At 39.6% G+C, this 72089-nt stretch overlaps 1 protein-coding gene across 1 annotated transcript; it reads left to right on the top strand.

Moving 5' to 3' along the window:
* Window positions 1-12058: 12058 nt before the first annotated feature.
* Window positions 12059-61413, top strand: ABCG1 (ATP binding cassette subfamily G member 1). The gene is made up of 14 exons (XM_065741665.1): window positions 12059-12296; window positions 44167-44284; window positions 44975-45107; window positions 46501-46551; window positions 52084-52229; window positions 52926-53049; window positions 54130-54244; window positions 54952-55100; window positions 55283-55384; window positions 56621-56789; window positions 57519-57619; window positions 58071-58229; window positions 59234-59352; window positions 60902-61413. The coding sequence occupies exons 1-14, from the start codon at window positions 12077-12079 to the stop codon at window positions 61128-61130; spliced, it is 1935 nt and encodes a 644-aa protein (XP_065597737.1). The 5' UTR covers window positions 12059-12076; the 3' UTR covers window positions 61131-61413.
* The last annotated feature ends 10676 nt before the right edge of the window (window positions 61414-72089 follow it).

Genomic DNA, 72089 nt, shown 5'->3' with positions numbered 1-72089 from the left:
CGCACGGGGCTCTGAGAGCAGTGAAGAATCACAGATGTGTTAATGCTTTGCAACCCTGACAGGTGATGCCTGCTATGATTCTCGCTGCCAGCAACGTGCCTGCTACAGACAAGCAAGCTGGCAGATGTCTCATCTGATAGCATAATGGGAAGTGGATGAACCCCTCTGCCCCTTCCTTTGTATTTTTTATGTGCATGGAGCCTTGAGGCTGGGCTGATATTAACAACGAGTGGGGTCATATTGTTCTGTGAACAATTTCCTTAGTTCTAGCAAAAAGTGCTGAAATTCTTATTTAGTTCAGAGGGAGAATTTCCAGTCTATTTCATACTTGAATACTCTATTCACCTTGAGTTGTTCAATCTCATAAGTGCTACTTGTTTTGCTATCATAACATGGTATTTACTGTGTTGTCTTTTTGCAACATGATGGTGCAAAAGTGTGTACACTTAACTTGCAGGGAGATACAGACAAGTTGTCACTGCAAAAAAAATAAAATTAAATTAAAAAAATCCTGCAAAGGAAGTCCTGGGTCACTGTAAATGGTAATCCTGTTTTATTTCACTTGTGCTATGACAGAAGTGTTTGGTATCCTAAATATAAGGAAATATTGCTTCATCCTACAGCTTGTATTGCAATTGGCTTGTTCCCTTTCATTAAATGATGTATCCATGGGTAGCTGGGAACAGCTTCCCTTTTCATTTGTACAATGCAGTATGTAATTATTTCATGATGACTTTAATTAGTCATTCTTTCACTAAGGTTACAAGCACAATATTTAGTGATTTACTTTTTATTTGACTCAATTTCTTGACAAGAGAGCTGGAGGAGTGGAAAGGCTTAAAAGAGAATGGAATGGCTATTCAATCTGGAATTACCTCTGACACAGACTCAACGTACAAAATTGCTTGTCATTTTTTCAGACCAAAAAGCTTTACACTGGAAAACTGCCACAGTCAAATAGCTCTGCAGGAACCTGCTTGTTATCCTGTCAGCCTGCTCAGGCTCTGGGTAGGGAGGCTGCTGGTGGTGGCTTTCAGTCCACTGCAACAATTGGGCTGGTGGGATCCGGGGAGATAATTCTTCTGAGACCTGTCTGAGGGCTTCTCCTCTTCTCACCTTCCTTTCACAAGCAAAAGCTGGTAGGCTGCTACAAACTTGAGAATTTCTCAATAAGATGATGCTGAGACATTTCCATACAAAGCGGGATCAGTTTATCATGTCCCTCCTGCATATCCATTTTTTCTCAGAAAAATTATCTAAGCTAAGTTCAGTGCATTACTGGCACTAGTTTGAGATGTCCATGTGAGTGGTCTGTCTTCTCTCAGTGACACACCCTGCTGACACTGAGCGTAGGTGAACCAGAGCAATATGCACATATGGTTGCAAGGAACTTCTCACCAAGAGTGCTCTACAACTGGAAATTCCAGACGTTCACAGTGCATGCACAGATAGCACAAAAAGTAGACCTGAATGGCTTAAAATAGAAAGAAAATAAATGACTACTGGATACAACCAGTAGTTCATGCACTACGCAGAGTGCACTTTGGTGGAAATAAAAGCAGATTTTTACATGGGTGTGTCAGTAGTGAGCCACTGCCAGAGTTTTCACCAAGTAGCAGATTGGTAACACTTAAAAACACCATACCTGACACAAGGTAGCTGTGTGCTTACTGTCTCTACTGGACTGGAAACCATCAGTTGTTGAGAGACCACTGGTGCCAGCCTGTCTGTATACAAGCAAGATGACATAAGAAGAGTCTGAGACAGCCCTGCTATGAACCTGACATGCCTGATAACTGCAGAAAATAGTAATTTAATAAATATTTCTGTTTAGTATTTAGAAAGGAGCTGCATGGCATAAGCTGACGAATTCAAAGTATGTAATACTAAGAAGTAAGAAGGTTCTCAGGGTGGAGGTGGATGCTACATAGCACTCAATGATACCAAACTTTTAAATCACTGGCCTGGATAGTTTCAGTTCTTTTACATGACTATAAAAGATATCAGAGAAATGTAATCAAGTTGAATAAAAGTTGGGATCCCAGGAAAATTTAATTATCCTTTATAGTGTTGCACCTCAATTCAGAAAAGACTGAGCTGGATTGGGTTTGGGAGTGTGACACCAGCCTGAGACAAAGTAATAATGATCTGCGCTTTCAAACATGATACCTAATGCTATTTTTCAAAAAGACTGCCCTTTTCTGAGCCTGCCCAGGCCAGATCATGGCACTCTTTTTCAGGTACAGCCTTGATTTATAAAAATACATGCACACTCACAGGTGATGTAGCTATTTTCTTGTGAGGTATGAATCGGTATCCTGTGAGAAACCGTTCAGTACTATACAGTAATGTAAAATAAGCTAAGTAGTTTAGCAAAGTGGTAAACTAACACATCTCAAGGCAGTCATTATTGGAGAAACTTCTAATGGGCATGTTTTGATTAAGATTCCACTGGTGATAATGTTAGGCCTGAAGTGATTAAATATTTGCATCAATGATTCAGAAGTAAATATATCTCCTCTGCTGATTAAGGTGTGTGACTTATGCAGAACGGTAAACAAAGAGACTAGAAATGTTGCATGCAACAATCTTGACTTCTTGATAAGCTTGACCTATTTAAGTGAAATGTATTTAAGTATCTAACTGCACAGGCGCACTTTTAGAAATAAGGAAAGAAGGTCATGCCTACAGAATAGGATGCTGCATCCCAGCAGGAATGGTCTCAGAAAAGGATTTGGCAATCAAAGGATAAGCAAACCAGCATGAGCTCCCACAGTTATGCTGTTGTCAAAAAAGGTTAATGGTATCTTGGACTAACAGTGCATAAACAGGGCATAAATAAGGTAATGTTATCTCTGGATACATGGTGGGATTGACACTGCAGTGCTGCATCACATTTTGACATCAGCTGTTGCTAAAGTGAGGCTGAGAAGGCATGAGAAAGTTCCACAAATGATAAAATAGCTGGTGAAATTGCCTTGTAGAAAGATCTAAAGAATTCAGTTTGTTTAGCTTATCAAATAGAAAATCGGATACAGCTTATTATGACTAAGAATCTATGTTCTTGGGACCATGGGAGAGAAAAATACCAAATTGTAAAGGGCATTTTAACCTGGCAAGTTATATGTGTAAATAAACAGTCAGGAGCTGTGATAGACATGTCTACCAGTTAATTGGGAAAGGCTCATTGTGAAGGCTTTCACACCAAGCCTGTGGGCTGACCAAGGAAGATAAGACCTAATGAACGTTGTGGCCACGAGGTATGTGATGGTGACAAATAATTTTTGGGTCTCCAAGTTTACTATCCTCAAGTCTTAGTTAGCTGTGTCAGGGGCTCTAAGGAGCTTACTGTTCCAAAGTGGCACATTCTCACTGTGATAACCATGACATATCAGCCTGTGCAATTTGGCTGCCTTATACGTAATGGCAGCTCTGCTTCCTTGGGAGGCTTCCCAGAGATTAAGTATCCCCTGCAGCATGCATCACACATATTTCTAGTTCTGAAATGTAATCTTGGACAAAAGCATTACTGAGTGCATGTAACAAGCAATAATCTTGTAATAAGCTTCCCAGTCTCTCCTATGCTCCTTTTTTCTACCATCTGGGTAGATAGATGATATGTTTTCTGGATCTCTGTTGCCCTGTCAGGCTCATGTGGGCTGCTGGGAGTGAATGGGATGACATCATTGGCTTGGAGTGCTTTAGCAGATTTTTAACCCCTGAGTTCAAAAAGAACATGCAACTTCTCTATAAGTCCAAGAGTACAACAATCTGGTCTTGTTGCCTGGAAATCGTGCTTATTATATTCAAAAGATTTCAGAGCTGCAGGAAATAAACGTATACATTTTCATTGACAAGAGAGGGAGCATATATCACTTATGAAATGAGCTTTGAGATGTGGCAGACTCCATAGCCTTGCAGAATTACTGAATTTCTCTGCTGAGTCTCACATCTCTCAGAAAAAAATTACAATCCCAGATCTCTAGTGCTTCTGCTACTAAGCATGTTCCAATCCACCTAAGGCTGACAGGGCTGGGAAAAGGACTGTTTTTACCCGGGACATGGTTGATTAGAGTGTTTTTCTAGTTGGCACCATGACTATTTTACTCAAGATAGAGCAGGGTGCTTGAACCTGAGCTTCATGTCCTTTGTAGTAGAACTGCATACTGTGGGGTGAAAGTCCTGACTTCCTTGAGTTGTTTTGCTTCACACAGAAAACAAATGGGAGAATAGCATTCAGGTCCCTTTCCCAGTTAGTATTCAGGTATATTTTCAAATAACTGTAATGGGAGAGACACCAAATGCTCTCCCTAGAAATTACTTATTTTATGTTTCCCTGACTTATTTTAAGGACCTTGTCTTGTCCCAACAGGCCTGTCCATGACTTTTCCTGAAACTGAGCAGAGGCAGAATTTAAAATCTGCTTTTCAGCACCAGGATGAATGCTCAGTTGCAGGATAATTAGGTGTAGTGGGATTGGTGCTGTTTGCAGCCTTCTGTCAGCAAAACACGAAGCAGCGTCATGACTGAGAACTCCCATTTGAAACAGATTTCAAAGACTGAGTCCAAGTCCTTCAGGCATGAGTCTTTCCTTGGCGTTTTCTTTGGCCTAACTTCCTGCTGGCTTCTTTTTATTCCTTTCCCAGGTGCACAATGCTCTCTATAAGCATTGAACAGGGAGCTTAAGGTGGTGAAAAGAGTTTCAGAAGCCTGGTGCCACATCTAATTGTCAAATTGTCCTGTGAATTGAGATTGAAGCCTTTTCTTCAGGCCATGAGAATATGTTCTTCACCTGATCTGCTCACAACAGGGTTGCTGAAGCTCCTCCCATTGGCTATCACTATGTGAGTGCTATCATCTGCTCCCCAGCACTCAGACCCTGAGGCTACACTTTGTGCTGCTTGCTTGTTAAGGTTCAGTCTAGGAAGACATGATGCCCCAAACCCAGCTGCTCTTAGCTGTGAGTTCCAGTCAGATTCCTTACATATCTGGTTTGGTGTTGTAGTTTATGCCCACTCCCAGACCACACTGGGCAATACCCCATCTTATCTCATTTCTCTTTTGGGGGGCTGCCACTGTAGGGTTGCAGATATGTATGAAATTGCCTCTGTACTGGGGATCTTTTCCCTAAAGATATTCAGTCCTTATCTGTCTTAGGTACGATGTGAGGGAGACATTTTACTATTTCTTGTCTCACAATAACTAAAGGAAAATAAATTTGCTGAGAGTGTACTATGTTGGTATCAACTGAAATCAGTGAGTTCATATAAATTATGCTCAATTTCTGAGAAAATAACTCCATTTATTTGAGCAGGAAGAATGATGATGTGCTTTATTTTTCTGTTCTAGAGCGTCTTGGGATCAGCTGGCTATGGTAACTGGGGGTCATTTAAATACAAAGTAATGGACAACCAACTTCTGCAGAACTGAGTTAATCTGTTATACCTACTGCTATTTTTTTCCACTGTTCACCTCTGTTTGCTTGAGTTAAAAAGCTCAGGCAAATAACCTGCTTTCATCAAAATAAGTGTTGTAAGTCCTACTGATTCCCACCAGTATAATAGACAGTAGCCATAGAAATGAATTGCAGCTAAAACTGGTAAGAAATAAATTTTTTAGTTCTTGAATTATTTGCCCTTGAATCTCTGGATGGTGGAGTACTCTGCCATAAAACTAGACATAAAATCTCATATAAAATAAACATGTGACACTTCTTGTGTTATTCCTGAAAATGTTAGTTGAAGACAAAAGAAGTGGACTAAGAACACAGCTTAGACAGTATCCACCTGTATCTACCTCAGTATCTACCTCTCTATATATAGCAGTGGCCGTGGCTAATCCAAGCTAGGTGTCTGGAGTTTGTAGTTTATCAGAAAGCCAAGATGAGTCTAGAATCCTATTCATCTTAAGTCAAGGTAAATATTTAAGAAGACTGAATTTTCCTTTGGGGAGGCCCATTTCTCTACACTGACTGAAAGACTCCACATGACTAGCTTAGATAACAGTTTTCTAGGCAGCTAAAATTAGAGATGAATCCCACCCATTATACAGAGTATACCTAAAATGAAAGGAATGACTGATTATGTTCTTCAATATTAAATAGATCTGAAGGCAGATCTGTTTAAACCGACCAACTGTATTCTTCTCAAATAGCATTATGTGAATATTTCCAGTATAGAAAGGAAAGTATTAATGTCACGTACAAAAAGGCATGAGAAAAAATGAGAGGGTTTATAGTGTTGTTCCACTTGCCCACTTCCAAGAAGTGCTGGAACTTGTAAGAATTTCTTAGTTGCACAGGAAAATCTAAAATTTTGCTGGTGTTTTGTCGGATGTATCATATGAAAGTAACGTGTGTTGATGTCTTCCAACTCCTATTACTTGGGTACTTAAATAGAAAATTATCTCTTTATTTCAAACAACTTTCTTCCAGTAAGACTGACTCACTACTACTACTACTACTATTACTATTATTACTATTACTACTACTATTATTATTATTAGCTTTTCAGCTTCACAGCATCATGAAGACTCCCTGCTCCTGGCTGCCAGAAATCAAGGCTCTCAGCCTTACTCAGAATCAGACCACAAGTCTTTTCTCAATCTCACTTTTTGGCCATTCAAACCTACTGATATTCTTTTCATCCTCACTGTATTAGACATACAAGATAATTGGGGCAGAGCACATGAGGAGAAAGAATGTAATTCAGAAACCATCCAAAGCAATGGACATTTTGAAACAGCAATGTGACACACTGTCTGGGATAAACTGTTGCTACTGAGTTTTAATTTGGGCCAATAATAATCACGTGTGAGCATTTTACATTGGGATAAGTTTCTGCTCACAGATCCTTTGACTTTTTAGGTAGATACAGGAAGATTTCTGACAAGACAACTCCAAACATTTTTCTCTGGTAAATATTAAAAGCGCTGAAAAGTGTCTTGGAAACTCCCTAAACCTTTTTCTCAAAATTCCTTGAACTCTGCCTAAACCACTTAAAATCAACAAGCTGCAAATACTTACAACCAAGGTATTTTTATTTTTAATTTTTAATGAAATCTCCATCTAGAATATTTTGTATTTTATACTTTCTTTTCCTCATCCACCTATTCCACTCTTCTGAATTAAACTCTTCCTACTTGTTTTACTTTATCAGCTACATCCATTCTGGCTGCTGTTTTCCCCCAGGCTATACTGCTTCTCCACTTGAACTAGTTCTTGTACAGACACACTACAGCTATCAATAAGACACCAAAATTATTGCTGTGATTGAGCTGTAAATCTGCTCCCTCCTCCTGCTGACATGCTCCCACTTTGTCCTGCCCTTCCCAGCTCATTTCTTCTTGTGCTGTCCTTTTTCTTTCCCATGGGCTGCACCAATCCACTGCCTGCAATGCTTACCCTGCTGTAAAGCCTGGAAGCTACTACTGTTTCCTCATCTATTTTAGGAGTGAGAGTTTTGTTCTGCCTGCTTGTCCTCACCTTCATTTGTAGCTTCCTTTTTTTTTTTTTTTTTAACAAGGTTTTCTCTTTTCTTTCTTCTCAGAGTTGTGTTCTTGATATTTTTGTCTGCAGGGACCAGGGGATCACCCGTAAAGCTAATGGAAGAGTTAATGAGGGAATGTAGGAATGCAGGAGACTGCTATTTTTAGCAGGTTTCTTCTTATGTAATCATTTTTTTTTCCCTGTGTGATATCAAAATAGATACCAAATAGAATTCAGTTTCTGTGAAACCTGTTTCTACATCTCAGTGTTTTACAGGAAGTTCTGGTAGGTACTGATACTGCAGCCACTGTGAAAAATAAATCTTGGGATGTGGTCATGTACTCATGCTGAGGCAGCATTCCCATGGACAGTTATGTGAGTGATGAGTGATGGAACCCTCCGTTATATTCATATTGTGCCCCATGTGAGGGGAGTTTATGTCTTCATGTCACTTCATCCTGAATAACATGACCTCCCTCCATGCTGAGTTGGTCCTAGTGGGCACCATGGGTACTTCCAAAGCAGACGAACTGTGCATACCTTTCTCTGAAGGACTGCTTTGTGAAAGGCACTGTTCAGCCTTAATGCCAAAAGCTGCTTACAGCCTGAGCTAAAACTTTTGTTTGTGCAGCAGATTTTGGTACTGTGCATTTACGTTGTGCTACGGCAGTATATATATATACATATATATATATATATGTTTATCTTACTTCTCAAGAAGTTGAAAGGCAGGAGAACTAAGCATTATGCTGTGTCTGCATCACATGGACACAAAAATGAGGGTATCTCATGCACTTTCTCTGTATTTACTTCCACCAGCGGTTAAAATACATGACATTTTTAAGTAGTTTAACCCCACAAATGCCTTAAACCTACAGTCATATTTCACAGCCCTTTTCAGGTATTGTGGGAGATACGTATAAAATGTTTTGTAGCCATTTTGAGTCCAGTTCTCAGGACCCTGTTATGATTTATCTACCTGATGCTCTTCCTAATGGTACCTGAGAAAGGGACTTCAGAGGCACAAGGAAAGGCTCGTGGGTACTTCAGTACCTAGATTCTTGGTGAAGGGGCTGGTCTGTGGTCTCTGAAGGTTAACAACTCTGACTTGAAATCTAGTTGGGGATCTGTATTCATGTTGGGAGTACCAGCACAACTAACAGCATGCAAACACCATCCTTTGCACTTAATGGGCAAGAATGTGGTTTGGGCCCCTACTTAGACAGAATCATACAATTATTTTATGTTGGAATGGTCTCTTAAAGGCAATCCGGTTCAGCTCCCCTGCAATGGACACACCTACAGCTACATCAGCTCGCTCAGAGTTACATCCAACCTGACCTTGAACGTCTCCAGAGACGGGACATCCACCACCTCTCTGATCAACGTGTGCACGGTTGGCTTTCCGGGATACAGAGGCACATTGCTGGCTCACGTCCAGTTTGCCATCCATCAAGACCCCCATACCTTGCCCAGAGCCGGAACAAATCCGGTACCCCCAAGGAACGGCTCTGGGCCGCCGCGGAGAGCCCTCGTGGCCCCGTGGCGGGGCCGGGCGGGGCCAGCTGGGCGCGGCGGGGCGGCTCTGAGCGGCGGGAGGCCGCTCCCTTCTCCTCCCCTCCCTCCGCCGCCAATCCGGGCAGTACTCGAGGGCTCCGCGCGGCGCCGGCGGAGCGGGAGCTGCCGCCAGCAGCATCAGCGGCATCAGCGGCATCAGCGGCATCAGCGGCAGCAGGAGCAGCGAGAGCAGGCGGCCGGGCAGCGGGGCACATGGCATGCCTGATGGCGGCTTTCTCCCTGGGCAGCGCTCTGGTAAGGGTCACCCTGCCCGCGTGCCTCTTCCCCGGGGTCAGCGGGTGACAAGGGGGAGAGGGGCGGCGGGCGTGGGGTGACCGTCGCTGGGGGCGGCTGGGGGCTGGGGGTTAGCAGGACAGCTCCCCGTCAGTGGATGTGGCTGTGGCTGAGGACGGCGGAGTTTGACCGATAGTTACCTCTGTGCTTGAGCTGCTGAAGGGGATTAGGGGTTTCTGCGGGCGTTCTCCGATGGTTCTCAAAACAGATTTGCGGGAGGTCCGTAACCCTCACCGGGTCTTTGCATAATAGCATCTGCTTGGTGCGTAACGGCCTCGGTTTGATGGGAGCGGGAAGTTGTTTGCAGAGCGTCGGGGACCTTTTCGCTGCGGTGCCTGGTAAACACCAGAAAGCTGTTGAGCGCTGTACGGGAAGCTGAGAAATACAACGGCGTGAGCTCAGCCGCGATGTAACGCTGTCTTTCAGTACATACGCCGTTTCTGTCTGCTCGAGACGGACAGCGGTTTGATGTCTGCGCGCATCGCTATGTCAGTGGAGCGGCGTGATTGGAGACGTACCTAAGTGTGCCTAAAGAAGCACTGTCCGGTGCTGCGGCTCCAAGAGCCTGCAGTGTCCCCCTGGCAGCCAGTGGGGTTCGCGTGCCTCAGCCCTCTGGGACACTGTTCCCCTGAGGAGGCCGGCGTGTGACCTAAGGGCTGGCCAGGCTATGTCACTGTCTGCTGCGAGCCAGAGACCAAAACGGTTTGCTCGGTATCCCAGGAGCACAAGTCTCTGCTTCGTACTCCCAGCAGGTTGAAGTTGTCTGGCAAGGAGCTTGTCTGAAGGATGTTTCTCTTGGGCTCGAAGTGAGCTGGAGGAGCCCTCACTGTCCCTTGAGTGCTCAAGGTGACCTGCTCATTGAGAGCTAGTTTGTGGATATTCTCTGACACTTGAAGATGCTTAGTAGGTTCTGTGAACTGAACAGTCAAGTCAAGCCTCAAAAACATTCAGGAATGTAGCTCACCATCTCTCTCTCTTTTTTTTTTTTTTTTTTTAGGGTAAGGGAGGTCCCCTTACTTTAATTACTCAAGTCTAAGATGTTTCACATTACGCTTGCTTTGTTCAAATTGCATGCCTTTACAATCAACTCTTTAAGAAACTGAGAGTAAGTGTTACTGAATACCTGACCTTTAAGTAACTTGAGAGCATAATTAAAGTTGTTCACTTGAGAAAGTGGTGCGTGGAGTTGATTTTTATGTCCAGAACCAAGAAGAACTGGAAGACACCAGTTAACTACTGGTTTTGTAGGACCGTGCTTTAGGGTTTTTCATCAGAATTCATGATGAGTGACTGATCTAGAAAGCACTACTTTTACCATACAAACAGGGAGACCATTTACCGTGACAGAGAGGATGACAGTGGCAGTGTGACTTCTTAGTCGCTTTGGAGGGCTAGAAGGAGTTGACAGTGGCATGACCTACAGCCCCTTGTTGAGACACACTGATGCCCTGGAAAGACGTGCAGCACATCTGCTTTTCAACAGATACCTTTGGAGAGATGTAGGTTGTTGGTTAGGGGTGGCAGGATGGAAAGCCTGGCGCATAAGCTAGCTATGGAATTATTTTCTGATACTGATCTGCATTAAAAACATTAGGTATTATAATAAATGTGCAACACCTGTGCAGTTGTCTATGACATATGATGTTACATACTTATGACAAAGGACATCCTCTGAATGTTTAGCTGAAGGAGATTCCTAGTTGTTTTCCTTTAGGCTTTGGACATACCCTGTCGACACTGATGCAAGATGCTCATGTGGGTAAAAGGAATGGAAAAAGTTCAGATTTGGTGTATGCAAATAATAAAGAAGAGAAGGACAGGCTGCGGGCCACTGCTATGATCAGGAGAGGAGGGGAAAGAGCCTCAGTGCAAAGAATGCCAAGTGGAATTGCACTGAGTGCTATGCTGGGCAAAGCATGGCAAGAGACTGTGAGCTGAGAGCATTGACCTTGCAGTGTCAGCGGTGCTAGTACTGGAACAGGGTTTAGTATGTTTATGTAGCTGATAAGATTTCCATTAGGGATCGCTGTCAAGTAAGGAAGGATTTTGGATGAAATCCTTGTGCTTTCCTCTTGTACTACTGTAGGTTGCAGAGTCTCTAGAACTGTTGCTGCATGAGCAGATAAGTCAGAAAACAGCACATTTCAAAATGTTCAGAAATATAACTTGTGCAGTTTCACATTTACAGATGTATGCTCTGATCTAAAGGGATAAGAGCTCTTGGACTTTTTTGAGTGTCTATCTTTTGACATGTCTGCACAAAAAAATTGTTCAGCTAACTTCCTTCATCCTTCAGCTCCGTCCCAGTACAAGCCCTGGGATTAAAGCAACTAGAACCCAGTTCTTAGAAGGAATACAAATATGACTGTACTTAGAAATTGCATTCTTCTGCTGTATTATTCTGATGCAAGAGCTATTCACTTCTGAAGGTAGATACTGATGTGCTGTTTGTACCTTTTGAGAGGAAACTAGTGCTAAAGGAGCTGCCTTTTGTTTGTCATAAGTGCGCAAGCTCTTTTTTGCCTCTTCTGTGAAAACACTGGCAGAATGAATCAAAAGTGGTTTTGTATTTTTTATCCACCTTTCAGCATGCCATTTTGTTGGACTCTGAGCTTTTTTTACTTTTAAATAATAGTAATTCTTATGCAGAAGGTTTTGAAATGCGTTCCAAACAAAAGTCTGTGAACTTTGCTCTTTCTTCAACTTTCTCTCTAGAACGCCAGCAATTCTGCATGTACTATGGTCGAACCAAAGTCGGTGTGCGTTTCAGTGGATGAAGTGGTCTCAAATGGCACAGATAACCAAGACATTCGACTGATGAATGGACACTTGAAAAAAGTGGACAATACTCTGACAGAAGCTCACCGTTTCTCCTACCTGCCACGCAGACCAGCTGTAAATATTGAGTTTAAAGAACTGTCGTACTCTATCCAAGAAGGGCCATGGTGGAGGAAGAAAGGTGAGGAAAACATAGTATTTTAGCTAATTTACAAATGTTATTGCCTAGTGAAACGAGTCTGTTGTTGGTTAGTGAAGCAAAGCAAGTAAGGGAAGCACATTTTCACCATGCTTTTTACTTGGGTTCTTAATATGTCAAACCCCTAAGAGATGGAAATAAGTAGTTCCCTCTAAGTAAAAACAAAAAACAAAAATCACAAAAACATAAAGAACAAAGACTAGAATATGTATTGTGGCTGAAGAGACCATAAAGAAGCTGCTGCAGGACTGATGGGAAGCCCAGGTGCAGTATGTGTCCCAGCTCTGGAGGCAGACACCACTTTATTTTGAGGAATGTGGAGGCAACAGGGAACTTTCTTGCACTCTGAGAAACTGGAAATGCAGTAGCTCTTTTAACTGTTTGCTTCCCCGTTCTAAAGTATCTGAAGTATGTCCTGCATTTCTGTGCTGACAGTTATCTTTCCTGTGATTTTGCATGTTTATAGTTTACTGTCAGGGGTGACGAGGGCATACAGTAGCTTAAAGGCAGGGACTGGGGGAAAGGAGGGTTTCATTTATTTATTTATTTACTTTTACAGTAAGTTTTTGTCAAATAGTTATTTTTAAGTACTCTTAAGTACTCTTCTGGAACAGCAAGCGTCTCAGAATTTCAGAAGACATTTGAAATCAAGATGATTACTCTCTTAAAACATTGTGCTTGGAAATCAGTGCCATGGGCTGTAGGAGTGTCAGCTCTTCCAAGACTTGCTTTTCTCAGATAGGCATCTTTATGTTTACTATTTCTTTTAACTAATAAAATTGCTGTCTATTTGCTGGCTATCCTGAGCTTTAGTCAAGTACCTTGATGCTATTTTGCTAGTTAATTTGCTAATACACAGCAAAGAGTTCTCAGCCTGATACACAACACACATCAAAATGGTATGGACACAAGTTACATGTCAAGGAATTGAAGCATTACCACTTTCTTCTCACTATACAGTTTCCCTTGTAGCTCTGAGACATTGCTTCCAGTGCTGAAATATTGATGAAAATTGGGAGAGCATGTTCAACTCTGTTCTTTATATACTTTTGGTCTTCTACAGTTTTGAAATGTGGGTGTGAAGTGGTTCTGTTCTTTTTCATCTGCTTTGCATTCTTTCTTCTTATACTTTCATCTGGTTTGTTGTAGCTGTGTGTTTTCAGGGGAATTTGTGTGTATGTGTAAGTGTGTGACTAGTCATCCTTTTGAAAGGAAAACTAGGTTGTGAAGTAAACTCCTCCCAGTGAAAAGAAGAAAGCTCAAAAGTAATCTTAAGAAAAGTTTTGTGTGCTATGTGACACGATTGCTCTTTCTTAAGGAATTCTCTCTTAGCAATGTAAATTGTTATGGTTGTGTGCTTTATTTTTTTTTTTTACTATAAAACCCTGCCAGTATGGTGCTCGACTGAGCCATATTAGGTACCTGCACTTGCTTTGAATTTTTAAGTCCAGTAGCTTAGAAGTTCCACTTGAAATTGTTTCCCAAAGTACACTTCTGCAGAATGGAAGTTTTGACATTGTCACTACACCGAGGCTTTAATTGTTGAGAAATGTGTGATATAAAAAACACTATGCTGTTGCTACGGAAGTGGTTCTGTATCTGGATAGCCTAAGCATACATCTGTTGAAGGAGGTGCAAACTTGTGGCTTTAATGTTTTTTTTTTTCAACATCAAAACTGTATGTTTGCACTTGTTTTAAATATCTAGTAAGGTTGCAAGTAGAACTTAGCTTGACAGCAACTTTCATGCATTCAAAACTATTTTTCATCTTATTAGAAAGATTTTGAAGTCCTTCCTCCCCCCCCCCCCCCCCCCCCCTGAAATGAAACTATATCAAATTATATTGCATGGGATTTAAACACCTGAGGGTTTTTACTGGACCTCTTTCTCACTATCCAAAAATGGTCAAGAAGTTCCAAACTGAAAACCACTGTCTACATTTGTTAACATGTCTGAGGGTGACTTGGCTTGAACCAAATGGCACATTCTAATGAAAAAAGCTTGCTGCTAAGAAAGAGTAGTTGTGGTGTTTGGCTGTAGGGCATGAATGACTGTTTGTCATGGATTCTCCAGCTTCTGGATATCTGTGAGCAGGAGCTGTTATTCTCCACTCCTCACTTGGCCTTGCCCCTTGTATGTCTTTTCTTGGACCACTAAGGTCAGCTGCTGAGTGGCTGTGGCTGTAAGGAATGCTGTCTTGTTAGCAGGTCTTGGCACTCTTCTGCTGACCACAATAACCCCATGCAATGCTATAGGCTTGGGGCAGAATGGCTTGAAGAATGTAGAGAGGAAAAGGACCTGGGGGTGTTGGTTGATGCTCGGCTCAACATGAGCCGGCAGTGTGCCCAGGTGGCCAAGAAGGCCAACAGCATCCTGGCCTGTATTAGAAATAGTGTAGCCAGCAGGAGCAGGGAGGTGATCATCCCCCTGTACTCAGCTCTGGTACGGCCGCACCTCGAGTACTGTGTTCAGTTTTGGGCCCCTCACTACAAGAAGGACATTGAGGCCCTGGAGCGTGTTCAGAGAAGGGCAACAAAACTGGTGAGGGGCCTGGAGCACAAGTCTTATGAGGAGCGGCTGAGGGAACTGGGATTGTTCAGTCTGGAGAAGAGGAGGCTCAGAGGAGACCTTATTGCACTCTACCACTTCCTGAAGGGGGGTTGTGGTGAGGAGGGGGTAGGCCTCTTCTCCCTGATAAGTAATGACAGGACGAGAGGGAATGGCCACAAGTTGCGCCGGGGAAGATTTAGATTAGACCTGAGGAAGCATTTCTTTTCTGAAAGAGTGGTCAGGCACTGGAATGGCCTGCCTAGGGAGGTGGTTGAGGCACCATCCCTAGCGCTGTTCAAGAAGCGTTTAGATGAGGTGCTAAAGGACTTAATTTAGTAGTTGGGTAGAGATGGTGATGGGAGGATGGTTGGACTAGATGATCTTGTAGGTCCTTTCCAACCTAATGAACTTATGAACTTATGACCAGGGATCTAAAAGATCTGGGGGGAGTTTATTCAGCCAAGCTGAATATGAGCCAGTGTACTTTCACTGCAAGTAAGGCAGACAACATAATGAGCTACCTTTGGAGGATGTGGCCTGGAGATGGAGAGAAGTGACTATTTTCTAGTTAATACTGGTGAGAGAACAACAGGAACGTTGCATCTGTTTGCACCCGCTTATTCAACAGAAGTGGGAGGTTGGAAAGGGTCTATCAGATAAGTGAAAAATTGGTTGGGGACCTATAAAGAGCAACTGAGGAAGCTGGTCTTGTTTGGTCGAGTGACGGGAAAGCTGGGGATCATCTTGTAGTGGGTTACAACTACTCAAAGGGCAGCTCTGAAGGCACTGGAGCCAAATTCCTGTAGGTATTGCCAGCCGGTACATGTGGCCACTGGCCACATACTACATTTGGGATGGCTTACAGTGGATGTTAGGAAATATCTTTTTACCAATAGGGGAATGCAGTGCTGGGACAAGTCACTCAAATGGTGTAGTTTCTCTGTACTGGAGGGTTCAGAAGATTGAGCAGGGCAGGGCCGCATTTGTCATGACCTTGTGTTAGTGAGCATAATGCTTTAAGCAGAAGGCTGGGTTAGATCTCCAGAGGTCCTTTCCAAGCAACACTTCTATGATTCACTGAGTTACTAACCAGACAGCAGAAACCTAGAAAAAAACTTTCCTCCCAGCTATGTTCCTACTCCAGGAATTGACCCAATATATTGATTTTAGTAGAGATGGTTTTCCAGTAGTGAAATAGCAGACTGGAAAAGGAATTGCCTAAATAATCTCAAATGAAGGTAGGCATAAAAATATTAGGTTGAGGAAATGGGTAACGTTTTACCCTCAACCACTGGTAACTCTTTTAGCTCAACTGGGATTCATTTCTCGTTGCCATGAAGTGAAATGTTTAAATTGACTGTTGTGTTTTTTTTGTTTGTTTGTTTTGGTTTGGTTTTTAATGAGTAATTTTAATCAGAAAACACACTTAGAATTTTAAAATACTATCATAGAATCACCAAGGCTGGAAAAGACCTCCAAGATCATCTAGTCCAACTGTCCACCTACCAGTATTTCTCCATGAGGTAAAAAGAAGAAAGTCCAGTGCTGGAATTTCAACTTATTAGAAAAAAAAAAAAAAAAAAAAAAAAAGCAACAGTAAGCTTGTATGTACAAGCTTAAAAAAAAAAAAAGAAAAAAGAAAATGGAAGATGCCTCTCAGTTCATACTGTTTTTTGGTACTGTTCATGGCAGTATGGGACAAGGGATACCATTCTAAAAATGGCCTTTTAAACTAATGGCGTTTCTATTCTGAAATCAAGCTGGACAAAAAAATCTGCTATTTCTACACTTTTCTGCAATGCATTAATGAAAACCTTTCAGTAAGTGTTGGATCACAAAGGGAAAAGTATAGTTTGCTCTCAAAGACAATTTGTGTTAATGTGTTGGAGAAAAATTCAACTAAAAAGCAACAACAAAAAATGTACTTTCCTCAGAGAGGTTAGACTATAAGTTAACAAAAGGAGTACTCATGAGTAGTTCTGCCATTGTGTTCTGTACTTTGCTGTATCATTCAGACAGTGAAACTAATGATTCGTAGTATCTTTTACTTTTTATTAAAAGCACAAAGTAGGTGAATTTGAGTTGCTTGTCAACAGTAAAAAACAAAACTAAATATGACACAAATCTTCAAATTGGAATTCTTCATTCATTTGTGTCTCAGCATTAACATGCCATTTGGATGACTCTAAGGCTGATGGATTCATGGTGTAATTCTACTTGAACTCAGTGTTGTTAACAGGAATGTATCTAGCACAATGAAAGAAGCTGTATTTGCCACATTTAGTTCAGTAAGATTCCTTATCAGTGTGGAAATTTGGAAAATGCTACAAAGGTAAAATTTTCAGAAGACCTCACATAGTTTAGAGAATTACTCAACTGGTAGAATGAGCTTGTTCTGAAGTTCTGAATGAAAGAGAGTGATAAATGATACAGATCTTTTGAGGTTAAGGATCATAGTCTAACTACTCTCTTCCAGAACCAAAAATGTCTTACTCTTTGATTCCAATCTTAGTTCAGGTGTGTGCCAAAAGTCTCCTGCTGGTCAGCAAGATTCAAGGTTTCCTTATGATACCTCCAGGACTGCTGGAGCAGATATTTTGTGTTGTATGTTTAAGATGAACTGGCAAAGGAAGAAAAAGGAAAAATCAGCAGTCAAAGAAACAATAGAACTGTTTAGTCCTAGAATGCCTTCTCTTTTCTTTTAGGATGAGGCAGCCAGCTGATTCAGAGGGGAAGAGGAGAGCCCTCTATGAGATCATATGTGAGCTTCTTAAAAGAGGGAATGCAATGTCATAGAGCTTTAGAGTGAACCATGCTCAAAATTTCACTGTCTTATCAGGTTGAAAAAGAGAGCTCTGACAGTGCCTCTTATCTTGGCTTCTGAACTATTTGCTTAAACTGTTTTTCAGATTGAAAATGCAGCTTAAAATACAAACTACAGAAACATGGATTGAGGTGTAGGTTTGAAATGTAGGACTGCCTGAAAACTGTTTGCAAGAAGATTTTATTGAAAAGTCGGTGCTGTAGTTTTCTTCTGTTTTTGTTGTGAATGCAATGAAGTTACCTGAACAGAATGAGTGATTTTGGCATAAAATTATGGATAGTCCCAAATATGAGGAAGGAACAATAAGTAGCTTCTGTTTTCTGTCTTGCCATAACTCTTTCAGTGCTAGTTTGATTCTGCATGCGCATGCAGAAAAGATATTTATCCTTTTGCTTCTAGGTGTTTTTGCTGTAATGTAGGAAACTATCATTTCTACATAATTTGAGTGTGCCTGGGAAGAAAATAGTAATAAATTGGCTTTTAAAACTCCACAGGAACTTGGGAATTCATTTTTTTTTTTCTAGCACTTGTCAGTATTCGTGGTTAATTAGGCAATGCTGTCGTTGGAAATTTCTCCACTGTTATTTTGAGAACTGTAGTGAGTCATTTGTGCTGCCTCTGGTTGGAGGTGTTGGTAGGGTTTGATCTGTAGTAACCTTTCAGGGAAGGGGTTCCAGCCGGTCAGGCTGCAATCTGGTCTACTTACCGAGCGGATTAGCAGCAACAGAAATTCATGCTCAGCAGAAATAAACATTGTTCTGCTATTTTGGGGTTGTTGCAATAGCTCAGACCCTGGGAAAACGAGTAGCTTAAGAGGTCCTGTATTTTCTTACAAGGTTACAGCTTCATAACTTTTGAGATGGAGCACATGAAACATGCAGAGGAGGTTTGCTTGTGAAAGGAAGGAGATGAAGGTCTGTGTGTATTCTGACTGGCTCCATAGTGTCCAGTGGGGAAATATGGAATGTTTGGCATGTTGCTTGACGTTTCTAAAAGATGCTGAATGTGTCCATCATGGTCTGAGGTGGTGTCATCAGAACAGCTGATACTGATGTTTTAGCTGAGAGGTCTGTGTATTATCTTAATATTGATCTCTGAATAATAAAGTTGGAAACACGACCCACTGTCAAATCCTCAGTGCAGGCTGGCTTTTACTGATTCACTCTGGTGCTCTGCTATGAATTTGTTCTGGTATGCATGCTCATGTGTGCTTGGGTTGACCTGTTTCTTTTTATTAAGCTAGGGTTTTCTTTTTGCTGCATCTTTGCAGTGACTTCATTTAAAAGATTCCCTCCCCCTCCAGGAGATATCCAAGGACCCAAAAGATAAAGGGAAGAGGGGGGGGGGGTGGGATTTGCCCTAAATTATTTGCTAATCCTTGCCAGAGGAGTCGGAAAAAGCCTGTCCTCATCCCCAGCAGGTGCACTGCAGTAGAGGTGCCGCATGCCCGGGCTGCCAGGCTCGCGGTTACTGGCGGTCAGTGCACGGCAGTAACCCCGGCTGTGATGCTTCAGCGCCGCGAGCGGGTCCTGGTTGGCTGCTCCACGCGCTGTTGCTAAGAGGAGAGGAAGAGATGAACGGTAAAGAGCAAGAAAAAATAAAAAACCAACAAGAGGAGGATCTTTTTTTTTTTTGTTTCACGCCTTTTTCCAGCAGATGGGTTGCTTTGTTTTCTCTGGTTTTGCCTGTTTTGTCTGAGAGCGTGGTTTCATCTCGGAGACCAGAATGTGTGCAAATTAGCATCCATATGTTAGAACAAATAAACAAGTTAAACTGGTTGAAATGAGCTGTGATGCTAGTAGAAGCTCTTCAACAAAATGTTTTGTGGATTCTTTTTCAATTACTTAAAATATTAGTGAAATTACTGAAAACAAAACATGACTTGTAACAGGATTTCGAAATTCACATTTCAGCCTTGGTAAAATCCATGCAGTTTCTCTTTTATCACTTAAGCTGTCTCAATATGTTAAAAATACATTGAGAAGTTATTGTTACCAGATTAATTCACTGCAATTTATTAATAGATTTATAATAATTCCTAGCATCATCTTGAATGTTGTATGAAATAGGGGTTACTAGGGACAAATCTTGCTCAGCCTCTTTGATTGTTTTACTGCTTCCCAGCCAAGAATGACATTCCTTTAGCAGTAGTTCCACTGAAATACTAGGATTACACATTTTCCTTCATATGAAGCCCATGGTTATTGGTGTAGGATTCCCTCTTACACACGTCAGAGATTGACTCAGTGAGTCTTGCTCACTGAGTTATTGTGTGAGTATAACACATTTTTCTTCTTTCATACTAAAGAGTATGTTGTTTATTAAAACTGAACATTACTGTGTTTCATGCTTCCTGATGTTTTATTATGATACATTTTGAAAACCTGTGGCCAAGAAAGGAAGTTTTAGAGACCAGTTAAAACATTTCAGAGTTTATACGTAAGGGAAGTGATGGCAGAGGTAATGAGCTGCTGGGAACTTCAGTTGCAGTCTCCACTGTTTCCATCTCATCCTTTGGGGGCTGGCTGTAACACCTTGACAATTCTCCACTTCAACTTTCTTTACACTGAGTGGGGTCTGATGATGTGCTTTGCTGTCCTCTGCCCACATTCAGATCTCTTGCTTGAGGTGTTGAGGAGAAAGAGACTGCATGCATCATCTAAAAGATGGTGTGTAGGTGTGCCATGTTGATAATGGCATTGCAAAGCATAGACTGGTATATGGATATATGTTTTTTGCATGATGTTATTTCAAAGTAGAGTTTGGTCGTAGTCTGAAGGTGTGTCTGAAGGTGAGGGTTAGTTTGCAGTTGAAGACTTGAGAACCCCGATGGTTGATCAGGGTTCTCCATGGCCTCAGTTAAGAAAGAAGAAAAAAACAAAAAACAAACAACAAAAAAAAAACCTCATGAAGCCAAGCAAGAATAGAAGCTAGTGCAAGAGTAAAGACATTTTTAGAGTCTTTTTTAACTTGTGTATTCACATGTTGTTTTGGAAAGTGCCCTTCTGCAAGCCCACAACGTCTAAACTTACATTCGTACTAAGACAGATCTTTTATTCTCAAAGGATTTAAGATCTCAGAGTTCAGCTCTGTATTCTTTAAGAAATTAATTCCCTCACACTTCCCTGAAGCATTCTCCTACGTGAACTGACAGGCTTTGGGAAGATAGAGTTCAGGAAACATGATACTACTCAAAATGTGGCAGACCCTAAGTGGGAATACCTCACTGAGCTATGACTCAACTGTACTCATAGAACTGATGGCTACTTTTGTCCTCTAAGATTAAAAAAAAAAAAAGGTGATAGTATGAACATTAATGTCTTAAAATAAATAAATAAATAAAAACACAAAAAAATCCCCCAAAAACAAGGAGAATCCCAACAAAAGTTGCATGTTACTAGAGCACACAAGAATTGATTTGGATTTAAAATGAAAGCATTGCAAACAGAAGTGATCTTCAGTCCAAAATGAATGCCCTCCAGAAAGTACTCAAATGCATTAGTCTGAATGGTCTTATGCCTCAGAACTTGTGTGGTTTGCACTCTCTCACTATATGTAAGGATATAAGTGTAACATTTTGGCAAAAAAATAGCTTGGGAATTTAAGTAATTTTGCTGTTGTACAAAGTCAGAGAAGATCCATCTCATCCTGTCCACTGTCTGTCAGTCGGCAAAGATAAGCATTTTGGGAAGAGTGTGGGAACACATAGACCTGGAATATTTCCTGGGTTCTTGCGACTGACAACTCTGAGATTTCCAGAACTGAGTATAGTGTCTGTGTTTACTAGCTCATTGTGGATTTTTCTTTTATTCGCATGCACTCAGGACCTAAGCAGACTTCTGGAGTTCATGCTGTCATTGGGCTGCTTGCTTCCTTTTTCAAATCATTTAGGATTGAGGTGAACAGCCCATATGTTAATACTGGTCCCTGAAATTCAGAGGTAGACTTTCTCCATTGATCGACTACTGACTCCTTTTCTTTGTTTCCTGTTGCTTTATCTGATTTCTCATTTATTTGAGAACCATCCATTTACCTTTTTATCACGTTCATTATTTAAGAACTTTAATAAAAAAAACCTTGTTGAAACTTTCCTGTGATATCCATATGACGTGACAAAATGGCCTTTTTTCTTTTGTTTTTGTTTTCTGAGGTATTACTTCCAAAAGGCATTTCATGCAATCATGCAATTTATATAACCAAATCTTGTATCAGAGACTTCTGCTTGAGTTCTGTCTTTTTGTCTCTCAGAAGCATTGGGACTAGTAACAAGCTGAGATGTTGATGGTTCAGATTGCCTGCCTACTGCACCAGCTAGGCTTTGAACCTAGAAGCTATCGTTTTCTGCTTAACACCATCAGTATAGAGCACGGCAAAACTACCAGCCTTTGCTTAGAATGTACCATGTGGTAACATGGTCATCTTTTTGAATCTAAGTGTGCGTTTGCTTGGAAGCAGAAAGACAAGGGTCTTCAAATTCCGCTAAATATAATCACCTTTTCACCACCTTTCAAAGAAGTTAAAGTTTAATTAGATTTGTGTTGAAGAATTAGTGCTCCTTCTGAACCAATTCTTTAACATGTGAATCTCCAAAAGAGTGTTTTAAATCTGATGGGAAAGGGTCATGGAACTTAGATAGAAGGGCAAGAAGTTTCAGTTGTTTTCAGTAACTGTTTGAATATCAGTAGCTTCCTACAAGCAAGTGTTCATGTATATTTCATTTGTTCCTTAACTTGTAGTTAGGAGGCCTTTTGAAATATCTCAGCAGTGGTAATTAAAAAAAAAGCAAATTGACAATTACTCCCATGTGAACTATATGCTTTAGTGCATATATTTGAGGTTATTTGGCCTTTGCTTACTTCCTCTCTTTAGAAAGTACTATTTTAGAAGGAATATTTGATAAAAAAAAATGTAAGAGAGAGCCTTGTGTTGTGCTAGTATCTGTAGAACAAGCACAAAATAATTCCTTCTAGGAAGTGGTATGGTTATAGACTTACACTGCATTATGACTTCATTCATGCTATGGAAACCTTTTTAGCTGTGTTTCCTGATTGGGCTTTCTTTTCACTGCTAGGTTTGTATTCTTATCCACAGTTCATTTAAGCTGTTGATTTTGATGAGGAATACAGATGTAATTTGAAGACTTAATTCTCTTTGGAGAGAGTAGATATGAAGTAGTCCAAATTGTTAACAGAAAGAAGTACGTGGAATTACATAATAGTCAAACTGAGTTAACCACTTCTTTGTTCATCATTCATTGTGTACCTGTTCCAAAGAAAAATAAATGTCAGAGACCTTGGCTTTACACATGATTTACCATCTGCCTCTCATCTAGTATCTACAGCCTACATCTTCTGTTGTAAGAGTCATATTTCTTCCTGCTTTGCATGTTTAAAATAACAACAAATGTTGTTTATAATTTCAATACATCTGCTACAGCAGCGAGGAGAAGATGGAACATGCCATGTTTAGGTTCTGAGGTAGATGAGAATGACACCTATTCTCTCTCTTGTGCTGATCTTCAGAGAGTGGGCATTCGCACTGGGCAGGAAAAGAAAGGAAGCAATGCAGCTAGTTAATAAAAAAAAAATGAAAGAAAAAAAAGCCTTGAAGGTTTTAATATTTTCTTTAAGCAACAGAATTAAATTCTGCCCTTTTGCATCTTTTTTGTGCTTATGGAAATGCTCAGGTGGTTGAGGCTACACCAACAGAACACGGCTAGTATAATTTTTTTAATATGGTCCAGTCATTACCTTGAGTGCTTCAGAAACTGAAGACGCTAATTGTACCTGCATAACAGGGCTAGAATTGGTAAATGAGGATGGGGGCTGAAGTTTACTACTTTGCTCTTAGAGTAAGATATTTTACCTGGGTCAGAAAACCTGTAAATTCTGCCAGCTTACTTAATATGACTGTCAAGGCCTGACTGCTTAAAATACTCTTTGAGGTCCATAAAACCAGAACCTGTGAGTGTCTAACTATGTGTGAGCTTTACTTCTTTCTTCATTCAGGGAGGTAAATGTCATACCACCAGCAGAGAAATCTGAGAGCTAGAAAAATAAGGAAAAATGCAGAGGGCCGCATATTTCCTCATCTCTCCATGAAAAGTTACTCATTGGGTTTTGGTTTTGACCCTGAATCTTGCAGAATTACTTGAAGGAGAATTTGCCCCAAAGGAGGAAATTAACAGTAGGTAAATATTAAGCATACAGATGCTGGATCAGAGACTGGGAGAAGAGCTCATTGAGAGCAGCCCCGCAGAGTAGGACTTTGAGATCTTGATGAATGAAAAACTAGACACAAGCCAGCTGTGTGCTCTTGCAAACCCAGAAGGACAAGAGTATCCTGGGATGCATCAAAAGAGAAGTGGCCTACGGGAAGAGGGGGGTGATTGTCCCCTTCTACTCTGCTATTGTAAGGCTGCATCTGGAATACTGTGCCGAAGCCTGGGGTCCTTGGTACAAAAAGGATGCAGATCTGTTGGAGCAGGTCCAGGTGCGAACCACAGAGATTATTAGAGGGCTGGAGCACCTCTCCTATGAAGAAAAGTTCAGGGAACTGGGCTAGTTCATCTTGTAGAAGAGAAGGCTTCAGGGAGAACTCATTGTGGCCTTCCAGTACTTGATGGGAGCTTACAAGCAGGAGAGGGACGAACTTTTTACCTGGTCTGATAGAGATTGGAAGAGAAATGGCTTTAAACTAAAAGAGGATAGATTTAAATTAGATGTTAGGAATAATTTTTTTTACTCAGAGGTTGGTGAAGCAATGTAATGAGTTGCGCAGAGAGGTTGTGGTTGAAACATCTATGAAGGCATTCAAGGCCAGGTTGGATAGGACCCCATGCAGCCTAATAGTGGTTGGCGCCCCTGCCCATGGCAGTGGGGCTGGAACTAGATGATTTTTAAGGCACCCTCCAACCTAAGCCATTCTATAATTATATGATATGATTCCATGTCCTTACTGAAAACTAGTTGGGTCATATTGATTTTTCAATCAGAAATGCAAGTTATTTATAAGAAATCTACAAGAATTTCTCATTTTGATGGCTGTAAAACAAGACTGTTAGCCATAGGCCAGGTCTGGTGAGGCTTTGGGAACCAAGGGGATTTCTTCTTCCTGCCCCAGCCCAATGGCTGCATGTCAGCCTTCGTCCTGTATTTATAGATCCACTTGGTAACGAGGCAGGACATGTATTCCATTAGGAACACAAACATGTCCATATATGCATTTCACTCAGCCAGTCATGTGGACCTGCACAAACACAGAAGTGCCTCTGCTGTACCCACACAGATGCAGATGGCATGTGGAAGCATGCAAAACATAGATGGCTTACTGTGTTTCATCCCCGCTAGCTGATCAGGTTTGAAGTCTGCTTGTGAGTTACACATGCACTAAGCAGACCTCCCACTGTTTTTAGACGCTGACTCATACTCCTCTAGTTGTTATTACTTGGACCTACAAGCTGTCAAGTTTGTAGCCTCTTGTTTCAGTGGCTGTCTTCTACTCACCAATGAATCCTTCTTGGTTTTTGGTATAATTCAGACACATGGGCTCACAATAGAGAGTGCATTCACACAGGAGATAATTGGGAATGGGATTTAATAATACAGGTTAGTCTGCAGTGGTCAGGTGCAGGGCTCAGTCAAGCATGCTTAGCAGCTGCATTTACACATGGACCCAGCCTTATGAATCCCTTTGTCCCACTGTGTTCTTGGTCTTACACCGTATCTGTCCTTGATCCCTTCCTTTCCCTGCCATTGGTGATTGATTCACCCAGGTATCCTGTGATAAATTTTGCTTACTCTCTTTTGTAATTTTCCCATAATCATCCCATAGGTGTTTTTACACTAATCCACATTTCTCTTCCCTCCACATGGCAGGATTAGTCCTATTCACTTCCAGGGAGAGTCTCCCCACTGGTGCATCATGGAACACCAGTGCTTCAGTCCTTTTCCTTCAAGTCTCTTAACAGTTGTTGATTCTGTTGGCTGTTGGTATGGTTGGTGCACCTGTTTATCCTCTGAGCTTTGAATTTTGTGTTCAGCATGACTGGCCTTTTATCACAAAGACAATTTTTAGATTTTCTTGGCTGATTTGACTTTGCTAAGCCTTTTATTTAGAAATAAATGACATATTGTGCCTAGCCAGTAACTTGTTTTAAGTCCACAGTGATGATTTAAATCATCACTGAATTGTAACTCACACCTGCACATTTTTAACCTCACATGTGAAAGGATCAGGAAAATTGTGAGTAACTGCAGACAGGGAATAGTGGTGCTGCCATTTGTGATTATAATAAATCATGTTCTGCTGTCTTTAAGGCTGAGTTATGGCTATGTGTGCAAGTTGCTTTACTAAAAATAGTCAGAGGACCTTGACAGACATTAATGAATAAGGCTGACTATTTTATTTCTTGTCTGGAATTTGGTAATGTAAACGTCCAGGAAAAATATATCGCCTAAAGTAGACACAAATCCATAGACTCTGGGATTGCTGTAAAACTGGTTGTTCATTGACAATGACTGTGTCTTGTCCAATAATAATAAGACACCTAGGGACACTGTAAGTAAGATGAAACTTTTTAACACGTATAATACCACCTATCAAGTTTCTTTTCATTATTTCAGCCTCTTGATTCCCACATACTCTCAGTATCCTGTATAGAAAGTATAAAAACAAATAAAAATAGAGTAAGCTTCCCCATATAAGGCATAACTGTGGTGTTACAACGCTGTGTTTGATTCTCATTGACAGGAGTTAAGCAGGGAAAATAAACCTCTTCAGGCCAAGCGAGAAGCATGAAGTCACATACTTCCTGCAATAAATAAACCTAATTTTGAAGCAAACCTAGGCTTTGGCTTGGACACTCTCAAGTTGTAAAGTACAACTTGAAAACTATATGGCCAAATGAATCCTGAAATCACAACGATAGCATATTGGGTAGAGCTTACCCAAAGCATAATTATGGATAGTGTGCTAGAAGTATTGTCTTACAGTAAAACATTTTGGGCCAAATTCATCCCTGATATAAATTAACTGAAATTAATAAACCTTGCTGAAGGAAGTGTATGACCTACTACTTAAAAGAGACTCTTTCACTTATTAATATGGTTCAATGCTAAAATTGCATTCTAAAAAAGGCAGAAGCTAATTCAGTTCATATTAAATGCCAGTGGTGAATGTCAAGCAAGCTAGACTTTTGAGTACCAGCATAACAAAGAAAAGCCTATCTCTCTCCTGCTTACTCCTATCTTCCACAGTTTTAACCTGAGAAAACTTGTCCTGACTTGTACTCCAACTCCTGTCCAGATAACCAGCATTACAAATTAGGCAGAGCAAGGCATGCTTGTATAGTGGTTGAAGTGTGCCAGCAGACATCAACATCTAATATAGGCATGTCTCAGGACATCAGATTGCTCCCCTCTTTCAGAGGACAGAGTCATGTACTGTTTCTTTCCCCAGATTTCTAAATTTTCATTTTAGCAATCTGTGAGCATATTGCATGTGTCCTCTCCTTATTTCTATGTTTTATCTATTAATGTGTTCAATATAATATATATTGATAGATCTAATCTTTCATATTGATATGTGTAAATGTGGGTATATGTTTATACATATTGCCTCTGTTTATATATATATGTATGTGCATAAGCCCACTCAGGTATAAATATTTATATACAAGATCTGGGTGCATGTCACTATAACAGAATCACAGAATTGTGGGGGTTGGAAGGGACCTCTAGAGATGCAACCCCTTGCCAAAGCAGCTCCCTAGCCCAGGTTGCACAGGTAGGCGTCCAGGCGGGTCTTGAACATCTCCAAAGAAGGAGACTCCACCACCTCTCTGTGCAGCTGTGCCACTGCTCCATCACTGCACTGGGAAGAAGCTCCCACACACATTTGTGCAGAACATCCTCTGTTTCAGTTTGTGTCCATTTTGAAGGTAAAATCTTTAACTGAGGTGTGTATTGCTCCTCCTTTGTAGTGACAAGGTGTTATAATTATAGAGATGCGGTAACAATTTGATTTTTTTTTATGAAGAGCAAAATAATTTCATTTGCTTAATAAAGATTCAAGTCTGTTGCTTCTGGATTAACATCATAATAAGGTAAAATAACAGGAAAAATGACTGTAAAGTGGTGGCTGAATGCCACTAGCGTAGAGAATGCTATGAAGAAAAGGCAGCATTTTGCTGATGCTTTTCAATAGTAGCTTATTGCATTACGTAAGTTGAGTAATTTTCTGTTCTCAGTAATTTCTGTTGTCATCAGATTGCTTTTGCTTTATTTCTTCTTGTTTTCTTTAGAAGTTATAAGGAAGAATGGTTTGGAGCCCTCGTGTGTATCAGTGGTGGTCCAATTCATGCATGTTTGGACAATCTTTCCTGTCTTTTAACAGCTACCAATGTCATTATATGAATTTCCCTTTTTGTTAAACTGAGCATTAGTTCAACTTACTTTCCTCCTGGATGTAAAGAAGATTATGCTTATGTATTAGATAAATGTGTACTTTTGTTTGTTTGGATAGTGATTTGCTGGTGACAGAAAATGAGAAGGTGACTGTTTAGTTTGCAAGAGGCACAGATAGAGTGGTGCAGAGAACAGGAACCTAGTAGGGATGTTCGAGTTGCTGATTTTCTAGTGGACTGGAAATCTCCCTTGACTGCCCTAAGGCAATAACCAGAGTTGATAGGGCCAGAGTGAGCACCTGAGGTCTTTTAAGTGGAGGGCACTTTCCAGAAACAGCTCTATGTACATGATGGGTATCTTCCCTTGTGTCTCTCCTGGCTTTCTCTGAGCACTTTTGATGAAGGGAAGGGAAAGGGCTAATGAGAATATTGGCTGGTCATTGTCAGATTCTGTAGCTATTCTTGTCTTTTTTGCTATCCACACTGGCATTAATATACTTCCAGGATTGTGTGGAATGCTCAGTGTATTTTAAGACTGTCTTCCCTTTTTCCTCTTTTCCAGTTCCCCTAATAATGTGTTATTTGTAGCTGTTCTGTGCATGTGCTGATACTAAAACATATAGGGAAAGGAGATTCCAAACACTTCCAGGGTGTTTACAATTGTATACAAGGAAAGAAGATTGAAGATGGAGTCAAGATTAACCTCTTCTTTTGTATTGCAGTATCATTATCTAATTAGATCAGAAGCAAAGCCCTGTGGCTTAGTCAGTATTAGAGCGTAGGCACCCATTTCAGGAGGAAGCCTTTGAGAAGAACAATCTTCAGCCGTCCACCTACAACATTTTTGCTGCGGATTTGCAAGATGGAAAAAGTGACAGATGTAAACCTCCCCAAAGGCAATTGTATCTTCTCTTTATACATTGCCTTTTAGGAGACTTCTACCTCCCTAAATCACTGACTCTAGAACAATCCCTGCAGGGGACCCTTGTCTTTGTTTTTTTAAGTTACTAGTCCAGAGACAGTGCAGCTCCATAAAAATTCAGTGGATGAGACCATGACAATACAGTCAGCTGGTTTTGAATAATACATACTACTTTATTACAAGGCACAGATAGCTTTTAACAGGGAACTGAAGCTATAATTTAGATAATCTGTATGGAGGTAGAATGGAAGGGAGCAGAGAATTCTTCCCAGTTCCCAGGAAAGGTCCTGTACCTGAACAAGGACTCTATCATCCAATAATCATTGTACCTTACTTCAGAAAATGGCCATATTGTTCCATATAGAGAGAAACTCCAGCTGAGGCTCTTGCTTCATGAATTATGGGTCGCATAACATGGGTTTACATGTGTTGGAACTCACGCTTATGATATGACTGATTGCAACATGGATCAGCAAACACCCTTCTAGAAGAGCATATCTTGTGCAGTTTCCCCAAGGATTCTTTGAATATAACAGATGGTGGGATTTTTGTGGGCATTGCCAAACTGTAGGTTTGATTAAGTTTCACTTTTACTCACCCTATGGGAAATTAACCCTAGTGTGAGATTTACTTGCTTGACCAGTGAGGGTCTTAAGGCAGCGCTTTGGATCCCTGCAGGAAAACATACTGTAGCAAACCTTTTCATTGTACTGGAACAATTAATCATCAGCAAACAGGGAATGTGAAACAGAAGAACAGAGTAAAACATATCCTGTCCCTCCTACAGGGTTTTAATGTTCAATGTCAGTTCGCTAAGAACATGGGATGTGTAGGGGCTACTGTAGTAACTGCAACAACTGTGAAATACAGATGAACTCTTGAAATTATTACAAATTTATGAGTGGAAACTCATCTGTTAGGTGCAGGCAGCAGAGCTCAAAAGCACATTGCTTTGTTTTACGTGGGTCTTTGCTGGAAGTGGAGTGGTGACTCAGTTTTAACACATACATACAAAAATGTAAGAAAGTTATAACATTTTCAAAATGTTGTGATCTGATGGCAGAACAATATACTGCTCTTGTACCATTACCCAGATTGTTACAACACTTGTCAGTGTCATGGAATCTCACCTGTTGTCAGAAAGACGAAGAAAACCCAAGATAGTGCATTCGTTGCTTGCATGTAGTGATTAGAAACATTTATCCAGCACTAAAATGAAGACCAACAATATTATAAGTATACTTTAATTTTCACTGCAGGCTACAACTGTCATTACTTTCTCTTTTTCTTTCATATGCATCTAGGAAATGTTACCCATAAGCATTTGAATTTGTATATCTCCATTTTGTTGCTGAGTGTATTACCTATAAGAGGGAATGTCAGTAGCCAGGTAAACTGCAGCTTGTTCTGTCACCATGTGTAATGGAGCTGCTCATCTCACAATGAGATTTTGAATTATACTTCAGTATATCAGTATTTTTAAAAACAAAAATTGCAATTGTATGTAAGATACATTGGACCACATTTAAGACCAATCTTCCACTGCACATTAAAGCAGTGGAAGACATACAACAGTCAGATTCATTTAAGTGTAGGTTTCTACCATATACAAGTCTGTGTCCAAGTTTGGTATCAACCTTGGCTCTTTATAGATCAGAGATGTCACTGACAATCAGCAGAGATTAGGTTACCGTTCATTTCATTCTAAATGAACATAAGAGTGACTTTCTCCACACTCAATAGGATCACTGCTGTGATGGGTTGACCCCATTCAGCAGTTCAGCTCTTTGCAGCAGATCCCTCATTCCCCTGCAGAGGCATGGGGAAGAGAACGGAAAAGGAAAAACTGAAAACTTGTGGATCAAGATAAGGAGAGTTTAAAGTGAGGTGAAGCTGCACATGAAAGCAAAACAAAATAAGGAGGTTGTTCAATACTTCCAATCAGTGTGCAGATGTCAATAGATAGTATGGATAAATGACTGACAGAAGTATATTAAGTATCGATAGTCATATAAAATCATACAGAAAGAGAATGAAGAAAGCTGAAGAAACTAGTCAATTTTCATTTTCTGATAATGTGTCTAACTGGCATTTTTCTGAAATGTTACTGTCAGTTTAGTCAATGGGCAGAAAATGGAAGCATGTCTTGACTTCGGAAAAGCAGGTATGTTTCGAAATATGGTTTGCAGGAATTAAATTCATCATATTTCTCTGATTTCTCTGGTTAAGAAGAGAAAATCCAATCTATCTGATGGTCAGAGTACTTGAAAATGAAAGAGATTCAGATTGGAGTTCTTGATCTGACTCAAGCTTAGACTCGATTCACCTCATCTCAACATGCCGTGCTGGCCTGAGCATGTTACTGGTTGGTGAAAAAAGACCAACAACCAACTCAAGGTTGAGTTCTCTTTCTACCTCAGAAGAAGAACAACATGGAAACTTGAGGAGGCAGAAATCATGCCTTTTTGAAATGAATTTTTGTTTTCTGGGTTACTTTACCAATTGGTTTGTAGAAAAACACAGAGATTCCAAAATGCCAAATGGTTCTGGTGTCTCATTTTAGAATATCCTGAAATTGCAAATTAATTAGTTTTTTGGTTTTTTTTAATTTCAAGTAATTTTAGTGTATACATTTGAATTAGGTCTTAGTAGGCAAAAGAAAAGTTAATCAATTTGATATTTATATTGCAGTCTAAATGCATTTGTCAAGTGATTATTTCTGGTTTGTGTGTCTGAAGCGTTAGAAGTTTTCCTCTTACAAACTCTCATCTTTTACATGGAATTTATGACTGATAAAATATTTAATTGCTAAGGATATATGGTTAGCAGCAAGAGACAGGCTTTGTCTATGTTACTCTATCAGCTTCAGCTAATCTATAACATAGAATGTAGGTCAACTGGAGCTTTTTAAAACAGATGGAAATTCAGGAGTTTGTGGTAGCTCAATGGATGCCTGTCCCCACAAGGCTGCCAACTTTTCCAGTTCCAAATTGCAGAAAAAGCAGAAATCAGCCTCCGAAAAGCCGCTTATGCTAACTCATTTTCATTCCAGAAGCAATGATGCCATGTGCAGTTAAATTCTCTTTGTAACACATTGAGTTCTGACATGCCACAGAAGACGATAATTAGTTCAGTGGTGTTTAGAGGATTTTATATTTAGTTTGCTGACAACAAAAAGTATTTTAATTTGGCCAGCCTCATTACGGTAAATATTCAAGATGAGAGAGGAAAACACAATTCTAAGTAAAATGCAAGAATGGGAGCTAACGTAGACACACACTTCAGGTTTCCCTTTATTTTAACATTCAGGATCTTAGTTTAAACCTGTCATTAGGTTAGTGTTAGAATGAAGTAAATATATTATCCCATGTTTCTAATTTGTGAAAGTGCTGAAGAGAAATGGGAAGAATCAGCATGGCTGTTTCTGAAAACCAGGGTCTCCCAAAATAATTGCTCCAACCTGCCATATGGCTGGCCATAAGGATATCCCACTGCCACAGCAGCTTCTTCAGCCTCAGCGGTTCTTCTCAATGTGACTCCTGTTCTTGTTCACTAAGCTTCTCCAGTTTGAGGCCAACTCTTGATGTTACGACCTGTTTCTGCTCCTGAGCGTATGTGTTATAATGAAAGTCTTAATAACAGAGTTTAAAGTTTTCTTTTACAACACCTCTGATATTTAACCCTATGTCTGTTTCAAAGGCTACATTTGGCTACAAGCATTCTTTAGTCTCCTTGTGGAGCAGAGAATGAGAATGGTAGCAGTGGAAATGTGAAGAGGTGCAGTTCTTGCCACTTGCAGAACAGAACATTTTTACACGGTTGAGGGAAGGAGGAATAGTCAGGAGAAGAATGTGAGTTGTTCAGAAGTTTGTGTCACAGAATCACAGAATTGTAGGGGTTGGAAGGGACCTCTAGAAATTATTGAGTCCAACCCCCCTGCCGGAACAGGCTCCCTAGCCCAGGTTGCACAGGTGGTTGTCCACATGGGTCTTGAACGTCCCCAGAGAAAGAGACTCCACCACCTCTCTGTGCAGCTGTGCCAGTGCTCTGTCACTGCACTGGGAAGAAGTTCCCACAGACACTTGTGCAGAACTTTCTGTGCTTCAGTTTGTGACCATTTCCCCTCATCCTATCACCACACACTGCTGAGAAGAGTCTAACCTCGTCCTTTTGCCTCCCACTCCTTAGGTATTTATAGACATGGATCAGATCCCCTCTGAGTCTTCTTTTTTCAAGGCTGAACAGACCCAGGTCTCTCAGCCTTTCCTCATCTGGGGGGTGTTCCACTCCCTTTATCATCTTTGTATACCTTTGCTGGACTCGCTTGAGGATATCCCTGTCTTCTTTGTACCGGGGAGCCCAGAACTGGACACAGTACTCCAGGTGAGGCCACATCAGTGCAGAGTAGAGGGGGAGGATCACCTCCCTCGACTTGCTGAAATGATGGTCAAGATGCTTGGTGGTTGCTTGTTTGTTGGATGAAGTTCCTGAAATAAGCTGTCATGACCACTGTAGTTAGATAAGACCACTGTAAAACACTTTTTTTATCTGGAGTTACATGTAGTATTTTGAATTATCGAAGCTGACTTGAGAACTACAGTTTCTCCTAAAAGGTCAAACACTGGTACATCTTTTAAATTGCGGTAACCAGAACTGAAAACGTTTTCCAAAATCCAGGAAATGTGTCTCCCAGTGGCTGTAAGGGCTAAGGACAAAATGTTATCTTGTGAGCATAAGTCATCTGAGTACACAGTGATTTTAAAAACCATGCTTGCTTCTAGTAATCTAGGAAAAGGTTGTACTTTTTCCCTATGTAGTTTATAGTAGGTATTTCATCATATATGATCTTAACCTAGAATTTCTGATACAGCTGTTTGTGATGAAGCATTAGGAAAAGGTTTTCCTTACACATCAGAGCTCTTCACACTGGATATTACCATCAAGCTTAGCATGAAGGAAGGAGTGTTGTGTAACTTCTGCTGTTTCTTATGTAGCTCTAAGAAGTGCCAAGGCTTTGCTCTTTAGCCCTTAAGCAAAGATAGGTAGGAGGAGAAACCTAAGTTTTCCTTTCCAGTCTTTCCCCTTTTTGCTTTCTTGCTTTGTGCATGCATGTAAGTGCAGAGAGGTTGGGAAAAAGTGAGAGAGCAGAAGCAAAGAATGTGGCTACTCTGAACAGAAACATTAGAAGTCCCAATGTAGCTTTCTACGAGGGAGGAAGGGCTTTTGTCTCCCCTTACAATGTGATCTGGCTACATCTGCACTTTTAAAATGAAGGCAGATGGGGCAGTTCTTAACAGCTGCTGGACTATTTTAGAATATTTCCCTCTTGGAGATTTTTTTTTTTTAAGGGAACGGATGTTGGAGAGAGTTTTGGTTTTTTCTGTTTATAAGACTATGAATAATACTATTTGTACTTGAGGTATAAAGGTACTGCAATTACGAGGAAATTGCTTTTTGCCTGACTGGCATACGTAAACAGCTTTCTTCTCTAAATGTATGCATCAGGCTTGTGACTTCGGTTTGTCATTCGAGAGAATGTGTCAGCCTTTCATTTAAAATTGTGTTGGCTCTTCTTTTGTCAGGGAAGACCTTTCTTGCGCATTTAAGTAATAGAAACAAAAGCAATTAATTAAAAAAAAGACAGCTAAAAGCAGTAATCCAACAAGGATTGAGCTATGGATATTGCTTTGAAAACACATTTCCAATAGTTACAGGAGAAGGACAAAGCTGTGCGTCATTCATACATGTGTTTTTTTCCCCCTTTCATGTTTCCTAAGGGTTGAAGATAAATTAGGGTAGTGATTTTCTGTATAGGCAAAGCACAGGCTATGTCCTAGATCTCCAAATGCTTCAACATGTAAATACTGCTTCTGAAGACTTCAGGTCTCATTGCAAGTACAGATTCATTTGCATTCGTGGTTGAAGGTTACCTTCGTTCATTGACCCATTTAACTGTCATTCCCTATCTTCAGTTGCAGTCATATGGCTTCATGTGCATGCAGATGAATGGCAAGCGGTTTTAAGTCTCTGGAGCAAAAGCATTCACCAGAGAAACAGACAAGACCCAAACCTTGCCGTGGACATGACTGAATCAAATGAATACCAGTGCATCATCAAAATCATCTTCAGTTGAAAGCTGTAACTAATCTTCATATAGAGCAGGATAAAGGGAGCTTCTCTGAGTACTCTGGATATCTGTGGAGGTTGACGGCCCACTGTATTCCTCACTAAACCTCTGCTCATTCTGGTCTTCTTTGTGAGTGGACCAAAACAGCATTATTACACCCTTGGAATTACTGTAGAAGTGAAATAAGGAAGGTCTTGTTTGTCTTATTCTTCTCTTAATAGAAGAGGATGAATTGTTTGGTGAATACAATGAATGGCTCACAGCAACTATTCCAGGGGGGTTAATGTGAGGTACTTCTTTAACAAGTAAGATGTCAAACAGTTACCTTGGCCTTTTACCACCTCAGGCTGCTTTGATATGATACTTAAATACTTCATCTGTTCCTTGTCCTAGCTGTAGAGTGTAGTCTTAATGAGAGCTGGCACAAATATGTTTCATCTTGATGGGGAGGTAGAGTTGATAGTTGCAGGAGCAAAGAAGTGTTCCTGTGATGCTACTGCTTCCCATTTGGTTTCTCTGCACTACTGGGAGAGTGTGATGTTTCAAGGAAGTCTGTTAATTCTGTGTTCACCGGCAAGTGCTTCAGTCTCATGTTAATTAGTGATAAGGGTTCAATGTGCAGAAAACTCCTTGTGTTCCTAGAGGAACATTGCCTGGACAGAAATTGTGATACAGCCAGACAAGGTGAGTGAGGTTGTATAGTCTATTAAACCTTCAAACTCAAAATTACGGGGCTGCAGAGCTTGCAGCCTAACAGTGTGTCATATCTAATCATTTACCCTGAAGAAAAACAATTTTCAGATACTAAACAATGAAATGAGCAGCCTAGATAGTAGGTAAAGAGTGTGTTGCACACAACCGTTATTCTTAAATTTCAAAAGGGAGAAATCTTTATTTAGTCAGGGCTTTTTTATTATTATTATTTGACTGCACGAAATGGACTGTCAGATTCAATGTCTTGCATAAGCTCATTAGTTAGTCCTGGGATCTGAAAAAAAAAAAAAAGTCTTTTCAGATTCTTTGTAGTGTAAAGTTTGGTTTAAGATTCTCCTTCTGCTAGAACGCAGTTTCCTATCTAGATTCCCATCTTCTCGTCAACATGTTCTCTTGTATGGCATTGCCCAGGGTAGCTAGTAAGTTCATGTTATAAATCTTGGTTTTGAGACTCATAATCTTAGAGGCTCAAATCTACTGTATTCTTTACTAACTTTCTGCAGAAAGAAGTTAGCAGGTACATTTAGTGCAAGGGAAATGTGCTTATAGAAGACAAAACATAGGCACCCACACAAATGGAATTCAAAAGCTGCATTAAAAGTTTGTACTCAAACTTGTAGCTTTTGTATAAAAGATCTGGCTTTCCAAAGCATTTCTGGGGCTTTGAGATGTTCTAGTTAAGTATGAACTAAGTGCTACCAGTACAGTGATGTGTCTTGAGGTACCATACAGCTTGAAGCAAAAATTAATGGAAGTCTGAACTGTCCACAGTTATAAAAGTGAGAAGTAGGTGCTAAATACTAATGATAAAGTGAAAATAATATATCATTTGGATATCGTGACGATGGGCAGAATGCTCTCGTTGATGTTTGTGAGAAACATCTTGAACATGTGGAGTGCCAGTCCAACTAAAAGGTTTTGAATATGTGATTTGTGTGCTTAATTACTGCAATAGGTCAAGCATATGAGGGATCACAATCAAACTGACACTTAAGAAATATAGAAAAAGTCTTGAGACCCGTTTTGTTTGCGACTGATACTGAAATCAACCATTATTGTGTTCTTGAAGAATTAGGTTTATCACAGTATCTAATGATTTAGGTGTTCAGTGTGAGAGTTCTGAGCTCTCACTAGAGTTAAGTGAAAGATGCTCTCTTACAATCTCTTCCCAGTACAGGAATGCAAAATAAGTAGAATTAATTACTTGCTAAGGGTGCCTGTCTCTCTTCGTTGGTAATAAATGGATTCTAGACAATTAATTTAGTTTACATGTCAAATTTTTAGATGTACAAAGTAAGGTAAAAAGGAACTCTTTGTGTCCTTTCCAACTCTGGATATTATATGGTTCTATGATAAGCATGAGCTAAGCTCTCTATTTGAGTTATGAGTAATCAGTCATGTGATTGCTAAGTGGGAAATGGGCTGTAAGTCAAGAGTAATATGTTCAAGAAATACTGGTTATCAGGTATGTTAAAAATTGCATTTTAGTCCACTACAAAAAGATTTACTACCCAGTGTTTGTTTGTTTCTTTCTTTCTTTTTGGGACATTATATTTTTTATGCAGAACGGAGCAGATTCGTCATTTTTTGAGTCAGAAGAGACTTTGAGACAAAAGCATTTGATCTGATTGTTTCAAGCTCTTTCTTAGCTTCTCTGCCCTCTCTGTCCTGATGTTTTGGTGTTTGGCATGCTGTTTTACAGATATTTACATAATGAAGGTCGCTTCTCTGAGGCAGGATACAAGGATGCATTACAATTGTAAATTCCTCTAATTGTCACAAAGCAGGTCTCAGAGCTTAGTCAATGGCAAATCCTATTGTTCTATGTCCCTGAGAGGTGTGTGGATGGAATGCAAATACATGGATGTATAGATTCAAAAGCTGAAATACAAAAATGATTCGTAAAAAGGTTTATTCTCTTGTAATATGCAACTGACACTTAATGTCATAAACCACTGACCTGTGAATGTATTGCTAAGTGTCAGTTGGTAGATATATAAAGTAAAATAAACATATTTATTATGTGTGGTGTGACTTTTCCCCTTAGGTTTTATAGAGGTGCAGTTTGGGCCAATATATATTCACGAAAGTTCAAATTATTGCAGCGCTGTATTTTTTTGTGTTTCTGAGCAAGACTCCTTCCATCCCTCATGTGTTCTGGAAGTTAAGATACATTTTTCTTTCCACACGTTGGTGCCTGTAATTGACTGTGATGTAAGTCCATTCGAGCTCAGTGGGGAACTTGGGAAATAAATACTTATTAAAATAATTCCCATTGAAAGGTTTTTCAAGTTCTAACTGTTAAAATAATATCAATTGACACAGATAGTATTTCTCATCTGAGAAAAACATTAATGGACTTTTTCCTCACAATACAAAAAGAAAACATTCTGTATTTGTATTGTGAGCAAGGAGCAAGGTGCACTGGCTGGTAAGAAATTAGAAACAGAATTAGTAATATACAGAAAGCATCTCTTTGAGAGTATATCTGTATGGGAACTGTTGAATCAGGGCCTGAAGCACTGCTGGATCAGCTGAGGTGAGCACTGAGTCAGCCGCAGGAGCACAGGTGAAGGCAATGCACTGTGTGACCGGAAGGGGTGCAGTCTGGCTCCACCTCTCCCAGACCCCATTTAAGGGCTGACCACCATTTTTTGTTTTTTTGTTGTTTGTTTTTAAATTTATGTATTATTATTTAAATAGAGGCAACAAGATGAGAATAAAATCTATGAATTTTAGAATAGGAAAATGCAGTGGAGTTTCTTTAATTGTAGAATTGGTTGAGTTGGAAGGGTGACTTAACAGTCATCTAGTCCAGCTGCCCTGCAAGGAACAGTTTAGCCTACAGCTGCGTTGGCTTGCTCAGAGCCTTGTCCAGCCCGACCTCAAATGTCTTCAGGGATGGAGCATTGACCATCTCTCTGGGCAACCTGTGCTAATGCCTCACCACCTGCTGTAAAAAAAAAGTCTTCCTTCTGTCCAATCTAAATCTCCCCTCTTCTAATTTGAAACCATATCTCCTTGTTCTATTACAGCAGTCCCTTTTGGGGAATTCTGTTCCCTCCGTTCTTGTAGCCTCACTTTAGACACTGGAAGGCTCTTCTCAGGTCTCTCTGCAGCTTGCACTTCTCCAGACTGAACAGCCTCAGCCTGTCCTTGTAGGGGAGATGTTCCATTCCTTGGATCTTTCTGTGGCCCTTTTTGGGGCATGCTCCAATAGGTCCATGTCTTTCCTATACTGACAACTCCCCATCTGGATGTACAACTCCAGGTGAGGTGTCAGCAATGCGGAGCAGAGGGGCAGGATCACCTCACCATGCTGACCATGCTTCTTTGGATGCATCCCAGGATACAGTTGGCCTTTTGGGCTGCAAGGGTGCACTGCTGGCTCACATCTGACTTCCCATCCACCAGTATCCCCAACTCATTTTCATCAGGGATGTGCTTTATTCTTTCATCCCCTAGCTTGTGTTAATAATGGGGATTGCCACAACCCAAGTCCAAGACCTGCTGAGGGTGTACTTGATCCCACTGTTGATGTTATTGATGAAGACATTAAAGAGCATTGGTCCAGCACTGACCTTTGGGTGATGCCACTCATCACTGGGTAGTAATATGGTACTTGCCAGAAGTGTCTTTTGTATTTCCAACTGGGTGTTTCTGAGCAGTAGAAAATAAGATCTTATCTGAAAAAGCAACATAACAAGACACAGGAATGTAGTCCTTGTGTAAAATATTCTGACAAAACAAGCTTTTTTTCTACTATGTGGACTGTGTGGGCTACGTGATGACTCTGGCTTTGATGTTTAAGTGCCCAGTTCTTACTTTGTAGCTTTGTTTTCCTAGTTTCTCATTTTGCATAGTTTGAGTTGTAATTTACAATGTTACTTATTTGCAACAATGAATTTTCTGTGAATCCTTTGAGCAATTTCAGGCCAGTAGTAGTTGCTAGGGCATCAACAGCTATTTCCTACCATCAGAAGAGCTTGCAATCAAAGAGAACAAGTTCACATGTATTTGGAAGGGCAAATCCAGCTCTAATTGTAGAAAGCAGGGGAAGCCTGCTAGGCCCACTTGGGCTCTGAGGCAAGCTCTGTGTGCCTATTGATGGTTGCAAAATTAGGCCACAATGCCTAGAAACTTCCAGGCGTATGTGATGTTTCTTCCAATACAGGATAAGTATATTACTGGCAATGAAATGCAAGTGAATGAAACCTTTAAATCAAAAACCTAGAGGCAGTACTTGCCTGAGGAAATTTGCTGTAAGGGTAGGAGTTCTAATTAGAGTTTTTGGTGCTGATTCAAACATATGCTTAAGCATGTGCTCCAATCCAAAATATGGGTAGGGGGTGGCTTTCCTCTTTTTGAGATTAATCATAATTTTTTTGAAAACGATATAACTAAATCTGCCTGTATAAAGTCCTCAAGGAAGCAGACAAAACCATCCCCATACATCTCCTCTGTTGAATGAATAAGCAACATTTAGGTGCATTAAGCAACAAGAGCTCCGCTATTATCTTTATCAAATAAAAAGGCCATGCTAGATCAGTTACTTAAAGAAGGGGCTGCTAAGGGCTTTGCGCTGCCTTCAAACATACAGTGAGGAATATCCACCTCTTGAATAGGGGTCTGTTACAGCCAGTCATTTGGTTCTCACCATGAGCAAGATCTAAAATCACAGAGCCTGGAGTTTGCTTTCCATGGGAAATCCTTACATGGATTTTCATGTTTCAGGAGAACTGGTTGAACTCAGGAATTTACTGTGAGGTGGAATTAAGACCAAAACAATTGTATTACCTTCAATTTCTGTTTCAGTTTTGTTGTCTTACTTATGTCCCTTTTTTAGTGGAACAGAAAATTGCAAGTGGTTGTTTTAGTGATGGTTTATTAATTTGCTGTTGGGGAATTAGTATTTTAAGGCGTTCTTGAAAACTGATATTTAGATTTTCATGGGCTTAAGACCCTAAACATATTTTTAAAGATGTGGTCAGTAACACTGGAAGGGGACACTGGAAAACTAACAAGATACAAACTATTCTCCATTCACAATAAAAATAATTTTAAAAGAATTATCTAAAGGTCATGATGCTAAGCTCTGTCTTGATGTAAGTCCAGGCCAAGAGAAGACAGCCACTGTGGTACTAGAACAGAATGGCTGACAGTGTGCATTAATTGTAGAGTGAATTTTCTTTGAGGTACAGCTTTTCATTAAACACTGCCCTCTGGTACTGAAACTTGTTGCACTCACCATGAACTGATGAACTAAGGAAAAAGAGCTGGATCAGGTAAACAGGGACTGAGGGTGGTCAGAAATTACTCGTATACAGCAGAGGGTTATAAAGTAGTCACTGTAGTTTAAGAGCACAATCTCCTTCAAATGCATAAGCTCTTTCTCGTGCAAGACATGTGGCCCAGTATAGAAGTTTTAGGTCAACTGATTCGGTTACAGATTAGCCTCAATGTTCCAAAAGAGAAGACTGTAGTTACTTATGGTCTTTAATTCCTGCTAAAGGATTATACTGGCTGATACAGTATTTCTGCAATGTAAAATGTTTTTGTGGGTTTGCTAAATTAACCTTTGCCACAGAAAGGCTTCTAGTCAAAAGAAGAGATAGCTTTGAGTTTATAGCAGCTTAGATTGCCAATGATTGGGATCTTTATCTAAAATTAATACATTTTTCTTTCTTTTCCTGAATTATGTTCTCATATAGTTTTGCAAATGAGTTGTAGAGATGTGTCCCACTCTGATTTAAACATGGTGTGCAAGGCGCTTAAAATGGAGATCTCAAATAGAGGGGAAGAAACAAGTGCAAGTGTTGAGGTGGTAAAGATAATATAACTACAGGTAAACTAATTATCATTTGCGAAATGATGTTTGGAAAAGTGACTTTGACAGATATATGATTTTGAGATTTAAAATTACATTTTCACAGGGCTTCAATTTTTGGTAATGGTGTATATGTTGATAGTTATTTCCAGATGATTAATGTGTGTTTTGGATAGTATCTCCCTTAGTATTCATGACTGTACATGTTCTTTCTGCTCTTCTTTAAGTTTGTGCAGTATTTACTGTCTTGATTTTTGCACTTATGATGAGGTAACCATTACAGACCTCTTACAGAAGAATACTTCACTCTGGAAGTCTGAGTCAGAATAAAGCCATATGATAGAAGGTTGTTGTTTTGGGTTTTTTATGTAGAGTTAGCATGTGATGATTCATCATTTTCAACTGCCTTGTGGGGTGGACAGAGTACAGAGGAAGATACCAGTGTTTACTTTACCCTGTACACTACATGTGAGATCCAGCAAAATAAATCCTGTCCCGGTGAAAGTTAATAACAGACCAACTTGGCAAACTTTGGTCCAGTGTGAGAAATCCATGGTACCTTTTTGGGGTACCATGGATTTCTTTCTTCTAAAAAGCTGTTCCTTTGGTTAGATTTTTGTTCTTAGGACTTGCCCCAAAAAGAGGTAGTGTGAACGCATTACTGTTTTCATACCTGTTTCATACCTGTTCAACACTGCTCTTTTCATACCTATGTTATCTTGGTATCTTCCCAGAAAATTGTTTCATTCAGATCCAGAACAAGCTTTTAGACTAAAAAATTACCGACCTGATTGAAGGAAAGCCATTGCTTCAATGCCTTTGTTCAATTACATTTTCTAGAATATCTGCCATGAAAAAAAATGTAGGATCAAGTATATCTAGAGAGATTTCCTGTGTCCATTGCTTTCTTTTGCAGTAGGGAATGCTGGAAGTATTGATTGTGTACTTGGGAGGTCTTTTGGCAACATAACATTCATGTTCTCTCATGGCATTCATGTTTGTTAATTGGTATTGAAAGTGTGTGAACTGCAACTAGAGAGAAGAAGAAAATAGAGAATGCTAGTTGGAGATAGGAGGAAAACAAGAAATGGTGGAGTTGGGATGAAAGAGAAATCAGAAGAAGGCAATCAATCATTCATTTTTTTTTAGGAGCTTGTGTACAGGATGGTTCTTTATATGATTTTGGTGTTCCAGCTACAACTTAGGCTAATGATGATCACAGCACTGGGATTGTTTACCTGTTGAATATGAATACTGCCTGGATGTGCGCTAATATAGCAAAATGAATTGCTGAATTCCAGCATTGCATGTAAAAGGATTTTTTTCTGCTCTTCCATTTTTGTCTCTATTTTATAATAAACCACTTTCAACGTAGAGCAGGATTGTTTTTTGACACCTTATTCAACTTTTTTTTTTGTTAGAATTTTAATGAAAGGCAGTAGTCGTTTAAGAAAAACAAGCAGATAAATAAAAGTAAAATTATTCTGAAGAGTTTAAATGTTGGTCAGGGTTCTCTCCACTCTTCTCACCCAGTCAATATACCATTCCTCCTGTAGAGATCACTAAAGGAAAAAGATCTCCTCTAAATCATAAGTGGAAAGGGTAAATTTGTGAATCATTATTGTAGATCATAATGAAAATCCAATTAACCAGTGATGTTTTGCAAGCAACAATCTCATTATTACTGCAGTTTTTTAGATGTCAGCTAGCTAAATGTCAACTTCTTGCTTGTTTTGCTTGCCAGTAAATGTAGTGAGCTTTACTGAAAGAGGGAATCCGTATGAATAAAATGCTTCTCTACAGCACTGAAAAATAGTGTACTAGAGATCTTGACTTCTGGCACCGGAGTGCTGACATGTTAGACTGTAGTATGCCTTAAAATGTACATCATGCAAGACAAAATGGATGTAACTAATTCTGAATCTGGAATTCAAGAATTGTTTTCCTCTGTATCTGTTCCTGCTGCGTGTCATGTCATACCTCTTTTAGTGGAGAAGGGACTTTGCTTTTGAAGTAATAGCTGTTACCCTCCGAGTAGTTATTCTGATAAGTGAGCAGGATTTTGTCATTGAAGCTATAGTGATTGGAGGACAACAATCTACTCTAAGCCTGTGGAGTTACATTAACTGAAGAGTATTAGATCTGATAACTGAGACACCAGAATCCTCATAAAGTACTCTGAAAAGACAATTAAAAAATGGCAGCAAGGCTTAAAACCTAAAAAAAAAAAACAAAAAAACCTGAAGATTTTCATACAGTGAGTAAAGAGTCTGTGTGCTTATGAATGGATTTACATTTGTGTAGTATGAGGGGTCTGCCACTCTCAATTTGGCATTCAGTAGTTATTGCAAAGTACTGATCTTAACATCAGCCTCTCAGTAAGTACGCAGTAATGCCTAATTGTCATCATTGTTTAGTGGAAATAAATTTGTATTGCCCACTAGATGTGAGTATGAAAGATTCAATGAACTTTTTTTTTTCAGGTTATAAGACTCTTTTAAAAGGAATTTCAGGAAAGTTCAGCAGTGGAGAACTTGTTGCCATTATGGGTCCTTCAGGAGCTGGGAAGTCAACACTCATGAACATTCTGGCAGGATACAGGTCAGTAACATGGAAGTCCCCACTAAGGATCACCTAGCCTGATGACTCCTTGGAGAAAAAGAGCAGAAGAAATCTTACTTGTTGTTTGTAGAAAATAAATATTTCACAGATTTTCTATTTGACTCTTACTGTTAGTTTTTCTTCTTTCTATTTTTTCCTGTTGGGCCACATATGATTTATCTGTTAACAAGTTGGATCCAGAAATTGGAAGCAATTTGGAATTTAGAACACAAAAAAGAAAAATTCTCCTTCCTAGCTTTATAGTGAACCTGACTCAGTATCTTATGTTTGTCATGTTTATAAGATTTGGCGTTAAAACAGATGAAAAAGAGAAGACCCTTTTTAATCAATAGTTTCATAATGTTAATGTCTTCTAGACCAAACTGCAGTGTGTGAAATGTAGTTCATCATCCTGAATCTCCCACTGTATGGCTGAATACAAGATAGAGAAACCTAACCAATGGCTGTGTATTTTTTCATATATTCATTTAGGACAGTATGCATTTTGTATGGGGTTAAAATCATCAACAAAATTGAATGAAGCCCCTTATGAAAGAGAACATAATTACAAAATAACTTCATTTCTACCCAATATATCAGTTGTATTCAATAATAGACAATAATCACTGCACTGTGACATCCCGGGGGAAGACAAGATTCACCCCTGGTTATTTTATTGATTCATTTTAGAGAGACGGGAATGAAAGGAGAAATTCTCATCAATGGGCAGCCTCGTGACCTACGTTCTTTTCGCAAAGTCTCCTGCTACATCATGCAAGATGATATGCTCCTTCCTCATTTGACTGTCCAAGAAGCTATGATGGTGAACTTTGTTTCTAGCTATAATTTCTTTGAATGAAAGAAAGTGGAAAATCTCCATTTGTATGTTGCACGTGTTCTTACTTCTAGCAATGCCATTAACTGTTAGCCCTATTTGATCTTGCTCAATGATAGTGTTTAGACTTCGATAATGACTTGAATTCCATTCCAGGCTCATTCTTTTGTTTTTCTGAGCTTTTTCTGCTCTATTGCTTTTATTTTGTGATGAGCATTATGATTTAGTATAAAATCTAAATAGACTTCCCAAAGAATGAAAGCTGTTATTCTGTGCAGAATGAGCCTTTATGGGAAGCATTATATTTCTTGGGTCAGGTTGAATGTTCACTTTCCTTTTCTCTCCATCTTCCATGCTCTCACTTTAAGTTTCTATTTTGACTTTAAACATGGTATCTCTGCTAGTTAACTCTTACTTGACTTTATTAAAGGCATTGTAATTTTTTTAAACTTCTTCAAAGGAAAGCAGTGGGAATAGAATAATCCTACAATTACATGCAACAGAAATCTTCTTGCTGCTTATCGTAACATCAAGAGGTTTACTAATTGCCATGCAGACTAATCAGTCTAGAAAGGCCTGTTGGTCAGCTTGAGAAACAGGATGATTTTCTCAGAGATTGTTATCAAAATAAGTCTAAGGTTGCTCATACTGTGTAGCAGCATCAGTTCATGAATTTCAAGGTCAGAGAAATCACTGTAGTCTTGGCTGTGATTTATGTGGCTAATTTTTTTGCAGAGACACTCCCCTGTGAGGAATTTTTCCACTTTTGTTTATTTGAATGTTGCAGTTAGAATCCCATAGGATTACTTTTGTAGAAATGGGCCCAGCGATACTTTGTCTAAATTAATCAATCAAGGCTCTGACAACAATAATTACTTAACAGTTTAATTGCTTCTTGTAAAGGTTAATCAGAAAGTTTTGTACAGCTACCTCTTAGGACAGCTATGACATCTTTTGCAAGATTATTTATTTCTGTACTTGTTTACCTCCTGGAAAACAGCAGTTTTTTTGGTTATCCTCATTATATACATGAAGCACAGATAATCTATGCTTTGAGCATTGCCTGTGAAATTAGTGGCTATGCAAATACATGATTCTTCCATCTTCCTCTAATCTTCCTTTAGCTTGTGAAATGGACTTTATTTCTAATGTGATTTTTTTGTTGTTGTTGTTGGATACTTGAGTGTCTGATTAAGTCAGATTACTCCCAGTGCACAGGCATATGTTATACTTGTATTTTGAACATTATAGTTCAGCTAAAAGTGAATTGAAAGAGGTCATTGAAATGGTACATGGGGGTGTTTTGCCTGAGACATCCACTGTAATTGGTGGTCATGCATCAGACCAGTTCATAACCAAATTCCTTTATATTGCACTCCAGGTATCTGCTCATCTGAAACTACAAGAAAAAGATGAAGGCAGAAGAGAAATGGTATGTGTACTCTTCATCAAACTGAGAATTTTTGGGGATGACAAAGTGGTCTGTGAAGTGAGCACTCAAACTGATATTTTTAATCTAAAACTGAATTTCATTGGACCTAAAATAATGGAATGAATCACAACCTCAAAGTTGACAGGTATCATTGTGAGTGAAGACATAGTACAGATAGCATAAAAGTTGCTTTCAGTATGCCTCAATCTAATAATGAGGAGATAATTGCAAAAAATCTATCAAAATGAATTCATGGGTTTTGTAGGATTCCTTTTAATGTTCCTTAACACATGGATTTTTTCACATGAATAGCTGATGGCTCTGGCATTCTCATGTCCTGGGGTATTGGTCGACACTCAGCTCAATGTGAGCCAGCAGTGTGCCCAGGTGGCCGAAAAGGCCAATGGAATCTTGGCTTGTATCACAAATAGTGCTGCCAGCTGGAGTAAGAAGGTGATCTTCCTTCTGTACTCAGCTCTGGTGGGGCCCCACCTTGAGTGCTGTGTTCAGTTTTGTGCCCCTAACTGCAAGAAAGACTTGGAGGCCCTGAAGTATGTCCAGAGAAGGACAACAGAGCTGTGACAGGTCTGTAGCCCAAGTCTGATGGGGAACAGCTTGAAGGAACTGGGTTTGTTCAGTATGGAGAAGAGGAAGCTCAGGGGAGACCTTATTGCTCTCTTCCTCCACCTGAAGGGAGGTTGTGGCAAGGTGGATATCAGCCTCTTCTCCTGTGTAACTAGCAATAGTACTAGAGGAAATGGCCTCAAGTTGTGCTGGGGGAGTTTCAAGTAGCATATTAGGAAACACTTCCTTCTCCAAGAGAATGGTCAGGTGCTGGAACAGGCTGCCCAGGGAGGTGGTAGAGTCACTGACCTTGGAAGTGATCAAGAAGTGTTTAGAAGTTGTACTGTGAGTTGTGGTTTACTGAGAAATATTGGTGATAGGTGGCCGGTTGGACTGGATGATCTTAGGGGTCTTTTCCAACTTTGGTGATTCTATGTATTTAAGTGCATGGGGCCAGATGGTGTGCATCCCAGGGTTCTGAGAGAGATGGCTGATGTGTTTGCCGAGCTGTTCTCCATCATATTTGAAAAATCATGGCTGTTGGGTGAAATCCCTGGTGAATGCAAAAAGGAAACATTACTCCCATTTTTAAGAAAGGGAAAAAGTATGACCTGGGGAACTACAGGGTGGTGAGCCTCACCTCTATTCCTGGGAAGATCATGGAGTAGATCCTCCTGGTTACCATGTTAAGGCACACACAAGATGAAGAGGTGAGCCAAGACAGCCAGCATGGCTTCACCAAGGGCAGGTCTTGCCCGATCAGTCTGGTGGCCTTCTATGATGGAGTGACAACATCAGTGAACAGGGTAAGGATGATGGATGTCATCTGCCTGGATTTCTACAAAGCCTTTGACATGGTTCCTCACCACATTCTTATCTCTAAATTGGAGATGTCCATCCTTCAAATCCATACTATTTGATGGATTAATAGCTGGTTGTCTGGTCACAGCCACAGGGTTGTGATCAGTGGTTCTATGTCTGGGTGGGTGCCGGTCACAAGTGGTGTCTGGACCAGTGCTCTTCAACGTCGTTGTCAGTGACATAGACAATGGAATCGAGTGCACCCTCAGACAGTTTGCAGATGACACCAAGCTGAGTAGTGCAGTCAATACATTGGAGGGAAGGGAAGCCATCCAGAGAGACTTGGACAAGGCTGGAGAAGTGGGCCTGTGTAAACCTAATGAGGTTTAGCAAGGCCAAGTGCAACCTGTTGCACTTGGGCTGGGACAATCCTGGGTTTTTATAAAGACTGGGGGAACAACTCCTGGAGAGCAGTCCTGTGGAGAAGGACATGGGGGTCCTGGTGGGTGAGAAGCTGGGCATGAGCCAGCAGTGTGTATTTGCAATTTGGAGGACCAACTTTATCCTGGACTGCATTAAAAAAGGAGTGGCCAGAAGGAAGTGGGAGGGGATTGTCCCCCTCTACTCAGCTCTTGAGGCTCCATCTGGAATACTGTGACCAGGTCTTCCTCCAGCACAAGAAAGATGCAGAGCTCTTGGAACAGGTCCAGAGGAGGGCCACTAAAATGATCAGAGGCCTGGAGCACCTTTCCTATGAAGGTTGAGGGAGATGGGCTTGTTTAGCTTGGAGAAGAGAGGCTCCAGGGAGACCTCATTGTGGCCTTCTGACACTTGAAGTATATAGACAGGAGGGGTGATGATTGATACCTTGTGACAGGACAAGGGGGAATGGTTTTAAACTAAGGCAGGAGATTTAGGTTAGATATTAGGAGGAAGTTTCTTTTACTCAGAGAGTGGTGATGCACTGGAACAGGTTGCCCAGAGAGGTTCTGGATACCCCCATCCCTGGAGGCACTCAAGGCAAGGCTGGATGTGGCTCTGGGCTGCCTAGTCCAGGGGTTGGCAACACTACCTGTGGCAGGGGGGTTGAAACTCAATGATCTTTGAGGTCCTTTTCAACCCAGGCCATTCTATGATTCTGTGATTTCTGTGTGTGGTGATGTAAGTCAGTCATGTCTGGCAATAGTGAGTGAAGGCCTTCACTCGCTTCAACATGGAGCTGAAGTGTTTGTTTTTCCAAGGATTAATGAAATATTCAGTAGTCCTTGCAACTACTGAAGGAATTTGTGTCCATGTTTGAAAGCTTTGATCACTGTAGCTGTGCTGGTGAGCAGAAAGAACGTGCTTTGAGATCATGTTGTTCAGCTAGGCAGGTTAATGCAGTTGTAGTTAAGGTAGAGAATTTGGACTATTTTAGGTGTCCAGGATTTGGATAAGTAGGAAGCTAGGCTAAGACATACATGTATCTTTTTGAAAACACCAGGAATTAGTTGCACCGTTTACTCCTGCACATTTGGTGTGCTGTTTTGCTTCTGGCTGTAGCTGTCATAAGGCTTGTCTGAGTGAGAGAAAAGCTTTGGTGTATTTTTGCCTGTGGAGACCTATAACCTACCTGAACCTGCACTGCGTGCTCCTCTCACTTATCTAACTATTACAATTCCTCCTGATTATTTGAACTTACACAGCACTGTTTTTAAAGAAAGTATCTTGGAGGTGTTTGACTAGTTAAAAATGCTGCTGATGAGGGACAGCATTCTCACCTGACTTTGTTTACATCAGTTATACTTAAAGGAGCTGGAAATGTACTCTATGCCCTCATTTATTCTGTACTTAAAAAATCTGGGCCTCTATATACCCAAGAATATTCAGAGCTCAGGTGTCTCTCTCTGGTTGGGTGGAGTTAACAGAGCATGCTGAAGCGTATGGGAGGAACAGTTCTGTGCTGCACAGTGTGTTTCAAAACAGTACATACCTGGAGAGGATTTCGCCTGCAGCTAAAAATAAAAGATAATGGCACTGTTGAAAGTAGATGTGGTTTGCATTGCTGAGAGATTTGTTAAAAGTGAAACTGTAGCTCAGAGTGTTTGGAAGTGTTTTTACTGGACTCAAGCTATGTTTCAATCCAGTGTAAAGCAACACCAAACAAGGAGATGTTGCGTAATTATTCTCTCTCATACTTGCTTTTCAAGGTGAAAACCTCTGCTATTTGAGAGTTGTTCTGAGTGCTAATGAGGATTATGTGATAACATGTTCCCACTGCTAAAGTTAAAATCTACTTTCCAGGAAAACTGGCAGCTCCTTTTACCTGTGTCTGTTACTCTGGATAAATATTTCCTGTAAAATTCAGTTTTTAATCTTTCCATGGTTTTTCAGAGTTTTTTCTTCCGTAAATAGAAAGGGTTGGATTTTTGTTTTGGTGCATTTTTTGCTCCCAAAACCATACAGTTCACAGGCAAATTTAGGAATGGTGCAGGCAGCTGGGAAAAGCCATGTAACTGAACTCAACTGAAACAAAAATCTGCAGAAAGAAGAGGATGATGAGCGTGGACATAGGAAATGTGTGTCCTGATGTGTCAGGAACATGAGATGCTTCATACTGTTCCCCACATTCCAGTTTGTTGTATTCATGCACATCTGATTGAGACCTGTAAGTGACTTGTTGGACCTCTCCACTCCAGAGGAGTATCTTAATCTAGTAAAAGATGCCTCTGGCCTCTGATGACCTCTGATCCTAAGATCCATATGCAGAAGGAAAAGGGGAAGCTACTTCTGGTCCATCTGGTGAAAAGTATATCCTCTGCCTACAATGTGAAAATTACATCTTCAGAGGTATAACAGCCGTTTCCATTGCTGCCTGCTGTCCATATTTATTTCCTAATTAGAACATTCTAAAGTTCTTCGATCTCAAAGCATCCGTGAAATTCAGAAAGAACTCTAGAGGTACATGAATCAACGTGTTTATTGGTTATATTTGAGTCAACCAAAGCAATTCTATTTTTCTTAATATGATAAATGCACTTTTTATTGAAAAATCTATTTGTTTAGAAACAGCTGTTACTTTCACTTGCACCTGGAAAGTCTTAATGTATTTGCAGTTTACTAGGTTAGGCAAGCAACTTCATGCTATCACTGTAATTATGAACAGCTCTTTGGGGAAAAGACAGTGTTGTATGTATTTGCACAATTCTTGTTGAAATGGCACTCATTTTAGTATTAGTAGCCTGTGCTGGAATATATCATTCATTTTATTATTATTAATTGTTAAGTGTTGATCTTAGATAAATTGTATGAATTTATGCACTTGTGTTAACAAGATTACAGATGCTTGTGTGAAACAGCCAGGGACAAGTGAAAATTTTCCAGTGAAGTTTCTGGTTCATTTCTGAAGTTTCTGGTTAGTTTAGCATGTGTTCCATAGTGCCTTCCCTGGATTTAAGGAAAGAGAGATGTCTCCTCTCTCTGAGAGTGAGAGTTGGTGGATAATTGGTGTATTATGCAGTACAGCTTGGATTCAGATATTTTTATGTCTGTGTTTTTACTGATGCCAGAGAGCTGCTTTCCTTATAGGGCTACAAGACCGGATATACAATCACTGAAACAGAAAAATTCACAGCATCTGGGATTGTTCTCCTTTGCTTTAAAGATGCTGGGCCAAACTGCTCTTCCTGAGGCCACACTTTAAAGAGTGGACTTGGAAGAACAGATATGAGCGCAGCTCATGCCTCTATAGAAGCTACAGATTTGTGTTATACAGTTTTCCATTCCCTTGTAAATACAGCCTAGAAGTTCTAATGAAAGAAGCTTATTAGTTTTCCTGTATGTCTTCACATACTTCAAAGATCTTCTGTTGTATCTGTGCCACATCCAAAGCGCACTATGGAAGAGCAGATTTTCACAAGAAGGGCTTTCTACTGAGACAAATAATGTAGTACAGGCACATAGATTTTACTCAAAATGTTCAGTGCTAGGTTAACCCCCTCTGAATCTAATAACGGTTTAACCTTTCCTGCATTATATAGGAATAGACTTTGGTGTAAAGGTGATGAACCAAAGTCATACACTAGCTTATTTTCTCCTTGAAAGTTGGTGGTATAGTAAAGATGTTATTCTTTTTAATTTAAATGACTTAAATGATTTAAATGACTTGCATTATTGTGTTTCTTCTAGGTAAAGGAAATATTGACAGCCCTTGGCCTGCTAACCTGTGCCAATACAAGGACTGGGAGTCTTTCTGGAGGCCAGAGAAAGCGTCTTGCCATTGCTTTGGAGCTGGTGAACAATCCCCCTGTTATGTTTTTTGATGAACCAACCAGGTACTTCAAGGCCAAAAATTGAGGACATATTAGTATTGCTCACGTGATAGCATAATGCTGCAGAAAAGGGTTTTTTACTTCTAAGTCATTGGAAAGGGCTCATTTTATATTGCTTGCAAGTACTGAATAATGCCCCAAGAAATATTTTCATTTGAGTACTTAGTGCCTTGTTTCGCTTCTGTAAATACAAGACCATGGGTCTATATGTAATAGTTAAAGAAGACGTAAACTGAAGTAGGAAGGGAAAGAGAGGATATTGTTTTCAGATTGTATCATGTGAGTCTTCTTTGAGCAAAGGTAATCTTCAAAATGCTCACATTTAAGTTACCTTTTTGTAATGAATGTAGCATATTTAGAATCAGATTCCGTGATTAATTTAGAAGGAGACTGGTAGGGCTATGAATATGTATCTATTCATTAAAGTTAGGCTCATTTAAATCTGTAGTTCTAAAATGCAGATGTCCCTTAAGGCAGTTTTGAGAATACTCCTATTTTTCATTCTTGGGCATGCTTCCAACTTAATTAAAAGACTGATAGAGAAATACAAGCATAAGGTTGGCATATGATAAAAATTAAACTGTTACAGGGAGAATTTATAGAAAGATAATAGTGAGGGACCAAAGTATCAAATACATGTGCTATTTCTGAGTGGTGCATGTGGATCTATGGATAACAAACTTCTTTCCTCTCATTCAGTGGCTTGGATAGTGCGTCATGTTTTCAGGTTGTCTCTCTGATGAAGGCTTTAGCCCAGGGTGGCCGGTCCATCATCTGCACGATTCACCAGCCCAGTGCTAAACTCTTTGAGTTGTTTGATCAGGTATAATTCTCACTCTTTCTCTTTTTGTGTGGTTTAGGAACACTATACTTTCCAAGCTACATTCTGTAAGTAAAAACAACACCAAAATCTGTGGTTCCAAATTAAATGGATAAATAAATTGGAACAAAAAAAATACTTTTTATTTTCTTTTTTCTCTCTGCTCATTTCCATTGCTTAAGTGCAGTATTTTTAAAGAATCTGGCTGATACGTTTGTAACATTGTGATTATCATGCTTAGGAATTTTGTACCTTCACCTACCACTGTTCCTGGACACAGTGCTGTCAGTAAAGTAAATGAGAGGTAATTTAAGAGCAGGAGAGCTTTATTGTGAATGTCTGCAATGTTACTAGTACACATTTTTATCCTAGCTACACGGTTATACATTCAGTAGTGTTTATTCATAATAACAATTGAAGTGAAGTCAGCTGGATATCTTTTCTCCAACCTAACAACAAAATGTGGACCATATTATTTTAGTTTAGGTTTAAATTAACCTTAATCTTTTTAGGCCTTAATCTTTTTAGGATATCTAATTTAGGGCAAAGAGAGAACTTACTATACCATAGGTGAACAAACTCTTGCAAAAAAAATTTCCAGTCTGGCCAGGTGAGGGTTATTTCAAGCCAACAGTGCAGCAAGAACTGAGGATAATCAAGCTGTTTCCTATTGCTGTGCTGTTCTGCTTCTTCCATTCCTACCTTCACCAGTCTCATCTCCCAGCAAAAAATATTCATAATATATGGAAATTAGATGGCTTGGTTATGCAGTTTCTTGACTAATTTCTACATGTTTCTAAGGCTTGAATTAGTCTGTTTCTGAGTTAATGACATTTAAGGGAAGGAAATGGGAGGGAAATTCCCTTTTTGGAGAGAATGTTTGCAGAATTCACATCTCAAGCCTTTCATCTTCCATTAGTTGTTATTCTGTACAAAGGTAGTTCCAAATGTTGACAAATCTTCCTGAGATGTTTCTCTCACTGGGCCAACAAAGGTACTTTGTTGACAGTTCATGGATTGCTGTCATGCAATTAGGATGTTCACGTATTATATGGTTTCATGTTTCTTTGCCTTGTGTTTCAGCTCTATGTTTTAAGTCAAGGTCAATGTATTTACCGAGGAAAAGTATTAAACCTTGTCCCTTACTTGAGAGACTTGGGTTTGAATTGTCCAACCTATCACAATCCAGCAGATTTTGGTAAGGAAAGTTTGAGTAATTTGTTTTGTATTTGGCTCTCACCTTTGGAATAGTGGGAGCCATGCTGTGGTTTACTCTTTTTTTTTACATGCATTTATACATATGTATGTTCCTGTGTACATATATGTACCAAAATTTGAAATAGAATTAATTGAATTCTTTCTCAGCTATTTGACCGCCATCTGGTGGTCGATTTTAGTGACTGTTTCTCTCTGATAGAAGTCCAGGTTTGTGAAATAAGATAAAACATATTTCATAGGATTTTAATCCTAATGATTTTTCGAAGTGACTGCAATATTCTAGTGTTTTGGATTTGTTTTTCTGTTGTTGTTTTTTTTTGTGTGAACAATACCATGGTACCATGCAGCTAATAGAACTGAGATTTTTGTTGTTGTTCTTTCTTAATTCCAAAGGTGCAGTAAGGATCATAAAGCAGACTTTTGTCACTTTTGATTACCAAGACTGTTTCATATTTACTATTTGTCATCTAAAATGGTTTACTTAACTATGAAAAATTTAAAAGATTTATAGAAAAAGATGTTTAATTTGTGTATAAATGTATATAACGTATATATCTTTTGATTAGAGCCCTTTTAAAAAAATAACATTCCTGCTAGTTTTAATGCTACAGAATCAAGGGAACCTAATAATAAGGCCTGTAAATAATCAGTAATATAAACCAGTAACTCATCTTCTGCTTTGTGTAGTTATGGAAGTGGCATCTGGTGAATATGGAGACCAGAACAGCCGACTGGTAAGGGCAGTGCGGGAGAGAATATGTGACACAGACTACAAGAGAGATGTCGGTGGCGAGAATGAGTTGAATCCCTTTCTCTGGCATCGGCCCTCTGAAGAGGTATTTTGTATATCACAATAATGGGTATGGCTTGAGGTTGGAGAGGGAGGAAGAGAATTTAAATTCTCAGTCAATGGAGCAGATTTCTGGGAACATTCAGCTGATAAGAATGGGGTTTTGTGAAAGAAAACTAAGCAAGACACTGTAAAGAAAGGAGCTTATTCTTTCATGTGTTTCCGCAGGATTCCTCCTCCACAGAAGGTTGCCACAGCTTCTCCGCCAGCTGCCTAACCCAATTCTGTATCCTCTTCAAAAGAACTTTTCTCACCATCATGAGGGATTCAGTAAGTCAGCTTTGATAGTACCTTTGGAGCCTAAAGGTTTACTCGGTTAGTTATGAGGCACTGTAGCTATGCTTTACAGGTCTTGTCCACAACCCATGCATGAAGTAGAGAGACGTATCTTTTAATCCTGCTATTAGTTGAATCACCTTAATCGTAAGCAGAAGTTTTCTTCTAGTAGAATTCAAATGCATTCAGGCTACAGTCCTAAAGTTTGTCTTCTCTGTGCTGGCAAATTACTTATATAAATTTTTATCCTAGTAAAAAGTGATAGTGCTGTTGTACTAGTATGCCTCAAAATTACTTTTCAGTATATTCAAGGTGGCAGGTTCAGTGTAATGTAAAGTTAATGCTTAAAATCTTTGCTTTTCCTCCTGAAACATAAAATCGATAAATTAAAATTTGCATATCTGAAAAGGAAATGTTTGCTTCCATACCCTTACAATGGAGTAAGTATCGTAATGAAACTTCATTCAAGGGAGGAAAAAAACTATTATTCAAATTTTTCTAATAATAAATTCCTCCGAAGTTCCCATGCCTGCAGTTTTCATGTAAGTTTATTAAATGTTTTGCATGAGTAGTTTGCATTAGCAAAATATAAAGGGGCATTTTTTAACTCAAGAAAGTCTTTCTTATCTCTAAGTAGGTGAGTTGTTTGTGAATTTTAGAGATGGGAGTATTTACACTGTATGTTACATAGAGGAACAGTGTTGTTTTTCAGAATTATTGCAGTTTTTCAACACTTTTATTATTTCCTTTATTCATCTGTACCTCTTGTAGGAATACTGTCTTGCAGAGGAGGCACGAAAGGCATGTATGCCTGGTTAAGTCCATTTGGTCAATGCAAAACGAAAAAAACCCTTCCTCCCTTACTTCTCTTCTCTGCTCAGGGATATTTATGTTATAGTTAAAGAGACAGATTACTAATGAATGAGGGTCAATTGCTCTTTGACATTGTCTGATTAGGATTTCAGCTTGCAATACTTGCAATTTCTGCTTTTGTTTATTGGAAGAAATTTTCTGGACCAATAGCCCTGGGCCTGAGTCACTCTGGAAAGTTCCTTAATATTAGTTTTCCTTAGCTGAGACCCAGTTTCCTAGTAGAAAGTGAGCTTCCTCTATTTGTTCTGGCTATAATTATTATTTCTCTGCATGTTGTAGATCAGATTTCAGTAGTATTTCCATTGTTTTTGAACTCAGACATTCTGATCAGAATTACTTCTGTTTCATTGCTTATAGGTCCTAACGCATTTGCGTATCACCTCACACATTGGAATTGGTCTGCTAATTGGCTTGCTCTACTTAGGCATTGGCAATGAAGCTAAGAAGGTTCTCAGCAATTCTGGCTTCCTCTTTTTTTCCATGTTGTTTCTTATGTTTGCTGCACTCATGCCAACTGTCCTTACATGTGAGTATTAGTCATACTCTTAAATTAAAGAACAAGGAGATTGCAACAAGTTGGAAGGGCGTTGTATCTATTTCATGTACCATAATATTTGACTGAACTTCTAAGACAGGCATGGGGGTAAATCTTGTACTCCCTAACTTCCCTGTAGAAGCAAACAGGGGTAGACTTCTCTCCATAGTTCTGCAAGTAATTCTCAGTTCTCACAGTCTACTGTTACAATCCTGGACTGGATTTACTCCTTTTCCTAAGGTGCCAGCATATCTCTACTTTAAGCTTTTTTCAGTTCACCTTGGAGAAATTACCATAGCTTCTCTAGGACTTCTAAGTCATGACTGCTGTCTGAAATCAGTATAATCATGTGATACCAGAAGCAAACTGGTCCATACTTTTTCTGGGATTACTTTTACTTCGTATTGCCCTTTGTAGCAAAAGAAATAACCATGTCCTTTAAGCTTTAAAACTTTTTATTTCAGAAAGCCTCTTAGAAGAAAGTTCAGATCATCTGAGTAACCTAGTGCACATTCTAAACAGTTAGCAATTCTCAAGGGTGACTTCTCTCATTTCATTATAAATCACTGAAACTATTCCTGGTCTGTCAAATGTTTTTGAGTTCAGTCCCACTTTTGGACTACAGGAGTCAAGAATTATGTTATTGTTATTATATTTGTTATTATGTGGAAGAATATTACACACTGACAACCTAGCTAACATTATTTTTATTTTCTGTAGTTCCTCTTGAGATGGGAGTGTTTCTTAGAGAGCACCTGAACTACTGGTACAGCCTGAAAGCCTACTATCTTGCCAAAACAATGGCTGATGTTCCTTTTCAGGTATATGTGCCACTCTTCAATAAAACAAGAACTGCTTAAGTTCATGGCAGATCTGCTTGCCGAGATCAGTAACAGTAGTTTATGTATTTGAGTGATGGGGAAACTTTTCCTATGTGTGTGCTTTAGCCTCAGGTTCAAATAAAAAGCACCTTTAGAATGGTGTCCGCACCTGACCTAGTATTGTTTTAATTAAAATTACAATTTTTGGTTTTCTGCAAAGGGAAATTGGGAAGGGATGTGAGTGGGATTTGTTGTCTAACAGACAAGTAGTATGATAGATACTACAGTTTGTAGCAGATGCATTCATTCTTAAATGAATGCCGTGCCTATCATGTAACATGCAAAGACTGAGAGCTGTGGATTAACTAGGACTCCCTATGTTTTTATCTTGTTCAGAGTAAAAGTGAATGCTAGACTTCAACAGACTAACTGTAAGTGTATTTCCTTGCAGATCATGTTTCCTGTAGCCTATTGCAGCATCGTGTACTGGATGACTTCACAGCCATCTGATGCACTGCGATTTGTCCTCTTTGCAGCCTTGGGCACCATGACATCCCTGGTGGCACAGTCACTGGGTCTTCTCATAGGTGCAGCCTCTACATCTCTCCAGGTACTGATGGCATTTGGTGGTCTCGCAGGAGTCCTGCTATCTCCTGTCACTGATTGTTTACCGTGGTTGTTGTTGTGTCCCCAAGACATCTGATAAGAGATGACAGTCAAAAAGTTCTTTTTCCCTGATACAGCTACTTGATACTTATTGCTACCAGACCTGAATGGCACTGTGCCTACTTGAGCCTATTGTCTTTTGGTATTTATTTCTGACTGAGCAGGCCCTAGAAACTGCAGGACTGATACATTTGTATGCTTGTACAGGGTGGAGTTCTTCCATGCAGGGTGAAAAACAGAAGGCTGACCAGGCATTAAACTTCTGCAGAAGGAGGGCAGGAAGCAGCTGTTGGTGTGACTGCCAGGCTGGAAGCTGGCCACAAAACACCTGGAGGCTGGAAGTGGGGCCAATATCTGTCTTCTCCACCAAAGGCATTCAATTGGAGATGATTCTTACCACCTTCATCAAATTTTAGAACCAGTTGAAACTACTGTTCATATGGATTAATGAGCAGGGAGGGCTGTGTGTCTGCTGGTCTTTCAAACCAACAGTGAGAAAGAGGGGTCACCTACTCTGAGTGGCAAAGGAATCCTAGTGTCCATCTTTCTCTGTAAATTTCTTGGTGGGTTCAAGTCCTTCAAAGGATGGATCCTGAAACAGCAATATAGTCAAGTAGGAATAAGTTTTAGGAAGAAGAGTCATTTTTCTATACTAAATGTCTAACTTGCCTCCTATGGAACTTTATCCAAAAAATTCAGTAATTGGTATTTGAAACTTGTAATTATTTGGTGAGGTAGCATGGCTCGAATGGCAGAGCTCTCTACTGCCTGAGAAAGATTTTCACTGTCTGAGTTTGGCACAAAAACCAGAGGATTTTCATAAGAAAAGTGCAAATCTTACAATCTGGTTTCCTAGGTTGAAGTCTGGACATAAGATGAAAGAGCAAGTTAACTTTCTTTTTTTTTTTTTCTGTCTGACAAAAGTCTGCCTGTTCCTTCTCTTCCCAGGTGGCTACTTTTGTGGGTCCAGTTACTGCCATTCCAGTGCTTCTGTTCTCTGGGTTTTTTGTCAGCTTTGATACCATCCCAACATACCTCCAGTGGATGTCCTACATTTCCTATGTCAGGTACCACTATGGAGTCCTTTAACCTCCCATTTTAGAGAAGCTGTTTGCCTTTGCCTTTGTTTGGTTATTTTGGACACTAAGGAGTCTATGTTCAGGCAACTTTATTTTGAAGTGCAAACATTCATATAATGTAAATGAATGCCACATTACCTCACTTCATTTTATTTTGTGTACACTGTGAAATAAACAGGAATATTTGGTACAGATTGTTGGCCACAAGTCTAAATACTTGTGAAAGTCCTCTAGATTGCACAGTATCCAAATCTCTGTGCATTTCTTGTAATAATAGAGGAGGTATACACGTGAGAAATTGTCAGCACATTTCAGTAGAAAATGACATATAAATCACTGCTGTATCTTAAATAGCCTTGTTGGACAATGAATTGTTTAAATTTTGCAGTAGCAAAGAGGCATAAAATTTTTGGTCATCATTAGTCTGAACTCTTGGCTTAATAGCTGATAGGCATAGGCATATTGCATCCTATGTCAGTCATGCTCTGTTTGAGATGATTATCTTATGATGTGATGATTGCCATCAGGAAACTTCCAGTGGCTGGCACAGCTGACTAGTTTGGACTAGACACCTAAATTATTTATGGTTGAAATTAAATGGTGAATTCCCATGATGATTCTAAGAAGGTTTCCTTTGAAAACAAATGAAATGATTAGGAAGTGGATGTTGCAGAAGGAGCTAAAGTGCATTTAATAAGAAGCCTTTTGACTATCATTTTTTATGTGGCTTGTGTACATGTAGGGCGCCTTCAGTAGGAGGAAATAGATTTCTAGGTGGAACCAGCTTTGCTTACTCCCTTCTCCCCACCTTGCCCAAACTGCACTATTACTAAGAAAACTCAAACTGAATGTTCTTTCATTTGTCTAGTGAGGTCTTACACAAAGACCCATCAATGATAAAGAAACTGCACCCCCTGAATTAGTAAGGTAGAATTCAAGATGAGGCCTTAAGCCATTGTCCAGCCTGCATAGGGTCTCTTGAGGGGAAGGTAGCTATCATATGCGTGGGAACAATATTAACTTATCTGCTTGTAGAGTAAAATCTTAAGTGTACCTGGTTTCAGGGGAAAAATGGTAGTGAAATGTATACAATATTAGTGAAACTACAGCACCAGGAAGGGAAGAGACATTCTAGATTGATTATAGTTCTAATATATTTCTGACTTCAAACCATAGTTGTATTCCCGTTGCTTAGTTTTAACTATGGAATTACACCCCTTTTAAAAGGGGAATCCGGATATGAGCTGAAGTTTACCTGCTTTGTATTTTAGCATTTTCCTTTTGAGAAGTTGCACTGTATGCTAACTGGAAGCTGTTAAAGGCAAAACTTCTATCCTTGTTTAATATCATGTAAAATACCAGTGGCATCTTGTTTACTTGATTGTAATAGGGACAGTATTTACCTTGAGACATACATCAGAACAGTAACGAATGCCTCAGTTTCCATCCAAGCTCTTGCAGAGAGTGTATTTCAGTGGGAGTACTTCTAAACAGATCATCAACATTTTACTTTATGATCCATTGTTCTTCTTTCCAGATACGGATTTGAAGGAGTTATTCTCTCCATCTATGGACTGGATCGAGAAGATCTGCATTGTGACAAAGATGATACTTGCCATTTTCAAAAATCAGAGGCCATTCTGAGAGAACTGGATGTAGAAAATGCTAAACTTTACCTGGACTTTATTGTTCTTGGAATTTTCTTCTTCTCTCTGCGTCTAATTGCCTATTTTGTTCTCAGATACAAAATCCGAGCAGAGAGGTAGAGGAAAAACATCCAAAATGATGCAGTAGGAAGATCTTTAGACATACAGTAGAGGGCAGTTGACATTGTCTCACTGTGGGAGGCCCATCTCCAGTGCCCAGCTAGATGCTGTTATGACCTAGCCCATAGAGAACCACACTGGGATAGAGGACATATAGTGTTAAATCAGTCCAGTTGGGTTGGGTCATGTTTTCATTACACTTTCTAGCTTTAACTAGGAAGAAGAAATAGAAGGGAATCTTGCAACATAAAATATCAATACCGAGACAGTGTAACTGTAGTAAAGAAAACTGGTTGCAGGACTTTTTTATAAAAACCAATTATATGATAAGGTAATATAAGTCCTGGTAGCCAGAATAGTGTCATGTCATCTATAGGTGACAAGATAAAGAGATGCCGAATGAGAAATGAAAAGAAAATAGGATTGTCTCATCTTTTTAAATTCAAGATTTTCATCTTTGTAGTTTTCTATGTATTATTTTGCAGTTATTTTCCATGTCATTACCCCTACTGGCCAAAAGTCTGTAACTGTAATAATTAGTAAGGAAAAGACATCTTTTTACTATGGGTACTCTTTAAAAACAGAAGAAAAAAAAGATCTAAAACGATTAGAGTCATTATTTTCGTTTGTTTAAATTTAGAATTCTGGTGCTTTACTTGTTGAGCTGGTCTCATTTCTGAAAGTCCTCATGATAGGAGGAAAAGGCAGATTCTGAGTCTGTGCTAAGTCTGTGATCCATATTTGGAAGCAACAATAGATAGCACAGACATGTTCAAGCTACCGCTGAATGATTGAAAATGCGTTGCGGTGTCTTTTAAATTCTAAAGATTTGTTATCTGAAAAATACTGATTTTGTTCATTATCTGTTTGATCTACCTCCTGTGAATGAAAAGATCAAAGCACTCCAAGGCTCATTTTTTCTTAAATTATGAAAACAGAATCTATCCCTGAAGCCTGAGAAATTCTCTGATGGAGTCCAAGATCTAGCTATAGTTCAGAGTTTGGAGTGTTGTGTTAAACCACTTGTTACTGCCTTGTATGTCAGTGTTTGAAATACCTGTTAAAAATGACTTGTAGGAGTCTCCTCAGATTATGTGAAGGGCCTTTGTAACACTGCAAGCCAAGCAGTTTTGTTCTCATTGGAAAGTCTGTATAAGTGAAGTGAAAATTAACAGCAAATTGATCTAAAATGAGTTGATCTATTGCAAGAGGCACGCATTTGTTTTGTGTATCTCACCTTTGTAAACTGGCTGAGGAATTCTGGCTCTAAGTTGTTATGACTTTTGTTACTGATTTTCACGGGTATGAATTGGCAACCCAAAATGATCACATGGGACCCATGCCCATCTTGGACACCCTGGTGAAATTCTTTGCGAATTCCAGTACCTTTTGCAGTTATTGTACTTTTACCTAAGTGTCATAGGTATCTAAGCCAGACCGACATGTTCTGTAGATGCATTATTCCTAACAGTCTGCTGAAGTTTTAGACTGGAAGCAGCTCAGTAAAGCAAACCACTCAGAAGCTCAGCAGTTCATAACGGTGGAGTAGTTGAAGAGAAACCTTGTGCATCTGCTTGTTGTCAGTTACAGTTCACAGACTATTTTTGAGGATTCCATGGCTACATCTTTACCAGTTAACTATTTAATGCCGAGACCTGATCTCTAACCTTCAGGCCAGTTTGCACAACCTGCTAGGAACAATCCCTGCCCTATATTAACTTCCAGAAGCTCCCTGAAAGAGCTTTCGTTGTGCTGGGCTACAACTCTGTCTTTCATTTTTCAGTGAAGATAGTTTTCTAGTTTTCCTTACCCATGCCCAGACTGTCTTTAATTTAGTGGTCCAGGAGCACACTTGTTTATACCTATTAAAATTAGCATACTTGAATTAAGCTAGTGTTCCAGAAGACTAATGTCTTTTCACACATCTTAGGAATGGTAGCTGAACTTGAAGTAAGACTTACCCTGGAAGTAAGGTAGACGTGTGAAAGTAAGGTTAAACTTTACTATAGAAAGAAAAAAAAAAAAAAAAAAGAATCATTGTACAAACTCTCTGCATGGTTTTGTTGCTTTTTTTTTTTTTTTTCAATAAAATATCCCTGAAGCCAGTAGAGCTTTTGTACAGCTCCATAGCATTTCCAGGCATACTAACAAGAAGGTATGTGTCTACCTCGCTGTTAGCTATAAGAAATCAAGAACTTTTGGATGTTCTACATAATATTCAGAACTGGAACAGTTTTTAAATGAGTCACAAGCTGAAATTCCTTGGTACATCCTGTTTTGATTATGTTAAGTTTCTTACAATGTTTGTAAATATTTCAGGCAGTTACTCTTTGCAAACAGATCAAAACCAAGGCTTGCCAGGTCACTGTTTTCTTGCACTCTGGTGGTCTAGCTCTGGGCTAGCTGAGTAGGAATGAATGACATCCATGTCGTTAAATCAGTTCAGGGTTTATGTTTTGTGTTTACCAACACCATTTACCAAACAGCACACTGAGGATCATCTGCAGTTTACTAAATGAAATAGCCTTGCTGATAGAACTGACATTTCTGCACTTAGATGAGGGCAATGCTATCTTCTCCTGTTTAACCTATTTTAGTACTATGAGCACCTTGGACTCTGTCTAGTCCATGTGTGCTTGTTGCTCTGTATGCAGACTTCCTTATTTTAGTTCTTTAGTCTGCAATACAGCCTCCTATGTTGTAACAATGTATTGTATTATGGTAGCCAAAAAGCAGGTTTTCTGTGGGTATTCCTAAGAAGATACATGCTCCAGAATATTTTTGTCACTGCTTTTATTAGATGTGCTTTCTCCCAGCCATCTGCTGGCATAATTTAGCTGAAAGTTACTATTCTGGGGAACACTTTCAGGCTGTAGTATCCTAATAAAGAAATAAATGAAGTCTCTTGAAGCCAACACTACCCACAGATGAGATAATCATTCTTCCCTGCCTTGGTGCTAAAATTAACTAATGACATCCCTTGATGTTACTGTGGGATGGAAGTTCTTGAAATCCATCCCAATTGTATTCTCTTAAGCAGCAAAATCGTTTAACATGGATTCAGTTTGTCCTTTCTCCTGTTTTGCAGAAATAAGCTCTAACAGGCTAGTGTAAAATGCATTCCTGTGTTAGTGAACTGAACAAGCACTTTGCTGACTTCTAGAGGCTTTGTGATGGATAAAGATGAGGCCAGCAAGAATCCAAACACTTCAAAAAGTCTATTTTTATAACCATGTACAAATAGCCATAAACTTGTTGAAATCAGTGCTGTAATTACCATTCAGGCCCATTGTAATCCATTTAAAAACTGCATGAGGCACAAACATTTTTAAAAGGTCTCTTGTAGTGTATATCTATGACTTCTGTTGTGATTACTAGAAGTCTTCTGTTGGCTTCCTTGTTTCATTTTTATTTATTTATTCTTATGTTGTTTTGGTTATTATGTGAATCAGTTAAGACTTTATGCTTAAAATTTCTTTGTTGTATTTTTTTTTCCTTAAACATGCATACAATCTGAAAGCTTTTTGGAGTAATTATTTTTTCTTTTATTTGTGATCAAATAAAAGATTTGGAAAATGGTTTTTACTCACATAAGAAATTGAGAAAATTTCATCTTTATGGATCAAAGGGAGTCATGGAAAAAATATTTGGTGCTGAATTCCTGTGCAGTTTTTGACATTAGGAGCCCCAAACATCTCTTTTCTTATTGAAGCAGATGAATATATTAAGCACGTTAAAAAGAGATGGTTATGTAAGTGTGTGAGTGTGAGATAATGGGTACTTGAGCCTGAACACTGGATGTATCAGATAATAGCCATTTCAGTCTACTCTTCTGTGTTGACAAAAGAAATTAATGTTACATTATGCATTTATTTTTAAAACAAAGTGTGATAGTGCACCCTGACCTGTACTACCACTACAGTGATTCTCACAGAAGGACATTCCATCTGTGTGATGTACTCAGAATTAGATGGATGCGTTCTACTCTAATGGGATGCTCCAAAGCTTCTTCCAAAAAAACTAATTGCATATGTTAATAACTCCTCACATCTGTATTGTTTCATGAATCAAAGGAATGACTGATGTCTTTAAAATAAAGTTCAGGCTTAAGTACTTTGCTGGTTGAGGGTTGTATTGCACGGGGAAAAACTGAGTCTGTGTGAACAGACTCAAAGACTATAGCAAAGAGTCTATTTGCTTTAGGTTAGTTGCTGGGTGATTACAGTGATCTTGAATTAATCTTTTTGAACCAGAAAATATTTGTTTTGAGGGGTAGATGAGAGTGAAAATAGAACATAGAGGGGAGTGTATGTTTTCCTGTATGTTCCCTTTTAGTTCGGGTTTGCGTAATAGTTTTTATTATCTGCATAATTTTGATAAGGAAAAAATGATGTTTCTATTCTTTTCTTTCTGCACCAGAAATGCCAATCCAGGAGTGTTCTGCATACTAAAAGTGGCAGTATTTATTTGTTCCTTCCAAGCTAAGAAAGAAGGGTACTTAATTTTTTTCAGCATTAGCTTTTATTGAAATACAATTTTATTGTTTTGTCTCCCACCCTGTGACAATTATAATTCAGGACCAGTGCAAACAGGGCAGAGGGAGGGGCCTAATGTGCAGTGTTGGTGTTTCCAGAGATCCTCAAAAAATATGTCTGAGAAGGGTGCAAATGACATTAGTACTTCTTTCTGCAGCCTCTGCCTCTTCTCCCGCATCACCTTTAATGTCTGAGCTGTAGGTCCATCACACCTTGGCTTGGTGGAGAAGAGGGTACAATCGCTCAGGAATTACTTTCTTTTAGTTCTGTATGGAAATCCATTCATAAGATCACAAGGCATTTTGAAAAGCTGTTGGGAACAAGGAGTAGGCAGAAAATGACACTGTGTCACTTCCTTTGTAACAGTCTATGACAGGCTGATCTTTGCTGAGCTCGTGACACAGGTCCCTCTGATCCTGCCACGCAGCACTAGTGAGTGCGTAAGTGTTGGATGTCGCTGTCGTTAATCATAGACTCTGCTATTGGACAGAGGCAGTAGCATTTTCAGGGATCATTTCCTACTGTCCTGTTCTTAGAATCACAGAATGGTTTGGGTTGGAAGGGGCCCCAGAGCCCATTCAGCCCCACCCCTGCTTTGGGCAGGGCTGTCCCCCAGCAGCTCAGGCTGCCCAGAGCCCCATCCAGCCTGGCCTTGAGCGCCTCCAGGAATGGGACACCACAGCTTTCCTGGGCAGCCTGAGCCAGTGCGTCACCGCCCTCTCAGTGAAAAATCTCTCCCTGACATCTAATTTGAATCTCTCCTGTTTAGTTTAAAACCGTTCCCCGTTGGCCTACGACTCACGTATGGAAGTTTTTCTCTCCTGTTTGTAAGCTTCCTTTAAGTTTTTATTCTTTTGAAATCATACAATAAACCATAACTGTGTATATTTGTCAGTTGTAGAAGCTTCCTCACAGAGATTTAGATTTCTACTGAGACTCATTAAAAGAAATGAAAAACAAAGGATGACCAGGCAAAATATGGATCCTTTTGCAAAACGTATTCCCATAACTCAGCCTTCCAGCCTGCATTCTAGACATTGTTTATGCCTTCAACGTTCACCAAGATTTTGTTGTTCCATTTTCCTTCTGGAGGTTTCTGTACAGCTTGGGCTATGTGAACCAATTGCTTGTGTCCTCCTTGCTAGATCATATTTTCTGTCCACATGGGTAGTTACAATGAGTTTATTGGGAATAGTGTGAGGTAGTTTGATATAGAGCACTGACATTTTAGACTTTTTTGAGCTACGGAATACCAAACAGTCTGAATTGAAGGGTGTGCTTCTCTCTACTCTTTCAAGAAGAAAAGAAAAATCTAAAATGTGTCTTTTTAAGCAGATTAAAAGGTGATACGGGAATCTTTAAGGTTAACATTGACATCTGTGATGTCTTTCTTTGGACCTTAGTTAAATTGTTTTAGTAATCCATTTAGTGTTATCATTGCATGGACTCCTTTCATTCACTTTAAGAAGCAGATTTCCTGCTTCTAAAAAAGAATATGGAACAGTTCTGAAAAAGAATATGGAACAAATGCTCCTCAGTTATGATGAAAGTAGATGAAATTTAAGGAAAAAGATCATGATGTATCTAACAAGAAAATAAGTCCTGAAATGTAACCAAATCCTTACCTGTATCAGTACAGATTTGTTAAATACTTTATCTGAGTCAATTGACCTTACTGTGAGATACTGCCCTTGAATCTGTAATTGAATTACTTAACATTTGTTCTTTTGTTTTTAAAGCAAGAGTCAATGCAAGCATCATTTTAAATCAGCGTGCTGAAGTGTGCATATTTTGTATATCGAATGTCATTGTTGTCTCTTGTTTTTGTAATGCATTTGCATTACTTCGAATCAGTTTTATTATGCTTCTCTAGAGACTACTGCTGCCTGCACGCTGTGATATATTTGCACTGTTGTAGATATACATATATACATATATGTAATTATATCAACCATGTCTTTTTCAGGTTGCTTGTTACCTTTGTAGTTTATGCTTACTGGTACGGTGAACCTGAGCAACAATGTGGGATGTGGGACATTCTGATGATACATGACAACAGTAGAAAAATCTTTGTATATTTCTGTATACTTATTACCCGTAAGAGATTTGTATGTGCATTATTTTCCAAACTAGGGCGTTGTTTTCTGAGAATAGAGAACATTTATGATAATGTAACAAAAAAAAAAAAAATCAAATAAAGTGTTATTATTTTCAGACAGATGGTTTTGTCCCTGTTCTCTCTCAAAGGGACGTATGTGGCAGCTGTGTTGTTAAAGACACATTCTCACTAGCAGCCAGCAAGGAAAGCGAACTGCCTGGTTTGGATGTACATCATGGTAGCCTCACATAACTCCCAGTGCTGTTAGGTTATGGATACAAACAGTAAAAATTCTTCAAAACAGAAATGCAGTCATGTTGGCTCAGGGCAAAGATTTGTGTTGCCAAGAATCTGACAGTGGCAACGGCACCGCACAGAGAAGAGTGTTAGAACAGAGCAAAGCATCAAGGTGTGCTTGCCTAACAAGTCAAGGGCTGTCTGAGTCTTTGGGAGTTTCTCTGTATTTTTTCGCCTTTGATGAATTTTACTTCCACTGACTTGTCAAATTCCTATTTGAATCACCTGTTTATATTCGTCATGCTACCTGCAATTTCCAGCACAGATTCCCCATGCTCTTGCATTAAGGAGGTAGTGAATGATCATGCATAGATGCGGCATGAGGGATGTGGTTAGTGGACATGGAGGAATGGGCTCACAGCTGGACTAAGATGGTCTCAAAGGTTTTTTCCAAACTTAATAATTCTGTGATTCCCTTTCTGCCTTCTGGTCAGTACTCTGAAATGTATAGATTTCCTCCTCCCTTGTTACCAGAGAAGGGAAACCATGTTTTATTCTGCCAGTCACACCTATCCCCCATTTTACAAAGCACAGCTCTCCCTTGTTCTGCCACAATACACATGCAGTGTTCTTCTGTGGCCTCCTGTGCACTTCTGTCAAGTGACATCATGACAATTCTCCTCAGCTCATTTAGAAAGCCAGTGTTTTCTGCTCAAGTTTCTTCTGAAGATCTGCCTTGTCCAAGAAATGGCATGCTTACCATATCTACCACTCTCAACAGTGTCCCAGTGTAGAGATCATGAGGCACTGGGAGTGCTGCTTCCTATTGTACTGAGAGATAAAATCTTGGGTGGAAAACTGAATCTGTTTCAAGCCACAAGAACAGCAGTGTCAGAAGGAAAGCTGTAGTGTAGGTGTGTCCTACTTTGCCATACACTTTGTATGTACATCGTGGTAGCCTCACATAACTCCCAGTGCTGTTAGGTTATTGGATACAAACAGTAAAAATTCTTGCCTGCCCCAGCCACAGAATTAGCTTATTTGTCACCACAGTTCAAGGACAGCAGCCATAAATTTCACAAGTCAAGGGTCCAGACCTAGACAATGTGAGCCATGATGCTTAAAGGATAAATTGCTCATAGGATGCAACAGGATTGCATTTTTCATACTAAAGGAAAGACAGTTTTCTAATGACAATAGAGGTCATGTTTTATGGTTTGCAAAAAATGCTGGACTGAAAGATTTACAACCCCAAAAATTAGATGCCTCCCCATGCCAAGTCTCCATAGACCAGAAAAGAAGAACAGGACTTCTTTGTAGCCTAAGGGGCAACTTAAATTACTTTTAGTGTCTTATGTTATAATTAATGCTATGAAATAAGCCAACCATAAGCTTCTCATTAGCAACTGTGCAAAAATTAATGTACCTCACACACGATTAACCTTCACTCTATGCTCCAAATGGATTCATAAAATGAAGAACATTTGAAAACAATAGTTTATGCTGTACTTTCTTGTAGCTTTCAATTTTAAATCTGCTTCATGGTGCATATTGAGAAACAGGGTATGGCAGGAAAGCTGCTATAGTACGAATGGCCCCTTTTTTAGCATAGGAGGATGCAAGTGCCCAGGTTGACAGTGAGCAGTTATCATGCTGTCAGTTCTCAGCACCGAGATCTGATCTGAGGAGAACCATAATAAAGGTCTTGGTTGGGAAATGTACATTGCAAGCTCGATTTATGGAAGAAAATGATGTCAAGAGCAGCGTTAGTCACATTAGTACTAATTGTATCTTTCTCTTTTATTTCATAGCCCCATTTTTTCTGCCCGCTCTCCCTTTTCTTGATGCCTTGCAGATTTTTTCAAGAATATCTGAGAAATTTTTATGCAGTTCTTTGCAAATGCATTGCTAGATGCTCAGCATTGCAGTGTTGTGCCTGTTCTTGATCTCTTCTGCAGATGGAAAATATTAGCAAAACATGAAGATGAAACATCAAATCGTGACCCCAGCTCCTGGACCCTCTTTGCTCACTCCCCACATCCTTACAGTTAGATGTTAAACACATTTTGTAGCTTTATCAGAAGTCTTACCAGTGCTTTTTGGCTTTCTCATGAGGTTCTATGAGGAGGTTGCTCTGAAATTATTATAGAAGCAGCAGAAGTTAAATGAAGCTCGGGATTTTTTGGCTTCTGTTTGTTGAAAGCTGCATACTGCCATCACAGCGTCCCCTTGAGTCTAGTGCCAAGCCTGAGAAAGGGCAGAAAGTGGGGAAATCCCAATTCATAGAATGTGGATCAGGTTTTACTTCTCAGATTCAGCATTGGTGAAGCTTCAAAATGCGACAGACCCAAATCATTAGACTGATGATACAAACCACACCAGTCCACTTCCCATGTGTGAGTGCTGCTGTAAGTAAACTAAACATCATGCATTGCAACAGAAGTATTTTAAAGCAAAGTCTATCTATTTTCCAAATCATCTTCTACCACTGAGCATATGTTGTCAGTCTCCTTCTTACATGGTGTACCTGGTAGTGTAAATTGGGGCAGTATCCACACATGCTGTACCAGGGAATCAGAAGTAGCACTTAAGTTTTAGCTTCTGCTGTTTGAGAGCATCATTTCAAGCTTTCAGGCTCTTCTTTGTGACCAAGAGTCTTGAAACTTACTTGAACATACGGGATAAGTGTCTCCTATTAACAGAACCCCAGAGCTGAAACTTCAGGTCAGTAGCTCACAGATATTTGTGACAGAAATCCGTGGTTTAGCTGCTTTCAACAGGAACATTTCAGCTTCTGTGCTCTTCTTCAGTTTGGTTCAGCACCTTGCCTGAAATCTTCCCTCTGAACGGGAGCTTTGCTAGAGCTTGAACAGGAAGCATAGCCTTTCTAAAGACATTTGGGAATGGAATCAGCAGTAAGTAGACATGTTAAAAAATGTATCTACAGAGGTGTTTTCAGTCACATCTTTTTGCTAGATTGCTCCCCACTGAAGAACTGCATATGGAATTGGCCTACAGTGCCAAACATTTTCTTTTCAGTCTTTGAGAAGCCAAAGCATTGGTTGCAATCTGCTGTCCCAATTACAACCCATTGGGGACCACCCGGCACTGGTGATTTTCAGCATCATTCATTGTCTGCAGAACAGCCTCATCAGCACAAAGGCTTTGTGTCACATAGTTGATTCCTATTATGGTAGGATGTCTGCTGATAACAATTGTATAGCTGATCTACTTTTGTTTCCCCAGAAAAATACTCATAACTTTGCTTCCTTGTTCAGCTTGTTTTCTTATCAGTTTAGGCATTCTTTGCCTAATCTTTTTTTCCAGGTATGTTTGGGTGATGTTGAAAACCATCTACAAGCCTCAGCCACTCACTTATTGTAAACTCCCCACAGAGTAAGTTCCTTAGGACTTAATGATCACATTCCATCCCTACCTCATAACTCTAACAAATGTGCCTCCTGGAAGTTGTAATAGAGGACACCAGCAGGACCTGTGTTGTAACAGTATATAAAACCCTGTACTAAGGCCTCCCAGATTCATCTGGGCTACAGTGCCAAATCTTCCTTAGCAAAGAACTTCAAAAGCCTTCAGAAGACTTCTCACTTTGCTCATATTTGCTCATATTACAGCCATATTTCAATTCTATTGTTAAGCCCACTGTGTGAGATAATGGAGTTTTATAAACAATTACTTTTTATACACTTGGGTAAATTCATCATCCTCAGTCTCCTAGGAGGTGTCTTCACTGTTTTTTTTTGTTGCAGCACAAAGGGACATGGTCAGTGGGTATGGTGGGGATGGGTTGGTGGTTGGATGAGATCATCTGACTGGTCTTTTCCAACCTTAATGATTCTACAATTCTATGAGAACTACTCTTTTCTGTGGAGCACCCAAGCAAATGCAACTTTACCTACGTCCTGAAGGGAAAAAGAAAACCAGCCCTGCTGTTGTAGCTAAGTGAAGGGAAGTGCTGAGTATTTTCAGTGCTGAGAAAAGAGAAGTTCATGTGAAGCCACCTATTAGATAGCACATACAGCTGCTCACAGATGTGAAATGTAAGCAGAGGACGTTGCTGAGATATCTGAC

This window comes from Cyrtonyx montezumae, unplaced genomic scaffold, assembly GCF_038088225.1.
Source record: "Cyrtonyx montezumae isolate F1298 unplaced genomic scaffold, pur_monq_1.0 scaffold_3, whole genome shotgun sequence".
Taxonomy (NCBI): domain Eukaryota; kingdom Metazoa; phylum Chordata; class Aves; order Galliformes; family Odontophoridae; genus Cyrtonyx; species Cyrtonyx montezumae.
The sequence above is the reverse complement of the archived record's forward strand: the minus strand, read 5'-3'. Positions and strand labels throughout refer to the sequence as shown.

Bases quoted from the DNA above. Each gene is read 5' to 3' on its own strand.
- ABCG1 (XM_065741665.1), top strand. From the start codon at position 12,077: ATGGTCGAACCAAAGTCGGTGTGCGTTTCAGTGGATGAAGTGGTCTCA. The intron at 52,230-52,925 runs GTACTTCAAGGC...CCTCTCATTCAG, and splicing joins TTTTTTGATGAACCAACCAG to TGGCTTGGATAGTGCGTCAT. The intron at 59,353-60,901 runs GTACCACTATGG...TCTTCTTTCCAG, and splicing joins TCCTACATTTCCTATGTCAG to ATACGGATTTGAAGGAGTTA.